This window comes from Phalangium opilio, unplaced genomic scaffold (genome assembly GCF_054372755.1).
Source record: "Phalangium opilio isolate 3A_F unplaced genomic scaffold, DU_Popi_V2 ptg000104l_1, whole genome shotgun sequence".
NCBI lineage: Eukaryota > Metazoa > Arthropoda > Arachnida > Opiliones > Phalangiidae > Phalangium > Phalangium opilio.
This window is the reverse complement of record NW_028324206.1, coordinates 1,544,991-1,617,079: the sequence shown is the minus strand read 5'-3', so window position 1 is coordinate 1,617,079 and position 72,089 is coordinate 1,544,991. Positions and strand designations below refer to the sequence as shown.

Below are 72,089 nucleotides of genomic sequence, written 5' to 3'. Positions count from 1 at the left end.
TACGCTATTCAAGATGTTAAGGTCCTACAATTAGGAATGGAAAAATTTAGAGAGTTATTTAGGAATGTCTCCGGGGTCGACGTGCTTAACGTAGGTGGTATTACCATAGCGGGAACAGTAACTAATACTTTCCTTCACAAACATCTTGAAAAATACACACTAGGTGTCGTACCTGCAAAGGGTTTTCGTGGAAATTTTAGTATCGGAGCCTTAAAGTGTATAGCCTTGGAAGAAAAATTACGAGGGGTAAAATTTCAAACTGCCTTGTCATTGGAAGGGGAAAAAAGGGTGTCAAACTATTTAATAGACGGATATTGTAAAAATCCTGAAATTGTTTTAAACTATAACGGATGCGTTTATCACGGATGTGTAAAACACACAAAACATTACGAGTACAATCCTATAGTTAAAGATCTTAACAGAAATGTCTACGAAAGAACTCTAGACAGGGAAAATTATCTAAAAAAGATTTTACCGAACGCCGAACACCTCAATATTTGGGAATGCGAGTTCAATGAGAGATTACGAGATGATCCTGACGCTAAACTCTATTGTGACAGTTTAAAATTTAAACAACCAATTGGATCCAGGAGTGCCTTGTACGGGGGAAGAAGCGAGTGTATATGTCTGTATTATAAGGCAAAACAGGGCGAGTCTATTCAATACCTAGATATCTGCTCGCTCTATCCTTACGTATGTAAATGGGGCGTATTTCCTAAAGGTCATCCTGAAATTATTACGAAAGACTTCAACTTTGAACCTAATTTTTATTTCGGTCTTATTTCTTGTCGAGTATTAGCCCCTGAAAATCTATTTTTACCTGTACTTCCTATAAAGACTAAAAAGAAACTTTTCTTTGCTTTGTGTTTAAAATGCGTTGAAACTGAACAATCAGTCTGTACACATAATTCGGAAGAAAGATCCTTCTGTGGTTGTTGGCCAAGTCCCGAGGTATATCTAGCAGTTAAAAATGGATATAAGATTCTAGAGTTTTTTGAAGTCCAACATTACAAAGACAAGTTTGACAGAAAAGAAAATACCGGTTTATTTGACACTTTCATTGATTGTTACCTTAAAATTAAACAATCTAGTTCAGGTTGGCCTTCGGGAATAGAAAGCGAAGAGGAAAAAGAAGCGTATTTAAAATCAATTTATGACCGAGAAGGAATAGTTATTAATAAAGATGAGATAGTGGACAACCCCACTCTTCGCGCCATTAGTAAGCTATGTCTAAATTCGCTTTGGGGCAAAATGGGCTACAATACGGATAAGAGAAAAAATGTATACATTGACTCTTACGCTGGATTAGTTCAGATAATAACTGATGAAACGAAAGAACTGTTAGACCTGAAACCGGTAAACGATAAAATCTGTTTAGTCAGTTATAAACTAAAAAAGAATACGCTCCTACCTACTACAAAGGAAGTCCCACGATAGCTTCCTTTGTTAGTTCATTAGGACGTATCGAGTTGTATAATACGATAAGTAAAATGGGTAAGAGGTTACTTTATTGTGACACTGATTCATGTATAGTTGTAACAAAGGAAGGGGAATATCTACCACCCTTATCTAGTAATCTAGGGTGTTGGACGGATGAGTTAAAGGGTGAGACGATTCTCGAATTTGTCTCGACAGGGCCTAAGTCGTACGCTTACCGTACCACAGACGGTAAATCTGTTATTAAAATGAAAGGTATTACCCTTAACAGAAGAAATGAAGAAATCATTAACTTTGATTCGATTAAAAGTGTTTTATATAGTCCCTCGAAAACTTTGTCGGTCACCGTTCCATTTAATGTTGTAAGACGTAAAGAAACAGCTACACTTTTATTAGGCAATCTAAAGAAAACCTTTGGATATAGTTTCAATAAACGTAGAGTCTTAGAGGATTACACAACACTTCCTTACGGATATTTAAATCATCAAGACCCGTCTGCCACGTCAAATGAGAAAACGGACCACTAAACATCGGGTCACGTTTTCCCACCTTGTTAAAGTGAGAGTGATACCGTACGAAGATCGAGTCAACTACGAGTTCATAGACGATATTAGAGAACGTTTTAAAAATGGAGAACGGGTTAGAGTATCGCCTCCGCTTAGAAACACCGATGACCATTTTACTGGCTGGTCCAAGCAGCTCGGGGAAAACAACGTGGGTAATAAATTTACTCAAATATAAAGACATTATCATGGACAAACCTCCTGATAGAATAGTCTATTGCTATAGCGTTTATCAGGACATTTTTGATGAACTGAAACTCTTTTTACCTATTGAATTCCACGAAGGACTAATTCCTAATGATTCTGATTTTTTTGATAAACGAATAAATAATCTTTTAATCCTAGACGATCTAGCTAACACCTGTACCAAACAGGAGTTTATAAGTAATCTTTTTTGTGTCGGGAGTCATCATTTATCTTTAAGCATCGTGCTGCTGTCTCAAAATGTCTTTAACCCAGGTAAATATTCTAGAAATATATCATTGAACTGTTCTTATATCGTTATGTTTAAAAATCCTAGGGATAATAACCAGGTTCGCTATTTAAGTCGTCAGCTTTTTCCTACAGACACCAAACGCCTAACGGAAGCGTACGAAGAGTGTACCGAAAAAGCGTATTCTTATATCTTAATAGATCTAAAACAAAGTACCGATAATAGTTTAAGACTTAGGTCCAATATATTCCCTAATGAAGGACCGATGGTAATCTACGTTAGAAAATAATAATCCATAAAATATAAATCTCAATTTATTTAACCTCATTTCGAGACATGCCTTTACCCGTGTCGGTTAGGAATCAATTACCCTTTTTAAATCTCTTGCGTAAAAGCGGTGTGAAACAAAGAAAACTTTTAATATCAAAGTGTACGCGACCCCAATTGGATTGTATAAGCGGTATTTGTTATAATTTGAAGAACGGAGGTATTCCATTGAATCGACATAAAAAGAAAAGACTTCAACGTTACAAAAACGTTATAAGGTATTTATCCAAGAGAGGTTTAAGCGACAAAAAGAGGCGACAGGTGTTAATTAAACAGGTAGGAGGATTCTGGCCGGCGTTGCTTTCAATGTTAATACCGACAATAGCTTCGGTCTTTACTAGATAATGAAAAAGTGCGTTTTAGTACCAGCGGCTTTACTGACGGACAATCAAAAGGAAGTTAACAGTTTAGACAACGCCATTAAAGAGGTACTGAGAAAACCTGGTACTGCCGAGGAAAAATTGAAGGAGTACCTTTTAACTCTTCAGAAATATTTATCTTTAAAGAGTTTAGCGGAGCCACCAAGCGTTACTATCTTGCCACCTACAACGAGTTCGTCTTTTCCAGCACCCGGAGTGTCGAGTAAAATACAGCCTCTAAGTCCTTCATCCTCGTCTTGGATTCCTCCATCGTGGCCTACCCCTATCCAGAATATACCTATTAATATCTCTACCCCCTCCCAAATTGTCCCTACTAATGTCGCTAAACCTCCCCAAAGTATCCCTTTTAATATCTCCTCGAGTCTGACTACCCCACAGCCTGTAATGAGTAGTACAGCAATGGGTCAAACACCGGCGATATCGTTTACTACGCCAGCGTCTCTCTCTCGAACGACCAGTATGCCAATTTTAACACCCATGGGACCCGTGGTACCGAAACAGTCCGGGACGTCTCAAACGCCGAGTATGCCAGTTTTAACACCCATGGTACCGAATCAGCCCGTGACGTCTCAACAGGCCTTATCAACGAAGGGCGCTTCTGGTTCAAAGTTCCGGAAACTTAACCCTAACGATGAGACTTCGCCGAAAAAAAGACTCGCGAAAATTACATCTACGAAATCAAAACCGTACCCTACACAAGCCAAAATAAAAAAATATCGCGAAGCTAGTTTGAAAGAACTTCAAAAGCCCGAATCTAAGATCGAATGGGTAACTTATAGAAAGGCAAAAAAATAACCTTAATAATGATTATTACATTAAAAGCATCTAACTCATTATATTGAAAAACACGTATCTGATTATATAAAAGCATGTATTTGAGTATATAAAAAAGCTTGTATCTAATTATATATAAAAGCATGATAATTACAATTTATATAAAAGCATGATAATTACAATTTATATAAAAGCATGATAATTACAATTTATATAAAAAATTATAATCGAATAATAAATATTTTTATTCTCGCATTCAATACAAGTGTATCTGATTATTAAACATTACAACTTTAATATTTTATTGGTTACATTTTTCATATCTATGTCTTAACAAGTGAAGGCAGATATTCCATAAAGATAAGGCGTCGTTAATTTCCGTTTTATTTTCATACATTTTCAGAACTCTATGAAACGAATTTCCCAGACATCTTTGAATAAGGAAGAATATACAATGAGGTCCGCAACAAAGGGAGAACATATCTTGAATTAATTTATCGTTATAGATCCATCTGGACGCGTATTTGGCCAGGTTAATTTTATACGTATCCGGGCTCTGCCCGTAGCTGCAGAAAAAATTACCTTCATTGTTTTCAACGTAAATGGCTACCCAATGAAGTCCAGGATCCTCGGCTCTCTCCGTGTTCAGAACAAAACAAAATTTCTTCTTTCTAGGTTTCCTGGGAAGCATGTCTCTAGGAAAAGTACCTAGGTAGTAGGGTTTTGTCCTCTGGTCGCATGATAATATTTGATTTATTTGTAACGTATTCATATCACTTTAGATAGTTCGTATTCGTAAAACGTTCCTTTAATTATCTCGTTATTTTTGTCTTTAACGACGTATACTGGAGGATTACGGTATAAAACCTTATCAATAATAAAGATCTCTTTTGTAAAGTAGCCTTTATATCCCTTTGAAAAGGTTTTTTCAAATTTACTCAACCTTACTAAATCACCTTCTTTTAGCTTTGGTTTTGTCCCAGGTTTAATGGTACCGAAAAGACGGTACCACACCTTATGCTCATTTTGTAGATTAACATTGACTGGCGCGATACCAGTTGAGCGGTGTATCGAGTGATTGTAAGCCTTAACTATTTTTGGTAACGCACTCAGATAGCTACGAGTATCAGCGCTAGTTATGAATTTGTGTATTTTCTCTTGAACCGTTCTGTTAAATCTCTCGCAGATCGCAATTTTTTTATTCCCGTAAGCTACGTAGTGGTGAATACCTTTCTCTTTAAAATATTGCTGAACTGGTTTAGCTAAAAATTCAGAGCCAGCGTCCGTATTTATATTCGTGGGTACAACATCTTTATGTATTATTTTAAAAGCTCTTATAACTTCCGCGGAAGTCTTGTTTTTAATAGGTATAACGTAGGCGTATTTACTCAAAACATCTATATTACTTAACAAATATTTCATACCCTTGTTGTATCTGGAAAGTTTATCTAAAACTATTAAATCAGCCTGATGAGTCTCATCCATAGATGTCACTGTAATTTTATTGCGAGGAAACTTTAATCGACGATAACGATGAATAGTATAAGTGGGTTGTTTTAATAGAAAACTCTCAACTTCTTTCCTCGAAGACTGAGGAACTCCTTTCGTTAATTTATCCAATCCGGAAAAAGAGGAGGGATTTTCGGGGTCGTAGTACGCGTTTGAGAGAGACATTTTTTCTAAACAAGATCGAAAATGATATCTGATAATATAACGTAGTTGTAGGGTATTATATAAGAGGGAGAGATACAATTTTCTGGAATATTTTCTAAATAAGGAAAAAAAAATTGATATATAACGTAGGTATAGGAAACGCAACAATAAGAGTAATTTATATTTTATTCGGTTACTTAAAAATTAACAATACATTGTTTTTAGACCGACAAAATTTCCAAGAATATATTTTAAATAGATACGTCATTAAACACTGGATCATTTAGGACATTAGCTTCGGTAGTGGTTGTTCTCTGGCGAATATCTCCTGGTCCCTTGGCACCGTTTATCGAGTAATTTCGATATTAAATTCATTTTGCTCTTCTCCGAGGTAACGCATTCCAACAAATCCTCTCGGAATATTTTCAGACGCCTTAGAGTAATCCATGACCCAATACACGCGAGATAAGAGTGACATATATTTTAACCGTACATTAGTTCAGTTTTTAGACCGACAAAGTTTCCGAGAATATCGTTAAATAAAATTGAGACGTCGTCTTCGTAATCTCCGTATTCCTCGACAAAGGATTCTAGAATTCTTTCGTAGTTAAGCAACGGAATAGCTCTAATTAGGTTTTTCTCCACTCTCTCGCTCCAATTAGTATCCGTGGGTAAACAAGTGATATCGTGGGCGATTTCGTTGTGACAGCTGATATTTTCGCACGAATCAGTGAAATTAAATAAAATATTGGTCAAACTGTCCAAGATAATTTTCTTCATTATTTCTCTGGCCTCTTCTTTTCGCTTTAATTCGCTACCAATAACATTTTTCAAGTTCTTTAACCTTAACCAACTGTCTTTATTTAATGAAAATCCTTTCGATGTTGAGAATAGAATATTATATCTATTATTCGATCCTCTAATATATTGACGAATATCAACTATTTTTCCTCTCTGACATACGAAGCATTCTAGCTTAACTCTCTGAGTACCGTCAACTAACCAAGTCAGAAATCGTCCCGTTATTCCGTTAAAGAAAGCGTCAATATCCGCTTCGAAAGTCCATATACTATTCCAAATACAACTGTCGAAAGACGCTTCGGTTTTAGTATCGAGTCGTTTGACATTGAAGACGGGAAGAATTCCGCTTCCAACGTAAATGTTTTGCTTCTCCGATAGGTAGTGTACTTGATTCATCTCTAACCGGTTATGAGAGAATGCTTCTTAAATCAGAGGTTATATAGAGCCTTTTTACTCGGGATTAAATAACACCGAGCGATCCCTAGTTATCATGATAGAATTTTCAAATTCGGAATAAATTATGCACGTGACATTGTGTGGTAAATTGTTTTTAAATTTCATATTGATACGTAGATTTCCTTGTCGGGGCAAAGAAAGATGACTAGCCCCCGCATTTTCATCCGGGCTTAAATCTAGGCAATACAAAGCGTAACCTTTTTTGTACTCTTCGTACGTGATAAAATTTCCCTTGTTTTTTCTGTATGTGTTTAGAGAGGTGAATAACGACATGTACTCTCGAGTGTATAGATTGTTTTCGTAATCAGGCGTAAAGGCTTCCGAAGGATAGGTATCGGTACCGACGTTGACGGATAGGTAATTAAGATCAAAGGTTTCAAAATTAAAGGGGTTTAAAGAATGATTACCATTAAAGGCCGAGGTTCGAACTAGACCTATGATTACTCTTTGAGGTATTTTACCTAAGAAGACGTTTTCTCGATTAACGTCGTTCATTCCAGCTGGAATTGAAAAGGTTTTCACGACTGTTTGATTCAAAGGATAGATGGCGCTGGTTTGCTCTAATACCGTAGCGTGGGCTAACATTATTTCGGGATTTATTTTTAGTCTTTTAACGTACAATGAGGCATTATCGATAACCACTTTATATTTCTTATCAGCGGCTTCTTTCGATATTACGCAAAACTCTGGTTTAGATCGAATAAGCCTAAATCTAACGTCTACATTATTCAATAGGAAACGATTTAAGCGACAAATATCAACGTGTAACGGGGCGTATAAATCTATCGTACTCGATACCTTGGCTCTCTCGGCTCTTCTTAATATCCCATTGGTAGTAAGATTTTTATTGGCTGCCACCCAGGCGGAATCGGGATCGATCGGATTATCCTTATAATACAACCCTAGATTTAGTTGGCTTTCTTTAGCATCTATACCGTAATTTAATAAATTCTCGAGATAAGCGATATAAGGGGCTCCTTGGTTAGGGGACTGAACGCTCGTGTTTCCTAAAAAGACGTCTATTTGGGAAAAGAGGGCGGCGTGTAAAAGATTAACCGGAGCTACTTTGGTTTCAGCGGCTGGTACTTCGGTGCCGTCCAAATGAAGCACCCTGACCTTCAGCCTTAACCTAGTTTTAGAAAGGTCGATATAATGTTCGCTCGTGCCAGGGACAAAAAATTCCAAAGGTCCACTATCCGTTACGGAACTTAAAGGTTGATAACTTTCGTCGCTACTAGTTATAATATTAGCGTTCAAAGGGGGTGTCGCGAATAGGTCTAATTCCCCCATCATCCCTTCGAATTGGGCCATCTTGTTTTATGATAAAAAATCGGCCTTTGATCTACTTTTCTTCTTGCGTATCTTCTGACGTTTCCGTCGAATACCAGACCCGTACTGAGAATTAGCCAGACTATCACCCGCTTTATGAATTAAATTTGAGCCGGCTATTTTTAGATTCCTTTTGAACGCTCTCTTGGGTTCTTCTCCAGCGCTTAAATCTTGAATAAACCTACCACCAAGTCCTAAAGCTTCTTTACCCACGCTCTTAGCTATCGGTTTCGCTAGAGGAGTTAACATTCTCATCAAAGCTCTAAAAATGCCTCCCAAACCAAATCCTTTCTGCACTAATACACCTGGTGGAGATCCAAGGAACTGATCCTGATAATAGGACACGTACCTATTAGGTCGAGACATGTCGTCTAAAGTGAATTTTGATAATGATGCGATCCGATATAAAGGATATAGGAGCGTCGGCTTCGTCTCTAATATCAATTTTGATAGTTTCAATTTCGTTGGATCTTATAGGATAATAGTCTATAGTATCGTATGTGATAATTTTCTCCGACGTATCGTTTTTAGTGGGAATGACGCGTAGAAGAGGTTTGAAACCAGAGCCTATAAACTGGGGGTATATCAGATCAGTGTAAACGTATAAATATTGACTGACTAAATCCGGTTTGAAGTTGGCGTTTGCAGACCCTAATAGACGATTAGTTTGGTCACCGAATCCTAACATAGAACCTAATTTGTTACGAACGCCTCTAAAAAGCACGGTGCACTCCTTATCAGTCGTTATTCGAACGGTACCGTTATCGTTTAATGAGAAATTAAACCGAGATTGATGAGCTTCGGGTATCGCTCTATTCATAGCTTCCAATAGGGCGTCGACGCTATAGGGTCCCTCAGGAATCTTTACCGTTACCATACGATTTTGAAGTTTTAAAGTTTTTTTCAATTTTATCTCGATATAATTATTGGTGTAGTTTATCGTAATATTTCTAGCTTGTTGAGACAATGGAATGGGACAAATGTATTCCCCAGTAATGTACTCGTCCGTTTCGAATCCTAAAACCTGAGCCAGAGGGCCAGGAGCTAGCCTGGCCTGGTGACCGGCATCGACTGATAATTTAACTCTCTTGATAGGAGGCCCAGTCGGGACTGACATATCTATAACCTGTATTTTCACGGGAAAATTCTGTTTTTCAAGCTGAACGGTTAAGTCACGCACCAGTTTATTCTGCATTGAAAAAAATACGGCGTTTCCATTTTTATCTTTCGAACCTTCGTACTTTTGCGGTATTAACTCCACTCTTCTAACAACCCAGCCATCATTCGTTAAATATCGTTCAGGTACCTGTATTTCGAAAGAGTTACAGGTATTGTCTATTACGGTTGAAATTTTCGGTGTTAATATTTCCGACAAACCAATTTCCCATTCGTTTGAAAGAATAATTGGTTTACCTAATTTGACCGTGAAAGACGATTGTGAATTATCGGGATATTCATCAGTTTTATCACTTAACAGAGTAACGAAAAAAGAATTGACCGACATAATTGATATTTTATTTAAAAATGAATGAGGATTTACACGTTATCCAATTTTATTTAGAAATAAAAGGTTGAACTCGATGTGATGGTTAGAGCGGGGTTCGATCTCGCGATCTATTGATTGGCGAACAAACGCGCTAACCACTACACCGAGAGCAACCTTAATCGCTTCCTACGTTTTAGAGAAGATTACATTAACATATACTTGGAAATAAAACGGGTAAATGTTCATGATAAAAACTATCGGGAGTACCGAATTTACTCATTTGTTCCTGTATGTATTTTATAAAGTCATTTCCGTAAAATTCAGCTTTTTCTTCTAAACACAATGGCGCCGGTGAATCCGTTTCCGGGGCTTTGGCTCTTGGTTGATTTATACCGTGACCCAATCGGGTAAATAACAGTCCGTCATCTAATTCCTCCAAAATAATGGTACTCCTAGGTAATATGAATCGCTTCAAAATTTCCGTCTGATTCTGGTACTCGATATCTTTTTCTTGAGGCTCTCTATCTTTAAACATCGGGCATTTCTTCGTAACACGAGCGATTTTCCCATTTTCAGATACTCGGTGTTCGAAACATATTGTATACATAGCGCATTGATCTAAAAGATACGCGACCATATATTGGAAATCCTCGCGCCCTTTGAATCGTTGATACGTCACTATATAACGCATTTTGTAAGATCTCCCTCGGAAGTCACTGCTCTCTTCAAGGCGTTCGTCGAATAACCGAGATAAAGAGAGATCGCTCTCTTATCAAACAAACTCTTATTTAAGTCTGGCGATTACGTCACGACTAAAGACAAGTACAGACACGTCCAAAAACCGTTTAAGCATATAGAGGGGAACTTTTTAAAATTATTTCCAAATTTTTGGATTCATTATCGTAGAATTTAACCATGATGTAATCAGTACATTGTTTTTAACATTTTATTTCAAAATTTGATTGGTTTTTTACACCATTGACATATTCGTTTGTTTATATATATGTCAGGAAATAGTGAATATGGTAAAATCAAAGGATAGAGACCAAAAAGCGCAACTACTGGGTTCATCGTCAACATTCCCAAAATAATTCCTACAGGTACAGTTATAGGAAGTAGAATAATATATGTTCCAGCTATAAAAGAATATTTGATTCCAACCTGTATAACCCGCAATATACAACATCTATTATTACAATATTCTTTAGTCTTGGATTTGTTTGCACTTGAAACGTATTTCTCCGTTACTGACACATCTCTCCCAGACTCGTCGTTAGAACAATTTATAGGTATGTTACATGTTGAAAACCCTTTAACAAGCGGACATTCCGGGGAATATTTTCGATGCTCCTTATTCTCCATTAGAAGTCACTGCTCTCTTCAAGGCGAATAACCGAGATAAAGAGAGTAATGTCTTATCAGACAAACTCTATCTGACGATTACGTCACGACTAAAGAAGTTCCCGCCCTTAACCAATTAACAAAGACCTAATCAATTAGCGACCCCCACTCTCGACCAATAAACGAACTCAGAGAAACCCCCCCGGATAAAAAACCGGTGTTCCCCCATTTTAAACTCACGCGAGTATACACGCGCGAGTCTAGCGCGCTAGAAGGCTGGCGACCCAATTAAATGACCTAATTAACTCTCCATATTTTAGGTGGTGGTGAATAGAAATTAACTAAACAGGGAGATTCTCCCGAGGGCCATAAAAATGAATCAAAGACAACTTACTTTAATTATCCAACAATAGAAGAAAAACTTCTAGACTTTTATTAATCAAAAGTAGAAAACGGGATAAACCCAACCTAACCCGTACACTTTACGGTGCTTGATTAACAAACAAAACAATTGACGACTGCTTCTTGATCACAGCGATATATCACGAAACTAAAGTAGGGAGGAGGAGCATGTAACATGGAGGCATTTATACCCTGCCAGATCCAAGGAGTAGAAACTCCAAGGAATCTGGCAGCCATGTTACAGTAGTTCTTTTTGTGCGAGAAATGAAAGATTAGATGGTTTAATATTTCCAGACGATATATATTTAAAAATTTTCAGTTCTTACTGGCTAATATTACCTGCATTAAATGGATTAGCAATTTCGGTTAAGGTTAATGGTATATACTTATAAAGGCACTAATTCGTCTTAAAATATTTATTAATTGTTTTTTTATTTTTAAAAATAGATAATAGTAAAAGATTTTTGTTGTAAAATTAGTTTTCTTCGTTAAAAATGAGAAATTTAAATCAAACTTTCTATATAAGAAAAGAAATTTATCAAAATTAAAACTTCTCACGATCAAGGATGTCATGCCTTGTAGAAAAGAGCTATGGGAGAGCTTAATATTTTAAACAATGGATGAATAGTTTTGTTTTTATTGTTGGTAATTGGTACTGGTTAGTTTTGTGGTAATTAATTGGCGACTCGATTCAACTCAACAATAAATTTAATACTAAGTTATAAATATTTTAAAGTATTACATGATTATTCGGGTCCAGCGACATAAAAAAGAAGGTATAATTTTAAAGTTTTAAAACTTGTTTGAATAGATTCCGGCTTAGGCAGGTGACCATTCGGGTCCAGCTACAAGGTAAAGAGTGTCTAAATTTACGAGATATTTTTTATTCTACAAGATCTCCTCCCTCTAAGCTAGCCAATCATATTCGAGCTTTCTGCGGTACACGTGCATAGGAAAGGATGATGGGGCACTTTGGTGGTGTTTTGGGTTTTTTGGGGACGTTCCCCTTTCGCTCGCTCGAGAGGGAAGATCTTATGGATTTACAGTTTAACAATAATTGACAGGTTCTTTTACAAATTTTTCTTATTGATACAAAGGTTATTTTTGAAGGGTTGGTGGTCTATTGAATTTGAAAGTTCAAGGTTTTTTTTTTGGTTGTATTTTTATGGTCAGGTGGGATTTTTTATTATTATTTTTGTTCACATGCACGTGATAATTTTCTTTTCGTGTGCTTAAACTATACAAGTTGATAATATTTATTCAAATTTATAGAAATTTAAACTTAATTATTAACTAATTTTAGAAACGCGTAAATTACATTCCTAAATTCTCAACATGCCTTGAGCGACTTTTGTTATGCATTGCTCTTAGATCTATAAATTAAAATCAAAATTAAATGAAATTAAGTTTCCATAACCAAATAACTCTACTTGGACGACATTAATTCAACCATTTCGCGAGTTGGTTATGTCTAGAAGATGTTTCTGTGCTTTTCACTAGGCCTTTTCTTTCTCCGCTTTTTCTCTCAATTCCTTGGCTATTCTTATCTTCTCCTCGGCTTCGCGGAGTATACTGTTTTCTTTGTGCGCCCGCTTTTTCTCTCAATTCCTTGGCTATTGTTATCTTCTCCTCGGCTTCGCGGACTTTACTGTTTTCTTTGTGGGCTTACTGCAAAGATGACAACATTCCGAGTCGGTAAATGAAACAAAAATACACGAAACACGTAAGACAATAAACCCAAAAGACGACGACTACTTACAATGAATTGATCCTTGCATATTTTAATATCACTAAAAAATTCATCCAAGGAATATTTTTTAGGATCGAAAACGTAAAACTCCGACAGTTCGTCATATAGTTTCGTAATTTTCTTGTACATGTTCTCCAAACCTTCAGATTGTTTACGCGATTCTTCTAGGAAGCTCTTGAAAACATTTAGTTAAGGAAATTTTGTCTTAAAAATGATGTAAAAAGTAAACAAACAATCAAAAAAAGGATACAGTCATGACTTATTCAAATTGACCACTTTCATTTTGGGCTTTAAAGTTTTTCAAGTCAAAGTCCAACTGTTGAACTGATTTCTTTATTTGGTTAATGTTTTTAAGTATCTGATCTGGTGAAACTAGACACCAAACAGTGATAGAAAAACATGACAAATCTGTCTCGGTATCGTTTATAAATGGCGATCGCTCAGGTGGGGAAGTAATTATAAATCGCGATCGATCCGGCGGGGAAGTAATTATAAATGGCGATCGACCCGGCGGGAAATGTTAGGGCTCGGAATCGGATACGCATTATCTTAGGTTAACCGTTTTTTAATCGACAATTTAATTTCGGATGGTTTACTTATAGACAAAGCATATCAAATGTTAATCGATTTCACTTGAAACGGATAATATGGAAACACTGTTATACGCTTATATTTTTAATTATTGGGTTTTATTCTTTCGGATAAATATCATATTGTTTACATTACTCAAATTTTTGCTAGCCGTAATGGATCTCAAAATACGATTCGTAACGGATGGATGGACCGTGTCTAATAATTAATTGTTTACTCGATAAGTGGAAACAAAAAACATTATAGCACCCAAATATATTAATTAATTGTTTAGATAAGGTGATGATATGAAAGAGACAATTTTTCATCGAAATAACTACAACAGATTATTTTTGAATGATTGCTTAAATAGTTATGTAGTGTACAGATAGAATCTTTTGTTATACTATATATATTATAAAATAGAATGGCAAGAGTTGTGAATAAAGAGACCGCACAACTCCCGCGGAATGGTCGGGTACTGACGTCTCTTCGTTGCTGACATTCTACTCTATCAACCTTCCTTTGACAATGTAAACACAATACGCAGGGGTATGTGTAGTAAATAGTGAGTGAAAAAAACAGCTACGTAATAAAACATGTTTTATTTATAAGTTTTACAAAGATAAATAATTTTTCATCGTAATTATGATTCCACCATGACTTCAGGCACATGCAACTCGATATTGTTTCCGGTTTCATAGAACCACGTTTCTGTGAGATTAAGTTCGTACCGCCAGAAAACGTTCTTTCAGACGCAACTGAAGAACCTTGAATACATAGGTAGTCCTTCGCCATTTTACTAACCGATGGGTAATTGATTGAATTTGCCTTTGTACATAATAGGAATAAATGATATTGAAAGACGCACGGTAAAACCTTTTTTACCTTCCACCATTAGATAACGTTTGTCTGGGGAGGAAGCAAATCATCCTTTAAATACCTAAGAAGTTCAGTCCCTTTTACCAGTCTTCGAGGACGCTTAGGGTAAACACTAAATATTTCGTCAGTGGGCTCAACGGCCACATCCACTGTTGTTTCTTCTCTCGAATCGTAGAACTGGTTGAAAACGTTAAGAACAGTAGCCTTGATTTCTTTTAATTCATTTTTGCTAGAGATATCTTTAAAGAAATCTAGCTTTAATGTTGGGTCCAAAACTGTAAATAACAATACTATTTTAATTACTAAGTCATCGTTGAGTATTGTGAAAGTCTGCTTTGCAATTCAAACTAGTCGAGATATTAGTTGTAGTACTTAATTATAAAGCCTACTCAAACAGCAAAGTCCAAGGTTTCTGGGAGCGCTTATCTGCCAAATTCCACTGAGGGGGCTTTAATTTCACACTACTCAGTACAGGTTTTATTTTCTCATTTCATTTAAGGCGGATATGAGTAACACCAATGTAAGCGGTTTTTTGACTGGTTGAGTTAAGTTGAAGCGGAATGTGTAGTGTAATGTAATACTAGGTTTATATATGCCATCAGGAATGTATGGAGCATAGGAAAACTATTTTAGAAATTCTCCCTATAATTGTGCCTTTATGCGATTAAATATGGTTGTATCTTACGGGTCACCATATTTCAACCCGAAAGAAGGCAAAACAAAAGGAGCGCGCATACCTAAAGTTGCATAGATTTTCGAAGGGTTCTTAGACCATTCTTGAGTGCGACGTGCAATATTGCATACCCTCTTAATTTTATATAACATTCAAATACTTTCCAAAAGTTCAATGTTTATTGAAAACTGAAATAGTTGAGAATTCGTCCGAGTCGGGACCACCTCTGATATATGCAGAAGAAATCCAGAGTTCAAACCTTTATTTTTAATGAGACAAAAGTTTTGGCTGATATTGTTTTTGGAAATATATGTTTTTTGCAAAACCCTTGGTATTTAAAGTATGTTAGCATTTTACGGCCCAGTAAGATTTTTCTTCGCGATAACACCTTCCTTCGATAATAGGAATGACAAGTGCAAGGTTTCCTTGCCACATGCACTATGTTATAAACCACCGATATTTTGGCTAAAAATTCCACAAGTCACATAAATGCAATATTTATGTTTGTTCGACTTCTACTGAGTTCTACAATGTTGCCAAATTAAATAGTTTAGGGTGCGCCAGTTGCGGCCAAGTTAGCCACCTGGTAGGTTTAAGCTCAGATTAATAACCCTTGGATATGAAAGGCAAGCAAAACCGGGCGTTTTCAAATAGTATCACCATGTGGCGCCCTCAGACGGCAAAACGTAAAACTTTGTTACCTCATGCAGACGACGCAGTTTGAACTGTACGGTTGTACCGGCAAGGACTTGTAAACGTAAGCGGTTTTCTTTTGTGTCTTCGAAGACCGTTATTGCTTTTCTGTCATTTGATTTATAAAACTTATAGTTTAACCTAATTTTTACATAAATAAACAAGTTGGGAAAACCAAAATATTACCTCTCCGAGTCAAGAGGTCTACTACTACAAACTTATTTACCTAGATATGGAATTATTTCACTTTTTTGAAGTAAAAATTTACGAAATATTGAAGCAGTATTCCAAACATAGCGAATGTACAGTAAAGCAGACGACAATGCGCACCATAAAGAGAATAATAAGTCTGTAGCTACTACCCGTTTACCACTAACCCTTTTACTATTCTAATTGCTACCATGATCTTTTCTTCCATTATAAAATCTTAACCTAATTATTTAAGAGTGTACTTAACTTTCGGCTCACTCTGAACCGTTGATGTCTCTTCATTTCAGACACGAAAATCAAAGCCAAAAGTTTACTTCACCTCAAGCCTCAATTATTTACTCTTTGTTTCACTAAGCCTATTACGAATAATACTTGTTATACCCGCCGGAGTCTAAGTCTTAGTTTTCTTCATGAAATCACTAAGTCAAGGATTATTCCTTATACAGATGTAGTATAGCTTAAGCAATATATAAACAGCCATTTCAAATAACAATATTAAAAAAATCTTTTCAATATCAAAATGAAACAGAGCTTTAAAGCTACAGAAGTACTAAATGCATCATAATTACGAAAAATACTTCCACATGTTCACTTTATATTATGGAAAATGGGAATATTAAGGTTCTGTATGATTTCTTAACACATCAACACAAGGCTAACTGCTAACGCGAAGCACTAGTGTAACAATGGACGGACACACACAGACAAAAACATAGACTGCTTTTTAACTCTTTCCGTATTAATTTTGAGTTGAGAAACAAGATTATCTTAAATATTAAATTAAATATAATTAATATTAAATATTTTCTTCGTCAGTTGTTTGCCTTATTGAGCGTTACATCGTTTCGATAAAGAACAATTAAACATTCTTGAGAGACTTGACTAATATTGGCGTTTGAAATGAAGCATACGCCGGTTGCTTCGCCTTGCTCAAATAGGTAGTATATAAAGGTGTCGAACTACAGATAAAAGCAAGAACAACCGCAATTGCGAAAACCTTTGGTGGACAACCCACCCTAGGGAGGCTAGACGTTTCTCGTAACCCTAGCTGATCGCCGCGAATGTCTTAAACCAAACGATGACGATGGAGTTAGAAGCCAATGAGACAGATTGGTGTCTATGTGGAATAGACGGAAGTCCAGTAGATGAAGGTGTTTAGAAGCCAGTATGTACAGACTGGTGTCCAAGTGGGATGGACGAAGACCAGAAGATGGTGGTGATTAGAAGCCAGTATGTACAGACTGGTGTCCAAGTGGAATGGACGAAGACCAGAAGATGGTGGTGATTAGAAGTCTGTATGTACAGACCGCTGTCCAAGTGGAATGGACGAAGAGCAGAAGAAGGTGGTGATTAGAAGTCAGTATGTACAGGCCGGTGTCCATGTGGGATGGACGAAGACGAAAAGATGGTGGTGATTAGAAGCTAGTATGTACAGACTGGTGTCCAAGTGGAATGGACGAGGACCAGAAGATAATGGTGATTAGAAGCCAGTATGTACAGTTTGGTGTCCTTGTGGAATGGACAAAGACCAGAAGATGGTGGTGTGAGAACTCAAGTAGAGGAGCTATTTCCGTGACTGTGAATGCAGTTCGGAAATGGCGAACACGTTTGCTCCGATTTGGAAATTGCGAACGCGGTCACGTGGGTTTAACAACAGACACACACACAAACACACAAACACACACACACACACAAACAAACAAACAGACACACACGATCGTTACAGAACCTCTCCGTGACATACGTCACTCGGAGAGGTAAAAACCAAAATTTCCTACTTTAGTGTCCAAAACCTCCGGACCAGGTACCGGGATGAGAAGAGAAAAAGAAACGGCAACCGCGGATAAAAAGTAGCCGAGGCTTAAAAAAGCATGAAGTAGCAAACGTGGTCACGCGCTTACTGAGTCTGTTTTGGGTAACATTTTTACAATCGAAAATTAAAAAAATGGGTCATTTTTGATCATTGATTACTCTTAAAAGAGCGAGAGAATTTCGACGCGCTTCTCTTTAAAATGTAGTGCGAGTGCCACATTATAGAAATACCTGGAAGAATATTTGCGATTTTTGCTGGTCTTTTAACAATTGGCGTCCCAATGTCTAAAAAAAGGAACGAAATATGCAAAACGGTAAACGACTCACTTAAAAACATACAGTAAATTTACGCCAACAATAAGTGAAACACTAGAATTCAAGATGAAACAGAATGTTTTTTTATCAAATTTATAGTAAATTTTGGTACTCGTAATCAGTTACTTCACTTGGTGTCCAAACTGAAAACAATCTACATTCGGCAGTAAGCAATATATCTTCTATTTATGTTCTTCAGTAGGTTTCGGGAATACCCGGTGCTATAGTCTTAGCATACTAACATGTGTTAAAAGTTCGATAAACATATTCTGTTTCATGATGAATTTTAGTGTTGCCCTTATTGTTGGCATAAAGGTCCTGTATGTTATTATGTGAGTCGTTTACCGTTTTGCATATTTCGTTCCATTTTTTTAAAGACATTGGGACACCAACTGTTAAAAGGCCAGCATAAACCGCTAATATCCTTCCAGGTATTTCTGTAGTATGACATTTGCAGTACATTTTAAAGGAAAGCGCGTTACAATTGACTCGCGCTTTTAAGAGTAATCATTGATCAAAAGTGACCCATTTTGCACAATTTCCGATAGTTTTTTCTTGGTATATCCAATGTTATGTGATACTTAGTAATGTAACTTTTAATATACCATAAAAATAAATCTCTTTACACATTACAAACGTTAAAACCCACTTAAACCTCAGATTAATAACCCCCTGGATATGAAAGGAAATTAGCCTTTTCACACTAAGGGCCGCTTATGAGCAGTTCCACTGTTTGGGGCCATTGAGAGAGTTAAAATTCATCGTAACGTGTAAAAACACAAGGGAGGCGAAGGAGGACGTCTTAGATAAACTTAATATTAAGAAATTAAAAGGTCTATGCAGTGGTTTTGGCATAGTATTTAAAGAAAAATGGAGAAAAAGAGACTATATCGAGGCAATTTTAAAAAATAAAGAATATTTAAACTCAAGTGGAAACTGTGCAGTAACACCAAAAAGAGACGACTCCTTAAGCCTCGGCGAATCCTCCGCCGAAAACGTATCGCCAATTTGTAGAGAATGCGGGTTAAGTTTTGATTTGTGTGAGTGCAAAAGAGAGCAATTTTTAACTTCGACGCCTATAAGTAAGAAAAAGGGAGAACTATTATTAAATAGTGGAGTTAACAAGTTTTTTCAAGGTGAGAGATTTTAGTTGAATATCTTTTAATCTTGGAAGTGAAATTTAAACATGGTTTACAGAGAAGTGCAGCGAAGACGCTCCTCAACCTGAACAACTAAACAACCAGACGAAAAACCCACACCCCTCCAACATACCTAACATATCATCGGTTAAAGTCTATGACTATTTAGCTCAAAGGAAATCTATTATAGATAACTGTAGCAACAAAAACATAAAAGGGTGTGGCTAATTTTGTGGCTGATGACATTATTGGTGGTATTGAAACATGTATTGTAAGTCAAAGTAAAAGGCGCGGTAAGTTTTTGGATGACTAGGTTTATAAAATGATTAAAAACTTCTTTCCAATTGAATTATAGGTTAATGGCCAGTTTCTCTATGTAAAATCGAGATGCTATCCTTCCCAACGCTCAAGCAGTTATCAAGTTCTAGTAGTTATGGATGCGTTGGATGGAAATATTTGCGGGGGTGGTTGTGAATGTGCTGTAGGGTAAGTTTGTATGAGAATAGCATTTTCAAACGGTTTAGTTGTCATAGTTATTTCAAACTTTCCTAGTAAATCTGGTGGATGTATTCACGTTGGAGCCTTGCTTCTTTACATTGAAAAATATGCAAATATGGAGGATATGGATTTTGAAGTTGCGTGCACATCAAAACCTTGTGCATGGATTGCTCCAAAAACAAGAAAATTCATAGCTAAGCCTCTATCTGAAATAAATTTCAATAAGCCTAAATTGCTCACTGGGAAAATTTGTAACAAACCTGAGAACTTTCCGTAGTTGATAATAGCATTAGTTATAAAGAGTTTGACCCTCGACATCCTGGTGATAGAACGCCAGACGACCCCACATTATTGAAGTTAGCTGCGATGGTTCTGGCAGCAATTTTTCCCAAAACAGGAGCAACACATTTTGGGAATTTAACAATGATGCTCATGAAATAGAAGAAACTACCACCGATGTTAACATTCCAAATGAAGTTAAAGCCCTACTTTACAGACCTCGTAAGGAATTTACAAATTTGTGCTGATTTATGGTAGAACAAATTTAATTTAATTCCTTCTTTTTCAATGTAGGATCGGTTCCCAAAGAAATTGACGACTTATCAATAAATATGTTTGTGAAAAACCAAACTGCATCGAGGAAAACAATAGAGTACATTGAGAAGGCTACTATTAGTCGGTCTTCGAGTCAGCTGTGGAAAGATCTTAGAAGAGGAAGAATAACTAGTTCTATATTTGGAAGTATTTTAGCCTGCAAAAGAAAAGAAGTTTCCAACGTCTCTAGTTGACAACATTTTTAAACCCATCTAAATTGGACAGGTTATAAAGTTTGGTTTAGAAATGAAAAAAAATCCCATTAAAATTACTAATTTTAGAAATTATTTTGTAGCTATGCAAAATTGCCTCTAGCGATTTTAAGAGGGAGAAGATTAGAATCAGTGGCTAGGAAATGCTGTGAAGATGAATTTCATGTTTTCGTTGAAGCTAGTGGGCTGTCATTAATGGAAGAGTATTCTTTCATCGGAGCTAGCGGTGACGGAATAGTTAATGGCAGGAATGAAGAAATGATAGGAGTCTTGGAAATAAAATGCCCTAGTGCTATTAAAGGAACCGACATAACAAAGATGTCAATTCAAGATATTGTGGATAATTTCCCAACGCTTTTTCTTAAATCAAAGAATGGAGAAATTAAGCTGGATAAAAAAATCGCACTATTATAGTCAAGTTCAGGGGGAAATGGCAATCAAAAAATTATATTGGGCTGATTTCGTTGTATACACGGAAGCTCCAAATGGCGGCATATTTCGAGAAAGACTCACATTTGACGAAGAGTTTTGGCAAAATAAACTTTTACCAAAGCTAATTTCTGTTTTTCAAAGTATATTGCGTCTTTTTTGGTTACAAATGATTGAAGACAAGAATTTCTTGTTTGAAAAATTAAAAAATATTTATTTTTTATTGTTAATACAAAAAGAGAGATTATTTGACATGTTTATTTAAATTACATTACTAATTGAATGTAAATTTGTTCCTATAAATACAGGGTACCTTGAATAAAGGGAAATTTATATATTTATACCAAAGGCTCGTACAAATTTGTTAAATAACAACACACTGCAAATATGCTGTTTGTTAGTTTGGCCATAGTTATAGGCATTGTGCCATCAAGAATATCAAAGGTTTTTACACTGCCAATCGCCCTTTCTACGTTTATTCGCGATTCTGCTATTCTTCGTGTGTGTATTATTTCTTTCTCTGTAAATTGTGATCTATTATTCAAAAAGGTTGGTAAATTTAGCCCACATTTTTTCTCTTTCAGAAGATCTTCGATCAAAAATCTTTTATCTGCCATTACGTTATCAGATTCTTCGAGCAATAATATCAAACCCGAGTCTCTACTTATGACCTTATCCGACACGAGTCCACCCCATCCTTCTGAGACAAAAGAAATTACCCCACCTGGTGTAATTCCCACTAAACATTTTATGGTATTATGGTTCTTATAATTCGAGAAAGTTAGATTTTGGGTTGTCATGGATTTTGAACGTTCAACGAAAATTTCTATGCAATCTATAATAATTCTAGTGTTGAGAAATTTCTTAAAGGTCTCAGGCATGTATTTCTGTACTAGTGACCTGGTTGGAAATGGGAAAAGCTGAACCAATTCTAATTGAATTAGTTTCACCCAAGTAGGAAAAATTTTCGAAAACTTTGCAGGCGAAATATCAAAACGATGGGCAATGTCCTTAACAAAAAGTCCAAAGTTTAAGCCTCATCATTACAGCTAAAAATTGATCAACTAAAGAAAGTTTAAAAACTCTCTTCTTAGTTGGTGCACTTTTCCCCTGCTTTCCTTCCCAATAAGTCATACGCTCCGCTTTAGGCTCCAAGAAACTATAATAAGAGCATTAATGTCATAGAAATTTAGAAATCGTTACAAAAGAAATTATTACCTGAAGAGCCACATGAAAACAGCGAATGTTGGCATACCCGTATAGTATTTGGTCTTGACATCGTTATCTTTAATTTTATCAACATTTCAAGTTCGGTTCCTCAGTCGGTTTTCTAAATCCTTAACCTTTTATTTGAGGGTTCTATTTTCTTGCTCATAGTCCATATATAGACACGGGGGCTCTTTTTGTGAATAAATTTAAGATCCCAGATTCCGATATAGTGCAACTAGTATATTTTACTTTACATCCTACATTGTTCAATAATAAAAGCATGCCCCGTCGCTCATCGAAATAATCTCTACGGGATGGATGGAATTCCAACAATTTGTCCAAAACTTTATCGTCCCGCCACCCGTTAAACCGTCGCCATCAGTAGCACGTGTGTCTATAAAGACGTCACCCAGCTCTGTACCTCAGAAGAATAAACTTCGACCATTACCCAGAGAAATTGACAAGTTTCCCGCATATATTATAATAAAACAGAAGGGGTTATTACTTTGACTACATGGCTTTAGGGAACTTTCTCCCCTCGATAGAAGAATTCATTAAAAGAAATTCTAGAAAATGGTCCTTTAACAAAAGAATACTTCAAAACTTGTCAAGTTCGACATGAGGACTGTATTGTATTATGTATATAATACAAAGATCAAAAGATAGAGCCACAAACAGGGCCGGAAATAAGAAAAAAATCTTATAGGACATGTGTCCAGTGACCCCCCATTTGAATGGAAAATTTATTGGACATTGTCCACTGGAGTGTGCTAAAATAGTGTCGCATCTTCATAATCAAGCTCAAAACTTCGGAAAATTTATTGGTCAAAATGTCCAGTGACCCCCTTAGTTTTTTAAAAAGTTATGGGACATTTTAAAATTTTATTGGACAATGTCCAGTGTCCTGTGCTTATTTCCGGCCCTGGCCACAAATCATTCATGAGACAGTTTGGACGAGATTGCTTGAAAAATGACGTCAATGTTACAAACCTGTTGAAGTGCGCCTGTAAAGATTAACTTCATCTTTTTGTTAGAAAATACTCTTTGTAATCTCTTTTGTGTTTTTAAAAAATAAATGCGTCACCTTTTTTAATACTGTTTACTTTTATTTCATATATTAAAGAAGGGGGAAGGAAAAAGGGGGTAGGGAAGAACATGTAGTTCCTCAATGAAGCGTCTTGGGACCGATCCTCTTTAATATTTATACTTCTGATCTCCATGAATCCTTAAAAAACTCGGAGGCAAATGAATACGCTGACGATAATGCAATCCTTAATGCTGGGAAGGATTTAAATGTGATAATCAAGTAAGCAGAGACTGATATGGAAAACTTGAGTCATAAGTTGAGTTCTAAGGGCTTAATCCTGAATAAAACTAAAACAAACTAAAACAAATATGATGATCTTTTCACCCTCAAAACTTAAACGAGAGATGACTCCACCTATTGAGTCAATCTGGAATGGAGAAATCTAAAGGGTGTCCTCCTTCTGCTATCATGGAATCTGGTTGGATGAAACGCTTTCTTTTGATAAAAAAATTTATGAAATAATAAACAAGGTAAACAAAAGGACATGGATACTGAGACCCCTCCAACCATTATTGGAGCAGAACCAATTAATCAAACTATATAATTACATTATAAAACCAAATTTCGACTACGGCATAGTCATCTATGGTACTGCCTCAAAAACCAAGATGATGAAACGTGAAATTCTGCAAAACTTTGGAGCAAAACTTGTCACAAAAAAAGAAACGTTCGTCGTCTACGGTGGCACGCGACCTAGCGAACTTCAAAACCATTCATTTCTCCTTTAGTTCTAATCTACTAATCTTCATGTATAAAATCAAAACAGGCAACTCCCAAATAATGTACTGAATTGGTTCCCTCCCCACCCGAGTGGAATAGCAGAGGAAATTCAGATAAATTCTATGTTAAAACTTTTCAATCCTCATTCAGAGAAAAGAGTACCAAATTTACTGGGATAAAGTTGTGGAATAATCTCCCTTGGTTAATTCCAGATTTTGGGTCAACTGAACAATATAAGAACTATGTAGCAAAACTTTAAGACTGGAAATTTTAATTTTGTTTTACCTTGTTTTATTAATTTAATCTGGAACAAACTGCAAATAAGTACTTGTACTTAGTTAGATATCCAATTAAAGCAGTTATTTATTTATTTATTTATTTATTTCAAAAAAGTGGGCCCCACCGTTTAAACCTGTCAAATTCATTCACAAATCAACAAAGAAATCATCTCGTTTATTACTCATGATCTTTAGGAAAAATATTCCTTGTAAGGATAAATATATTTTGACTGACTATTACAGAAACGCGTCGCTTCATAAAACCACACCTTTTCATCTTTTCAGATATCCACCCTCCCATGTTGAAACGGCTAAGACTTGTAAGAAATATCCCCATTTGCAAGATTCACCTGGTTGTTGCTTTGTATGTTTTACATATGTGTAATATGGTTAAAAATGAATGGATATACTGGGTGATAAATTAAATATATTTTTGGGGAAATTCGGAGAAAAAGCTTTCTACCAATTTTAAGATCTTTAGGAGAGGTGTAAAAAGGGTAAATAAGGAAGATTAAATGAGAAAACGTTACGCCCACAAGCTTCACAAGAGAGGTGCTGAAGATGCAGAGGAAGGAGAAGAGGAAGATTTCTTTGGATAATCCGTTGAAGAGAGCACCCAGAGAAATGAAGATCATAGGGTTGAGAGTATGGTCCAGAACAGTGTTGAGAATAATGTTCAGATTGGGAATATCGTTGAAGGTAGCGTTGAGCTTATCATTGAGAATAATATTGATGTCAACCAAACTCAGGGAACAATAGTTAATGACCCTTTAATAGTGGAATGTAAAACTGTGACTGAGAAGACTCTAGACACAACTATACAACCTGCTAGAGAGTCAAGTGCAGGTTCACCAACGGTTGTCGATTCCTCGATACATGCCAGTGTTAGCGATGCTTCTAAACGCGGTGTTATGAACAGTCAGTGGATAAAGACAGTAAAAAAAAAACCAATGTCCATGAGAAGACTACCACCTCCAATATTAAAGTGGTCAAACATTTTCAGCAAACGAATAAACAGATTTCAATAAAGATGAAGAAGGCGAAGAGAAACGTTGATGTAAGATTGGTTTTGTCATTTACACCCACCAAAAAATGATATACTCGATTCTTGCGTTTACTGATTGGTGTTTCGATGTTGGACGACAGTTCGAATTTCCAATCGTTTGGGTCTCAGCAAGTTTAGTCCTACACATAAGAATAGCAAACGGGTCTAGTGGGCAGTTATATGCTACTACTTATAGATAAACGAGTCACTTGTAGACTTTGGGAATGAAAGATCCATTCTAGAATGGATCGGACATTCATTAATCGTCACACGGCAATTCAGAATGAAGCCGAAATAAAAGAGATGTTAAATGTGTATCTAAACTTCAAAATGCTCGGCAGGTATATTTGGCCATATGAATAATTTAAAGCTATAGGTCGCATTACATAAAATTATAATTATAATTATGAGTTTGAGAGAGGTATGAATTGTTCCATGTTTAATTTATCTTTACACAACGTTTTTCTACATAGTTTTCAAAATGACTGAAAAAATGGCGGTGAAATATCATTCAAAGGGTTGCTCGATGTTCAGCACAGAAGTGGGCACGATATATTTCAAGTTTATTTTTTAAACAAAGCATCATTTATCCAAACCAGATATCAGTGATAGGCCCGTTTGGTTAATTAAACGGGATTCCACCTCAAATAATTTGCGCTGCCCTGGAGTTCAATAAAGCTGCTCATATTTATGACAACCCCAATAAAACATTAGTTTTATTGTATCAGCTGTGGGACAACAGCTCTGATGTTAAAATGTCTATCAGGAGCTACTCCGAGAAAAATAATTTCTGTTTTTTAAATGGCAAGATGTAAATTGTTTCTAACTAATGTGTTAAGACCACGCAATTTAACTATTTACTATTTTTTTAAATAAAATTCCTTCGGATGATTTTAAAAAAAAAATGGTCGTTTACTAGGAATTTATGACACAGATTTAGCAAAATTATCTGAAACGTTATGTTTTCAATTTCACTTTTATGCCTATAGATCCGTAAGTTTAGTTACAATTGATTAGCTTTGACACTTAATTTTTTCTTATATGGGATCCCCTTAACCAAATAAAATCATTGGGCAAGCTTATTGTTGTTCACTTAAAGGGACGACGGATGTATTCTCAACCACTAAATGGCTTCATTGCTCTATAGTTAATTTTTAATTTTACATGTACCTTATTGAACAGAAATCAAAGCTCGCCGGCACCTATAATAGTTTTAGATTCCGAATTTTCCGATGAAATTGGCGAGGCAGATGAACTGGAATTAAGCTCTTTTATCAAAAAGTAAGTAATTTGGTGGCGATAGATGTTTGTTTGAATATTATATAATGCCAAACCGTTCATAAAGTACAATGTTTCGAAATAGTTGTTTAAGTTCACATTTTAAGATACACCTTAAACACCGTCAAAGTTTAGAAATTAATATTCTATTCCTTGCTTAATTTTCAAGTAACGAAGAAATGTTTGTGGTTGCTGGTGGCGCTGAGTCGTCAACTGAAAAAACCGAGAACATTGCAATTCACCACCCAGACACTCCTTGTGAAGGAGCTGAAAAGGCTGGAGTGAACAAAGCACCAAGTAAAAATTCGTTAAACGAAGAAGATAAAGATGATTTTTTCAAGCGGAAATGATACTGAATGCAAGGTTTTACAAAGATAATAGTGTTGCGTTTTACAAAAGAGACTTATTAAAGTTAAAAAGCATTTTATTAGGCATTCTGTTAATCAGCTCGCGATCCGATAACAAGTGCCGCGTCGGTGTTAAGTTCGGTCTTTTTATATCTCATATAAAGAAGTTACTTTTTTAATCTTAATTTTAGTTATTATCAATTTGTCCTTTGACCCTCTTGTAACATCCTTCTTTCGTTATTTTACATGTTTCAATCATCTACACAATAATAGATCTAGGGACAATAAATCATACAATAAATAATACAAGATTAATAAAATTTTGCAATTATACATTAGTATCTTCCATAATTATAGTCTTGTGATGAACTATAACGTTCAGGTGGTCGGCGAATTCTTGTCGATATGCGAGGTGGCTGTAGACTTTGATGACTTTCATCACGGACACTTTCTGAGACTTCAGAATGGGTTGGTGTCGATAGTACTGGATTGGTTTTTCTCTGATTAGTTGATGATAAGGCTAGTAGAATTGTTCTGGTTGGGTGTTGTGCTGGCGAATGAGAAATTGGAAATTGCCGCTGTTGGTCATGACTATTCTGCAACCCTATTTAACAACCGCAGTGGGACGTTCCGATGAGAATTTCTGAAAAGCGATATAATATTCGAATGGACTGAAACACACCAAGAGCATTATGACGCCCTTAAATCTCGTTTAGCGTCGGCACCAGTCTTAAAGTTCTACGACCCTAAACAGCCCAACGTAATTTCATCAGACGCCAGTCAATTTGGCGTCGGAGCCGTCTTCATGCAAAACCATCAACCAATTGCTTACACCTCGACAACATTCACCGACACCCAAATGCGATACGCTCAAATTGAGAAAGAGATGCTCGCCATAGTCCACGCTTGTGAAAACTTTGATTTCTACATTGCTGGAAACCGAGTAACGGTTCAAACTGACCATAGTCCGTTACTATCAATTGTCAAGAAACCGCTTCACCTGCTATCACCGAGACTACTACGTCTGTTTCGGTACAATCCAACTCTAACCTACGTGCCAGGGAGTCAATTGTATGTGGCAGATACTTTATCTCGGGCCCCTCAGCAACATCAAGGAATAAACACGGACTCGTTGGATGGACCACACACTGCTCTCTATGCTGTGACAACACTAACTAAAGCCAGTCAAGAAAAATATAAATCAGCCACAGACCTAGACCCTACATTAGCTCTTATACGGGAATACATCACTGAAGGATGGCCGAAACATCGGAAACAAATACCCTCGGAAGCAGTACCATTCTGGCCATATCAGACTGAACTGTACACGCAAGATGGCCTAATCTTCAGAGGAACTAACTTGGTTGTACCAAAAGCACTACAGACCGAACTCGTAGAACGGATCCTCGATCGCTTCTGTTATGTCTAACGTCTTATAGATTCGTCTGCCTGCTGCTAGCATCCGTGCAAGAGCTTCACTCGTGGCTTGACGGAAAGCGTGTGGGATTTTATGACATGCGGACGTAATTGGAATTGCGTTTGGTTTAAGTTTGATGTCGTATTCCGCCGGAAGCTTCCCAATGGTTTCAAAGACCATATGATATTGATTGACGAGTTCCTTAGCAGTGGTGGGAGTTTGCGTCTTCAAAGTGGCGTGAATCTGGGCTGTCTTGGCGGCGAAAGACGGAGGCTGTGTTCCTAGTGGTGTTAGTGTTCGATGAATGAGACCAAGTTGCTGTGATGCCCGTGCTCCAAGTATCGGCGTACGGTCTTGTGAGAGAACGTAAAATAGGCATTCGAGTAAGCAAGCGACTCCAGAAGTACTAGGGAGGTGAGTCACTCCGTCAATTGGTATGGAATGGCCAGAATACGACGAAACTGTGTATAGTGGTTTTTCTAATGGTGGTTGTTCGGGTAGAGCGTCGAACATTTTTCTCGTGATTATGTTAACCTGGGATCCAATGTCCACCTTGAATTTGTGGCGAATGTTGTAAATGTATAAGTCGTCGTATAACTCATAGTCGACGATGTCTGTTGGTCGGGAAGTTGCAGTATGGCACGAAAGATCATGTGAAAGAATCGAAGTCGGTTGGCAAATGGGCGTAGACTGATGCTATATGTGAAGTAAGTGCCGTCGTCGTCTTGGAAATCGTTGTAATATCCATCAGTATTGTCATTATCAAGTGGTTGTACCTGGTGCGGCCCATAATACCTCTGAATGGCGGGCAAGTCTGATTGATTAAAGTCTTGAGTTTGAAGTTGGAAGGCTGAGCGACAGGTTGCGGCCCAATGGCCCTTGGTGTGGCAACTAAGACACATGGTATCCCTTGCCGGGCAAGGGCGGCGTACATGATGCGTACCACAGAATCTACATGATGATCCTTGTCGTTGATATCCTTCTTGGTTAGGTTTACGGGGTGGAGGCTGATATCCTTGATTTTGATATCGTTGAGAGAAGGGCAGAGGTCGAGTAAATCGAGTTTGAAAGGAGTGAGTTCTTTGGTGTGGGTTGTTTGCTGTTCTGCGCTGATTGATAGCATCGACTGATGTTGTTTCGGAAAGCGTTGTTTTGGATGCTTGGGATGAGGACATTACTTGTGCTTGAGAGTTGGCGATTTCGTAAGCTTTGCATGTAAGGACAGCCATGTCGAGGTGTAGCGTGTTACCCTTGTTGAGAAGTTGCTTCCGTAATTCTTCGTCGTTAATTCCTGCTACTATCATGGTACGTAGTAGAGGTTTATGTAAGTCCTTGAGCTCACAGGCTTGTGCTTTAGTCTTGAGGTCCGTATAGAAGTCGTCGAATGTCTGGTGAGAGGCTTGTAAGGAGCATAGTACTTGTCAAATGCTGCCAAAATGATGTCCAGAGTTCGATCCTCCATCGCTTCTGTAATGTCTAACGTCTTATAGATTCGTCTGCCTGCTGCTCCCAGTATATGTAGAAACGTGGCTACTTGCGTTTTATTCGATTCCTTTTTTAGTTTGGCGGCTTCGGTGAAGTATTCAAATTCTTCCTTATATATCTTCCATGCCGACGCTGGATCTGTACCAGGTTCAAAAGCTTTGGGACTTGTGATAGATGCCATCGCAAAGAAATGTCTGGTGCGAACTAATTAATTATTGCTACGTTATTAAACCCGACTCTATCACCATGTTGCGTTTTACAATAGAGACTTATTAAAGTTAAATAGCATTTTATTAGGCATTCTGTTAATCAGCTCGCGATCCGATAACTAGTGCCGCGTCGGTGTTAAGTTCGGTCTTTTTATATCTCATATAAAGAAGATACTTTTTTAATCTTAATTTTAGTTATTTTCAATTTGTCCTTTGACACTTTTATAACAATTAGGTGCCTTTTTAATACCAGGGGCAAATGCCTAGTCAATAACGTGATGGAGCAATACCAGTACAATATTCTACAGGGCCGGTAGGCCCTTGTAGATATGACTTGATACTCTTTTGTAACGTTAAAGCAAAATTCACATGCTTTTACCATTTTTCCTATGGAGATTAACATGGGGTTTTTCGTGATATTTAGCCACCTCTAACTGAAAAACTAGAGCGAAGTTACTTTTCGGAATACTCTTAATTTAACAATTATGTATTCAAGGTGTGCTATCGGCTAGTTTAATTTAAATCAATTAACTCTAAGTATGTTAATTTTAGTTAATTCTGAAAGTACGTCAAAATTACTTTTGAGTCAGACTATCTAGCAGTAGACGCTGACAGATTACTTTACTATTTCATCCGAGCTTGAGCACCTTTATATGTATTTTCTAATTAACTGTAGCACCCTTAATAAGAAATAGGTCGTTATCAGGTCGAATTTTCGTCTAGAAAAGTAATTCAGGTAAATAATTACAGTTAACAGAGGTTTTTATATCATTTAAAGTAAGTTTTTGAACGTTCTTTACGGCCAAGGCTTAAGTTGTATTTTAGTTTGTCTATGTAATATAGTATTTATATAGTCTTTCCCCTTTCAAGATAAAAAAAGCTCATTTCCAGCTCTGTATTCCAAAAATACGCAGTCTGCTTCGTTTCCTGCTACAAACAAATATATGAGGACTGAGGTATACAGGGTTTCATTATTTGTTAATCTCACCAAAATGCTACTAATTGTGAAGGTGTGTGATATATTTCCTTAAACTAAACCAATGTAGAGGAATTTCCATGTTTACATCAGCACAGATTCTCTCAACGTAACCACGTTGGAAACGGAGAGTTACGTATGAGGTATACTGGGTTTCATTATTTGTTAATGGTTTAGAAATCAACGGTAGTGTTTTCACCCTGTGAAGAATTCAACTTCAAAATATTACAGGAAAGATCACAAAATGTTCAATGTGTTTTCCTACGGCAGTTAAAAGAGTGGTGTATAGGTTACTGGTTAGCGCAGTTCACTCAACATTCTCATTTGAGGACAGGTATACGCGGTTTCATTATTTGTTAATCTCACTAAAATGCTACTAATTGTGAAGGTGTGTGATATAATTCCTTAAAACTAAACCAATGTAGAGGACCAGATTATTCGTTAAAACAATTTTGGTCCTATTGAATCAGTTATACTGTGATGTTACGTTATCATTTTATAAACTATTTGTTACCAACAGTGGATTGTTTAATTCATAAGTAACAGTGGTGCTGGTTAATCCAGGAGGACAGTGTCGTTATATAATTTAATTAGTCAAATAATTTTCATGTTTACATCACAGATTCTCTCAACGTAACCACGTTAGAAACGGAGGGGTTACGTTGTTTGCTATTTCCACAGTCCACGTTGCCGTTTGTTTATTGGTTTAAATTGCTATGAATTGTATAGGTATTTGATTTAATTACTGGTATTCAAGCTAAACTATAGAATAACATCATTCATTAACATATTGTATAGATAATCTTTACCACAAACCTAGCACAGGATATGATAAAAATTTAACGCAATGTGTTGGAAATAATAAAAAAACTCCTCTAAACATTAGAGTTAAGGTGAATTATTTATTAAAAGTCATTTTATAAGCTTAATGAGCACTGACGACAAGTTAATTTCAACGTAATTAAGTGTAATTAACGTGAAATTAAACCCCGAATGTACATTTTTTTTGGATGAAAACTCAGATAACTCTTAAATGATGTCCTTGATTAAGATTGTATCTAACCAAGCCGTTGGTAAAGCCCCATGTTTTCTCTTTCACACTTAAGCTAATTTAAATTATCTCGAAAGCACCTTAATAGGCGCGAAATTCAAAAGTTTAGGGTAAAATAAGAATCGAAAACTCCACTAAAAATTGCAATTAAGGTGAAGTATACATTTAAACTCATTTTATAGCCTAAATGTACACTGCTAAAACACAATCCTACGTTAATTTTAACTCAATTAAATATAATTAACGTGAAATTAAACCAAAATATACATTTTTGGATAAAAGCTCAAATAACTTTTAAATAAACTGTTTAAACTACCCAAAAGTTTAGGGTACCATAATGATGAATATATGGCAAAAATATTAAACTGCACTAAACATTGCAAATAGGGTAAAAAATTCAAATAAATTTTAAGCTTAATCCACTCTCACGAACCACGCTCAAATTAAGATTAAAACATCACAAGTTTTTCGTACAGCCACAGTAGTTTCCTATTTCACTTTCAAATTAATCTAAATGATCATTAAAATACATCAAAAGCGCATACATTAAAATTTTAGGGTAATTGCAATTTAAGTTAATATTTTATTGAAACTTTTATTATAAAATAAATCCACACAAGATAAACAAGATAAGCCGTTAAATTAAACTCAATCAAGTATAATTAACCTAAGAAAAACATTAACATGTACAAAAATGGGCCAAGCCTCGCTTCGTGCCCTCTCCGCCCTAAAAAGTTCTGAGATCCCATGTAGAGCCAAGTCTGCCTTTTGTTCTCATTCAATCGCCAATTGAACAATTATGTTATAAATTAAGTCCTTTTCCTAATTAATAACCAATCTTCTTTGACTCTATCATTATTATACATCTTTGTTCGCATCAAATATATCGTGACTTGGCAATCGCAAGTAAGTAATATTAAAAGGAAGTCGAAGGGATATTCACTAAATCGTTTATGGTCGAGGGGATATGTACAAGTTTATAGTATTGGTCCATTTGAGCGCCGCATAGTTCTCAAGAATCCCGCGGCGTTTTCCGCGGGAAAAATAAAATCACGTGATCGGCCGCCATTTACGGAGAGAGGGATTTTTTCGCATAGCTAACTCGATCACGTCAGTGAGCGGGTGGGCCGTGGTTTTGGTAACTGATTATCGTCTGCTTCATAATTGAGAGAACTGTAGGGCACAATTATAAAATGGCAGCGTCCTAGCCTTATTCTTTAATTTTTACTATATTTTGTTCCACGTTTAGAAATTGAGGTTTCCAATTTATTTAAATAGTATTGAAATTAAGCCAATTAAAGTTTCGGTAAACAAAAATTAACCTTTGGGGATGTTCTGTGTCCAAATACGGAATGAATAACAGCCGACGACAATCAGTCCAAAAAATACTGGGGAAATGTGTCTGGCAGCATTGCACCTCCGAAAATGGCGCTAGGTTTCGCCGCCGAAAATGAGCGACCGCCGTATCGGCGGCGTTACTTCAATATGGACCAGGACTATAAGATGAGTCATGCACAACCCTATGTACAAATTTTATGGTGAGTTATGCATAACCCTATTTACAAGTTTATAAGGCGAGTTATGCATAACCTTATGTACACCTGCGCTTGCCAAGTCACGATATTTTTGATACGAACAAAGATGTATAATAATGATAGAGTCAAAGAATATTGGTTATTAATTAGGAAAAGTACTTAATTTATAACATAATTGTTCAATTGGCGATTGAATGAGACCAAAAGGCAGACTTGGCTCTACATGGGATTTCAGAACTTTTACGGCGGAGAGGGCACGAAGCGAGGCTTGGCCCATTTTTGTACATGTTAATGTTTTTCTTAGGATCTCACTTCTTTTTGTAGACCCTCTCGTTATACTTCGGTAGTTATATTAAAACAAGACCCTCTCGTGGTACTTCGTTTGCCAATATAATCGCTAACGTTTGTCCATATTTACGCTGAATTACCCCTTTCGACCCGCAGAGAATATGCAATAAAGATTGTACGCGATATCCTAATAAAAGAATGTAGCATCAGTTACGACACATTTCTATTAAACTACTACTCCTATTAGCTTTAATATATATTTAACTTTCGGTTAACTTTGGACCATTACGTCCTTTCATCAAGAACACACACTATTTCTGTTGAAAAGACGGCAGCGCCATCTAGTTTTAAAATAAAGAACTAAAGAACAATTTTATAAAAAATTCGGGATGTTTTAATTTTTCTGTGCTTTATAAAATAAATGAAAACTAAATCCTGAATTTTAAGTTTCTATCTCCTCTAGAAGTACCTTAGAATTTTGATGATCGGTGAGTGAGTGAGTGAGTGACAAAATAAGGTAAATTTCACCTGCGATATTTCGAAAAGCATATAGGGTAGGAACTTGAAATTTGGAAACAATAGCTAGGATTGACAGTCCTCGCGGCAAGCAAAATTTCAGACTTTCACCTATACCCATCACGAAGTTACAGTGGGCTTAAAAGTGCCACGAGTTGCTTCGAGAAAAGGATGTCAGTGCTCGACTTGGCTGGGAGCACGGCAGTGCTCCCAGAATGTGAAAGATTCGTGTTTTGGGTAAATTCATGGATACCTTATAATTAAACTAACAAATCTTTCACCCAGCCTCCATTTTCCTGTTTAATTCTTACGATTAATTAAATTGTCATTTAAAAGCTTTTTTCCCCATTTTGAAAAGAGAGCCATTGAAAAGGCGTGATATTTAAAAGTTTTGGGGCAAAGTAGTGATTGTTCTGCAAGAGTCAAACAGTCACTCCTCTAAAGTTTGCAGAATTTCTTGTTCAAACTCGTATAATAAACTGAAATAACACTAGTAAAAGAAGATAAGCCGTTAATTTCAACTTAATGATCATATTTAATTAAAATTAATCGAAAACAACAGGTTTTTTTTGGGTAACTATAGATAACCCTTAACTGAAATAACAAAATAAGATTAAACTACGCCAGTTGTTCTTTCAGCCTAAATGTTTTCCTATTTAACACTAAAATTAATTACATTATCACTATAATGCATTAATAGGCTCCAAACACAAAATTTTAGGGTAACGAATGTGTCAAAATGAAACTTTTCCATTTAAATTTTAATATATCATTAGCATAGTTCGCCAAATCACCAGCAACAATTTAATCTGGCAACATTCAATGTAATAATGTTGCCAATAAAACAAGGGCGTCTAGCCCATAACTAAGCCATATCACTAGCCATCTCTCGCTATCCCTAATTCAATAAATTTTCTTCTACTGAAATACCACCTAGCATACCAGTCAAGTGGGGGGAGCAACAGAAAATTTTAAAGCACAGTCTTACGATAAGTCTTGGAATTTGGGCCTCAAATTACAACCTCTAATCGAATCCGTTTGGTACACATCAACGTCAACGTAAATGTTCAATGTGATTACCATTGTGGTGCAGGCACTCTTCATCTGTCCATGTCTTTCAATTACTTTACAAGCAACGAACTCATGACGCAGGAAGTCCAAGTAAATGCCTTCAGAGATTTTCTTATCAAGAAAAAGGGTCCGATAATTTGGTTTCCAAGAATGCCCTCCCAAAAATGCACGTTATGAAGGTTTAAGGTACCATCCTTAAATAGCCTCGTCAGAGAACAGTACCTTTCTAAAAATAATGGATCGGCTTCAATTAGTTCACGCAAAGGTTTTGCCGTTTTGGGTAATCCTCGTAAACATCATGTTCAATTTTCCCTGGTTTGAATACACTGGCATTTTGCTAAAAGACGAGACTAACTAATTAAATTCGGTCCTAACTGCTACGTAACGACGATTAGTTTTCACTACGGCCTTTTTTCTCGGTTCCTCAGACAACTCGGACCTTCTGCTTCAAAGTCATTCCCAAAGAAACCTTTATGTTTTCTTTATTTTGTTCATAGTTTAAGGTTAGGGGGCCGACCTTTATTACAATGGTTTCTTTTTTCGGTATTTGTGCCTTTTTAACAGGCGTATTGTTAAAATTGTAACACTACAGAAATTGTATTTCAAATGGGACCGGCAATACCGCAACGCTGAGCCGAAAAACTGGATGGTAATTGTTTGGACCTATAGGGTCAGGACATTGGAGGACCAAACATACCGTGGTGTCACGTGTCGAATGTTAAAGCGACCTTCACCACTATACATACTATGACCTGCTGCTCAAGCTGACAATCTTTGAAAACTCAACTTTGAGGAACTTCCGGTCTTTTTAGATATAAAGGGGCTTTCAGTGTCGCTAAGTAGTAGAATTACAGTAGTTGGTCTCGTTTCCTAGCAAAATGCCAACTTATTCTAACCAGGAAAAATTGGGCAGCAAGTTTATTTTGGGTGAAGGTCGCGGTAACATTCAACCATAGAGAATTTTACACATGTGTAAAATTCTCTCTGGTTCAACTAAAGGTAGTGCTTTATGCCGAACGGTCTCCACACCGACATTTGGATGCGAGGACTTTCGTCATTTCGATAGTGCAAGATCGTGAACGTAGAAGAGACTGTATAGTCTGTAATGAGGATACAGACTTTGACATCGTAGAAAGTTTTGAAGCCAATCTCATGCTTGTAGTAGAGCGGTGGAACAAGAAGTTGCACTAAGCCATTCTACTGTTCGTGCCAGTTTACAAGGGCATTACTACAGGCATAATCATATCCCCCTACATCAAGCCTTAACGGACGAGAAGTACCTAAGACGGCAATACCATTAGTCTTGCCATGCGTCATGAGTTTAGTGGTTGCAAATGTAATGCAAGACACGGACAGTCATCTGGAAGAGTGCCTCAACCACAATGGTAGACACTTCGAATATTTACGTTGAGTTGTTTACTAAACAGTTTAGAGGTTGCAATTTGAGGCCCAGGTTCTAAGACTAATCGTAGGACTGTGCTTTAAAATATTTTGTTGCATTCACGCATATTCTCCTGTATTCTTTGTGTATCTTGCCACTCGTTGTCACTTAAATACAATAAAACATGAATTCTAAACATTTATTTACACCCTGTATAATTTAGCACGACATCACCCGTTGGCAGTATTGGGGGTTGTACATAAAGGAAGCTGTTGGTCTGATCTCGACAACACTGTATATGTATACAGTGTACGAAACAAATATTTTTCTTCCATATTTCAAATACCGTCGTTTTTAAACTTTTCATAAATAAAGTACAACACAATATGCTTATATAGACATCGTCTTCAAGCTCTTCTACTCATGATGCATTTCCTCAAAAATTCTCATTGATATATGTTTAGAGTGTACACAACAAATAAAAAAATTTATTCTACATTTCAAATACTGTCATTTTTGAACTAACTTCATATATAAAGTACAACATTATATGCTTTTCGAAAACTATGTTATTGGATATGAGTTCATATAATTAACTATACTTAAGTACTTCTTTAAGCTATTAGAAATAGATCAACCCCAAATGTATGTCGGTACAAAAAACATGAAATTATTCAAATTTTAATTACATTAAGACTGAAGGGACAGATATTATAAAAAAACGTCTTGGTTTGGACCAAGGCCGAAAAAACAAACGATATGTCTGAGGTTTATCAGTTGACTGAAGTTTCAGATATTGCAATTTCTTTTTAAATTACTTTTATTCCTTTAATCCTTAATCAATATTTAATTCAATCAACTTATTTTTACTGTTAATCGATCTATTCCCTCTAAATTAATTTCAAAAATTACATATCTACGCTTTTTCAAGAATAATTCCATTTTCCGAAAACATTTTATCATGAAATTAATTATTTTGAAGGGATTTCGTGTCGATGATTACTAAGTTGGAAGCACAGTTTTAATTCTTGTTGCCTTGACAAATTTTCAAGTTTGCACCAAAAAAGTTTAAATCTGTTGTAAGTTGCTGGGAAGACTGATGTCAAGAAATTATGATAAAGAATTTATTTTGCTCAAACTAATTTATAAACTTATGTTGTCTACTTAAGACAAAGCAACAACCTCGGTCCTGTCTTGTTTCTTTTAGTAGGTAGCTCTCCTTTTATGCACTGGAAAAATATGATATCGGTGTAAATATAACCAAAGGAAAGGGTAAAGTTTACATAAAAAGAAATACTTCTCAGTTCCGATGACTTGTTATTTCCTGAGGAAATAAAATGGTTGAACACATCATACCTTACCAGAACTGCCATGGACCGATCGTACACAAATTACATAAGGAGAAACTAAAACACTGGGGCGATGCCGCCATTGGGGTCTTCTCCCTCTCGCCTAGAAGCACCGCTAGAGGCAGTGCGAGTTGACTTTCCTCCCGCCTGTAGTGAACTTTGGCACCGTCTGACGATGGCCCTTGGTGCAAGGAAGAATACCCCAATGGTCTCCTCGCCCCTGTGTGTTTTCGGAAATGGTCTCTACGCCTGATAAAATCATTCCGCGTAATACGTAACCGGTGTACAACAAGTAACGCCAACAATGTAGTAAGGGGTGATGACGTTCCAAATCTAGATTGAGTTATGGCCAAGAAGCTTTGAAGTTCGGAGAGGGAAACTGCAGTGCAACCTTTCCTTCATAGTCGCGACAAAAAAATGTAACATTTCGATATTCGAAGTTAAATGTATAAATTCGCGTCCCCAATATATGCATCCACTATCAAATATTTACATTTTCCTTTCGAGTTATATCAAAGATCGCTTGCTCTTTTTAGACACTTCGTATAATATTTCAAATATTCAATATTCGTCACCCAACACGTACTCCCTTCAAAATAATTAATTTCATGGTAAAATGTTTTCGGAAAATGGAATTATTCTTGAAAAAGCGTAGATATGTAATTTTTGAAATTAATTTAGAGGGAATAGATCGATTAACAGTAAAAATAAGTTGATTGAATTAAATATTGATTAAGGATTAAAGGAATAAAAGTAATTTAAAAAGAAATTGCAATATCTGAAACTTCAGTCAACTGATAAACCTCAGACATATCGTTTGTTTTTTCGGCCTTGGTCCAAACCAAGACGTTTTTTTATAATCAAAGAAGCGTTGGAAACAAAGAAAGCCCTAAGAAAAGAGAGAAGCGGCTGATTCAAAATGCGACATTTGTACTCATTCTACGAAAGAAAATCCTAGCAATGATTTAAGTTTCATGGATAATGATCCAGATAGAGATATCCTTTTGTAATTTACTAAACAAAATTTCATTATAATAAAGACTAATTTACGAAGAAATACTCATGGTAAACAATAAAACTTTATTAGATGTAAAATTTTCTAATAAAGACGGAGAGCTTTCGACCCGAGGGTCTTCATCAGTCCAAGCCAACTGTTGGCTACTAAGCTATCACAGAATAAAAAACGTATGACATCATCTCGGTTTATGTTAATCAGATTGCGCCCTCTTACGGCTAAGATGTTTATCATCGATCACACCCCACAGTGTTGATTCACTACAACCCTGATTTAAATTCAGTGTTCCAGATTTTTTAATAAATAGGCCTTCAATAAATTTTCTTTTTCGCCAATTTTTTTCGTGATATAAAATCTTTGGTTCTTTAAAGTCTATTATGTGACCTTTCGACTCCCAGACGTGTGTAGCTAAGCCATTCTCCTTATTAAAAATTTTTAACATTGTTTATATCCATTGAATCTATTTTTTAGGGTTTGTTGGGTTACGCCAACATAAGTTTTACTACATGATTGGCAATTTACTTGGTAGACTACGCAACGGTTCTCTAAAAAATTTAGGTTTTGTTTTGGTCTATTTTTAACTAAGTGATCTCTGACCGTTTTTCCCCCCCGCATGGATCAATTGAATACCAAATTTTCCCTTTAAAAGTCTACTTAATATTTCGCTATTTCCTTTTATATACGGTAGTGCTAAACATGGCTGGGAGTCGTTAGGGTTACTAGTATTATTTTTCTTAATCACATGGTTTTTTAAAAATAGAATCAATTAGATGGTCTGGATTATTACTATAGATTAATTGCTTTTTAACAAAGGCTTTATCTATGTCAGGTTCGTCGGATATATTTTCAATACGATATTTTAGACTTTTTACTATACCAATTTTTACATTATGGCTATGACATGAATTAAAATTTAAATATTTTTTACAATGTGTTGGTTTTTGATAGAGAGTGCATTTTAAGCACAAGTTATTTCCTGCTCTTGCAGTTAAAATGTCAAGAAACGGAAGAATTCCATTGTTTTCAAGTTCTATTGTAAATTTAATTGAATTATCCAAACTGTTTACTAAGTCTAACAATAAATTTGTATTATCCCTAACGTTTTTTAGAAAACAAAAATGTCATCGACGAACCTGACCCATAGTTTAATATTTCGTGCCATTCTTTTATGATTAAATAATTTTCCTTCTACAAATTCCATGTATAGATTTGCCAACACGCTAGATAATGGGTTGCCCATGGCTAAGCCTTTATTTTGAACGTAGAATTTTCCCTTAAAACTAAAGTATGTGTTTTAGATGCTTATTCGACTAAGTTCAACAATTGAACTAACGGATAGGTCAGTTCTATTTTTTAATTTAGGGTCTAGTGTTAATTTAGATTTTAATACCTCGAGAACACCATCAATCGGTACTCGGGTGTATAAATTTATTACGTCTATGCTAAGAATCGAATCAGAATCAGAAACATGTATATTTTTAACTTTTTCTACGAAATCATAAGAATTTTTGAGGCTACGTTTAGTATTATTAATGAGGGGGGATATTAAAGGTACAAGATTTTTAGCTAGATAGTATGTAGGTCCATCAATGCTAGATACAATTAAAAGGAGTGGGCAACAGATTTTATGGACCTTTGGCAAACGGTAAACATGTGGTGGTTTTAGATTACTTGAAATGAACCTAAAGTAGGTTCTCTTATCTAATTCCTTATTTTTGATGCACTCAGTGATTTTGGCCCGTACAAGTTTGTCAATTTTTAAAGAACAATCATTCTTAATCCCAGTGTAATCACCGCTGTTTTCAAGTATATTCAAGATTTTTTCCTTATATGTGTCACTGTCTAGAAATACTAATTTACCCCCCTTATCCGCGTTAATAAATTTAATATTGGGGTTATTTTTTAAGTTTTTTAAAGCTATTTTTTCATTACGGTTTAGGTTATCAAAAGTTTTGTCCGTTAGTGGTTTTTCGAAACAGTTTTTTTTACTAAGTTCCGGATATCCTGTTTAGTACAGTCTTCCAGGTCGACTTGTCTTAGTAGAAAATCCTCAGTGGTCGCGAAAATATCAATCGTCTTAATGTTTTGGCTATAGGGTGTGAATCCTAGGCCTTTAGCTAATATGTTAGTTTCAATATCAGTAAGCTGGTGTTTTGAAAAGTTGATTACGTTAGAGGTATCAATAGTTACTGGTTTGTTATTTTGAGATTTGATAAGGTCTAAATTTAACCGCTGGAATTTCCGGATCAGTTTTTCTTTGCACCCTGTTAATGACCAAAAGCAAGTTTGTAATATTCCTAGTGATTATTTTTATTATTTAAACTGTGATAATAAAATGTTTCAAGTTATTGATTAATTACTTTTGAAAGGCAAGATGAAATAGAAGACTAAGACTGTTATTCAACTTTCATTTGGGCTATCCATTTCTATTCATTTTTTGTTGCCTCCAATAGCCTCAAGTATAATGCCCTTCAATGATTTTTACCTCTCCGAGTGACGTTTGTCACGGAGAGGTTCTAGTTTCGACGTGTCTGTCTGTTGTTACACCCCAGGAGACCGCGTTCGCAGTTTGCAAATTTGAGCAAATGTGTTCTCAATTTCGGGACCACATTTACAGTTCCCGGAAATTTGGAAAATTGTATTCCACTAAGACGAGCTATTACTCAATTGTATGTCTAAGGACTCATTTTCATAGGCGCGAGTTGCGTGAAAATTTCGAGCGAAAGCGACTAAAAAAAGTACGCTTCAGCTATAGCGAGACCATTTTCATTCAAGACAGAAATGCTCGCTTTAGATAGAAACGTCTTTGCTAAAGCGCGAAGGTCGCGCTAGAACGATTTAAGCTTTGGATAGATATTTTCCGCTGAAGCGAAGAGAGAACGCGGTCTCGATGTGTCAATGGCCAATCACTTTTTATTGGAGGTGGAGCTAAGGAAATTCAGCGAAATTCAATCAATTATAAAAAACTAAAACAAAAAATAGAGGAATAAAGTTGGGTTCAAAATGGGAGGAAAGAAAAGCTAATAAGTGAAATACTACTCTGGGAAGAAGTAGAATTTGCTGTTTCTTAAGCAAGTCAGTTTAGTAGATAAGTGTATTTCAACCCTTATTTAACTTCTAGCTTCTATGAAAAGAAGTAAGCTAAAAAGGAAAGAGAAAGCTTGCGCGACATCTTTTGGAAGCGTGGTTTTTTTGGGCCGCGCGTTTTCAAACTTGCGAAGCGTGAGCGTTTTCGAATTTTCTAGCTTCTATGAAAACGAGCCTTAACACCACCATCATTTGGTCTTTTGTCCATCCCACATGGAAACCAGTCTGTACTTACTGGCTTCCAAACAACACCATCATCCGGCCTTTTGTCTATGCCACATGGACACCATTCTCTATTTACCCGCTTCTGAACACCACAAAGATCTGGTCTTTTTGTCCATCCCACAAGGACACCGGTCTGTTCTTACTGGCTTCTAAACACCACAATCTTCCAGGTATTGTCATACCTATTTCATACACTGTTAAAAATAAGGGTTTGTTGAAGTTCTAAAAAAGGAATACTTTCAAAAAATAAACCCTTTGCTTAACAATTTATAACCCCAAGGGTATGAAAGGGTGCTAAAAATATTTTTAAACCCTGTAAAAAATACCCTTTTTACATATAAAGCCCGAAGGGATTAAAATAGGGGTATTTTATTAATCTAATCCTTTTCTATTCCTTTAATATTAATGGTATTATAAAGGTTTTATTAATTTTTAAACCTTTTTCAAGCCGTCTTAAGTCCTTTATTTTAAAGCTCTAAAAAACAACATTTACAGTTAAAACTGTTTATCCTTTTCGATACAATACTTTTGATGTTATTTTAAAGGCTTTTATACATTTAATCCTTTTTTAAACCATTCCAATTCCATTATTTTCAAAGACATGATACAAAGGACAGTTACAAGGGAAATAGTCACGCTTTTGAAATTATATTTAACACGATCTTTATTCCATTTTACTCAAAAAATGGATAATAATAAATACATTAACTTTCGATATTTTTATGGTCACCCGAAACTCAATCATTTAATTTTAAACTCAATCATTTAATTTTAATTTAAATTTACATTAGAACTATGTGGTATTAAAATTGGTTTATATCAAACGTAGCAATGACACTGACAAATGGTGGAGGCAACACCGAATTCCTGAGCAGATAAACTAGCATCAAAAACCTGCTTAAACCATTAAAAAAACAAAGATAAATTGTTTTCATTTTAACATACGAGCTCGAAGTGGCGAATGTGCATTGTATAGCAATACTCTACTCCCGACGCACAAACCCCCCCATATTAGAGGTATCCACTCCTTTCTTGCTCCACGGCATTCCACACTTCAAAATCCGGCCCAATTATTTTCACACTATGCATATGTAAACGCTTTTGCCTCATAAAAATATTTTCTCTAGAAATCTATAGAATGCTTTTGAGACTACAAACTACTTTTATTACAAACAGCGGATCGCAAAGTTATGAAATCTATTCCTCTCACATTGTAATTGTCATGCATGACGTGGCAGTTCTCGTTTCCACACATTTTAAAACACCAGCTAGATTCCTCTGGTAGTGATATTTCGTAACAGTGAAAATCTGTATTAAAATGTGTTGCTTTATAAATTTGCTTCGCTAAATATACAAATCCGTTAACTGAAAATATAAACTCAATTTTCATGAATTCTGTTACGGTTTCTCCCTTTTCAACTAAAAAGCAATACAGGGTATAAGTGACATTGTTGTATGTCACGGTTTTTAACGAATAAAGGGGATTTGGTAGATTTTGAGGGAATATTACTTGTAGTTTTATAGGCAATTGCTTTTTATCTAAGCATTTTCCCATAGAGGTTTGTTGTATTCCAGGAATGCTTTCTGAAAGGCAGTTATAACATTGGTAAAACTGATGTCTAATAGGTACACAGAAAAAACAGCGTTTAGAGTCTATACATTTTCCTATACGGAAAAATGAGACTAGTTTTGAAACATGTTTTTTGCCTAAATGGGTTTAGTTGGCTAGTATTTAGATGTTTAACACGCGTAGTTTTTGAAATGTTTAGTTTTTGAATGAAGTTTAGTTGAAAATGTTTAGTTTTTAAATGATGTTCAGTAGAAAATGTTTAGACTTCAGATGGTGTTTAGTAGCGAAACGTTTAGATTGTAAATGGTGCTTTGTACTGAAACGTTTAGACTGTAAATGGTGTTTAGTACTGAAACGTTTAGACTGTAAATGGGTTATAATACTGTTATGTACGCGCTCTATAAAAAATCAATTGGCCTATTATAAGTCTATTAGCTGATAACAATATTGTATAAATAGCAAGCCAACCTTTGTAACACGATCAGTTATCGTCGAGTCTCCTAGTAGCTTAGATCCTCTATTGTATTTTAAATCATCTCGACAATAAACTATGTTTAAGTTATTTTAACAGTTGTGTCATTATTAATTGAACACAACAAATTGGCGACGGAGGCGAGATGCATTAAGTAACCGTACAAGTAACCACATGCACTTCCCGATTTACAACGCTATCACTGCTACAAGAAGATTCCCAGAAGAAACCAGGCTCATCACGACGGAGACAACAAGTTCCAGAGTAACTATGTCAATCACTAGTCAATTCGGTCAATTCGACGAAGAAACGGAGTCATGGACGCTTTAAACAGAAAGGCTGGGTCAATACTTCATAGCAAATAGCATAACTGAGGAAGCAAAGAAGAAGGCGGTGTTATTGACTGTCATTGGATCAAAAACATACGCTACCATACGGAACATAGTCGGACCAAGCAGACCCACAGACAAGACGTACGACGAACTGATCAAAGCCCTCACTGATTACTTTAATCCGGTACCATCGGAGATTGTAGAACGATTCGTCTTCAACTCCAGAAATCGACAACCAGGCGAGACCATAGCGAAATATATCTCGGAGCTGCGACGAATTTGCGAATTTTGCAATTACGGAACCTCTTTGGACAGCATGTTAAGGGATCGCTTGGTATGTGGATGTAACGACGATTCATTACAGAAGAGACTACTATCCGAGGATAACCTTACTCTCACCAAGGCTATGTCCATAGCACAGGCCATGGAACAGGCAACAAATAATGCTTGCGTCATGAGAAGTCAAGGAGGCACACGTCATGTCGAACCAGTACAGGCAGTAGCGATACTCTCGAAGAAGAAACGTCCTAACCAAAACAATAAACCCGGCCAGAAGAATCAGAATGGAGACTCTAGAAGCGAACAATCGTGCACGCGGTGCAACGGAGATGGACATTCTCCAGCCGCGTGTCCATTTAAAACTTCAACTTGTCATCACTGCCGGAAAAAGGGACACATTGCGAGAGCCTGCCGTAGCAGTCGTCCAAAACGGAACGAGACGCAAACCAATCAGATCATTGATGACAAGGCTACACATCCGGAATATGATGTATTCGCATTGACAAGTACATCCGATGAAAACGAGGTCTACCAACTACCTTACAGACAACAAGATGATGGTGCACCAGAGCCATATCGGATCAACTGCACGATTAACGGCGTTGACGTCAGAATTTAGGTGGATACCGGCTCAGCCTTTACACTAATGCCGAATCACCAAGCCCTGGGTATCATCAAGAAGGACGACCTAAAGAAGTCGAGCGTAGAATTGAAATCATTTTCCGAACACAAGATAGAAGTGGTTTGAGTCAGTCACGTGAAGGTGTCCTATCATTCAAAAACCGAGATTCTGCCAATCATAGTGTATCATGGCAAAGGACCGACGCTATGTGGGCGATCCTGGACGTCTTCTAGCCTTCCAATATTACGAGAAGACGTAATGACCCAAGCTTCGGCAGTCAAGTTCCTGTCCAATCATGACGTCAAGCTACAAAAGATCCTGAAACGATATGAGTCAGTTTTCGATACGAAAACAAGAGGCGTTCTCAAAGGAGTAAAGGTACATTTACACCGGAAGGAAAACGTTGAACCTCGATTCTTCAAGGCCAGGACAGTTCCATACACATATAGAGACAAGGTTGACGAAGAACTCCAGAGGCTTGAAGACGATGGAACCATCACGCCCATACCATTTGCGCAATCAGCGGCACCTATAGTACCTGTGAAGAAAACAAACGGCACAATTCGAATATGCGGCGATTTCAAAGTCACGGCGAATCAACAGATTGAGACCGAGAAGTACCCACTTCCCAAAGCAGAGGACATCTTTGCTAAACTTGCTGGATGCAAAGTCTTTTCGCGACTCGATATGCGCGATGCATACAGTCAGCTAGAACTTGATGATGCTTCGAAAGATCTAGTCGTAATCAACACACAATAGGGACTGTTCCAGTACAATTACCTGCCTTTTGGAATATCGTCTGCATCGGCAATCTTTCAAAAGCACATGGAAGCTCTGTTGAGAAATCAGCCCAACGTATCCCCATTTCAAGATGATTTCCTCTTGGGAGGAATTGACAACGATGATCACTTGCTGAAGCTCGAAGCATTCCTTCAAATTATGGAAGACGCCAATTTGAAGCTCAGACTGGAGAAATGTCAATTCGCTAAGAAATCAATTGACTTCCTGGGTCATCATCTCGACAGCGAGGGATTGCATCCGCAGACCACGAAACTGTTAGCTATCACGGACGCTCCTGAGCCGAAGAACCTCGAAGAACTGAGATCATTCCTGGGGTTATTGAATTATTATTCTAAGTTCGTCCCCAACTACGCAACGGAACTAAAACCATTGTACAGACTCATGGAAAAAGGAGACGAATGGAAGTGGGAATTACAAGAGAAGACAACGTTCAAACGAGCCAAAGATCTGCTCACAAAATCAAACTTCCTCGTCCATTTCGATTCAAGCAAAGAAGTGTTATTGGCGTGCGACGCATCACCAGTTGGAATCGGAGTCGTTATCTCTCACAAGATTAATGGACAAGAGTACCCGATCTCATTTGCTTCACGCACGTTATCACCCGCTGAATCCAATTATTCGCAGTTGGAGAAAGAAGCCTTGGCTTTGGTATATGGAGTCGTAAAATTTCGAGACTACCTTCTGGGACGGCACTTCAAGCTCGTGACCGACCATCAGCCGTTAGTCAGCCTTCTTTCCGAAACAAAACCTGTACCACAGATGGCAGCTGCTAGATTACAGCGATGGGCATTACTTCTATCTTCTTACGACTACCAGATCGTCGACAAGAAGGGAAGTTTGCACTCCAATGCCGATGCCTTGAGCCGTTTGCCATTACCAACGAAACCCAGCGATCCACCACTACCGACGGAATACGTCATGCTAACTATGGAACTGAACAAGGGTTCGGTCACAGTCGCCGATATACGACACGCTACCGAGAAGGACGATACCCTGAGAAAAGTCCTATCCAACGTAAAATACGGCTGGAAATACTCCGCTCAAAAATCTACATCCGTCAGACCATACTATTTGAGACGTCACGAGTTGTCAACGATGAATGAAGCACTAATGATTGGCCAAAGAATAGTCATTCCGGAAGCTCTACGACCTAGCATGCTAAAGCAACTTCACGACACCCACCAAGGCATAGTTAAAATGAAGTCTCTAGCACGATCGATGTTCTGGTGGCCTGGAATCGACAGTGACATAACCCAAATGTGCGCCAGATGTCGCATATGCCAATCCTCTGCACCGGAACCATCAAAGGAATTTGCATCTTGGCCACTCGCTACAACACCATGGACCAGAGTCCACTGCGACTTCGCTGGCCCTGTCGAGGGAAAAATTCTCTTCATAACGGTCGATGCTTTCACCAAATGGATTGAAGTCGATGTAGTGACGACAACTTCAACCGATGTTGTCATTCGAGCCTTGCGAACCAAGATGGCAAGATTCGGAGTCATTCCAACCCTCGTGACCGACAATGCATCATGCTTCACGAGCGAGAAGTTCAAAGAGGTCACGTTCATAAATGGCATCAAGCATCTCACCATTGCACCTTATCATCCGCAATCAAACGGGCAAGCAGAGAGAACTGTACGAACCATTAAAGGATGTTTGAAAAAGTTAAGCTGCGAATTTGATGATGAGATGCAAGCGTTAAACGAAGGTTTAAAGACTTTCAAAAATGGCACGCTCGAGGAAAGACTTGATCGCATTCTAATGACTCACCGAAGAACACCAACTTCTGGAGGCAAATCCCCATCTGAATTGATGCTTGGCAGAAACATACTGTCTCGCTTGGACCTATGTAATCCTCACAATCAGAAGAAAGCGGAAGCTGCAGACATCGGCGTAACGAAGTTTCGACCTGGTGACAGCGTTTACATTCGCAACTACTCTCGAGGTCCCAAATGGATTCCCGGAAAAATCAGCAAGATCATTGGATCAACAATGTACGAGGTCACTAAAGGAAGTCTCACAATGCGGAAGCATCAAAACCAGATCAAGAAACGGCACGCAGAATCGGCACATGACGCAAAATCACGCGAAGACGACGATTGGTACCTATCCTGTGGAGCCCCAGCAAACATCCAAGCACAAAATGAAATCAACGACATACCACAGGAGGTTGACAACAGTATAGCACCGCCAACTCAAGTCAACGAACCACAACAATCTCTGAGAAGGTCACAAAGGACACATAAACCAGTTATAAGGTTAGGCTTATAAAAAAAAAGGAAAAAGTGATGTTATGTACGCGCTCTATAAAAAATCAATTGGCCTATTATAAGTCTATTAGCTGATAACAATATTGTATAAATAGCAAGCCAACCTTTGTAACACGATCAGTTATCGACGAGTCTCCAAGTAGCTTAGATCCTCTATTGTATTTTAAATCATCTCGACAATAAACTAAGTTTAAGTTATTTTAACAGTTGTGTCATTATTTATTGAACACAACAAGTACTGAAACATTTAGACTGTAAATGGGGTTTAGTACTGAAGCGTTTAGCCTGTAAATGGGGTTTAGTACTGAGACGTTCAGACTGTAAATTGTGTTCAGCAGTGAAGCGTTGAGAATGTAAATGGTGTTTAGCAAAGAAGCGTGTAGGTTCTAAATTGTGTTTAGCAATTAAGCGTGTAGGTTCTAAATTGTGTTTAGCAATTAAGCGTGTAGATTCTAGACTGTGTTTAGCAGTAAAAATGGCTGGTTCTTAGTTACATTGTAAAATGTTTAGATCAAAATATTTTGTAGATTCTAATGTGTACACGTTTGAGAAGGGTATAAATAATATTGAAGAGCTAAGCTGCTGAGGTTGAAAAACAAATTAAGAATCCAAAAGCGTTTTAGGTTAGATTTTTATAAATAACACAAAAAATATATTCAATCTTATTTAATTTAAAATGAAAAATATCTTTTTCATTCAACTAAAAATGGCAGACAAATTCTTTTTCATTCAATTATAATGGCAGAAAAAAATTAGTTTTTACTTTGTTTAAAAAACATAAAAGATAAAAAAATGTCAATTCATTTTGGCAGAAATATTAATTTTCCCTTTGGAAGAAAAAATTAGTTTTCACTTAATTTAAAATAACACAACGGATCGAAAATTCATTGTAAAAAAGTTTTCAATCTGTTTGTCTTCCACAAACTTCAAATAATTTGATGATTTTTGAAATGAAGAAGACTTGTCCCCAACAATATATTCTTGAACGAAGCCTAAAACCTGCCCCAAAACCGGAGGGTATGCCAAATCAAAGACGTAGTAAAATGCTAACAAATAATATATGCCGCTGGCTAATGACACCTCGAATTTTATTGTTTTGTTTTTGAAAATAAAGATCCGTTTCATTGGATATTTTTTCAACCACCACTAATTGTGGGTCATCTTTCAATGAAGATTCTGGTTTTTCCTTCGGAAAAATTAATGGCAATATTTTTAATACATGCTGATTTTTTTGGCAGCTAAATAGTTTTTCTTACCTTAGATATGTTTATCATGGAAAAAGGCTCGCTTTTTCTGCCCCTTGGCCTTGAGCCTCCTTTAACCCGTGGGGTTGCGTTTAAATTTTTCTCCAAAACGTTGATGAGAGCTAATGTTTCACTCAGCTCATCGCAATCTTCACCGTCCTTTCAATTTAAATTATTAACCGATGAACAAAAAAATTTGAGTTATAAACTCAAATATTACTATTTGCAAATCTTCCTTCAAAATCGCTGATAGCTTTGCTGTGTTTTTTTAATAGCGTTGATTTTGAATCTTCAACCTTCATCAGCATATTAAACTCAGCTTCAAGCTAAAATAGAAGTAAATTATTTCATATGGATATTGTCTTATTAAAATGCTCTTATACAACATACAAGGCGTATGTCCATGAAATACGCAAATTTATCCAAAAAGGCCTCAAAAACCTCATTATTTTTCGATATCCAATTTCGTCTCTTAAGAAAAGTCTGGCGATTTAATCTTAACATTTTCGGTACATCTGGATTGTCTTCATGATATTCTGCATTTATTTGAGTCAGAGCTCCTTCTTACGGTATATCAGATGTTTCTTCTGTTTGTTCAATTCCTATGCTGAATGCTAAGACTCGTGTATTTTTTCTCTTCTTTGTGGGCTTTTGAATATCACTTTTGTCTTGAGGATCGGTTTCCCGCCGCTTCTCAACCCATCTAATGTGTCGGATTTTTGCAGATAGCAGGTCTATAAAGTAACTCTAAAAGGCATATTATATATAATTTAAGTTCATCATTATTCGAACTTATCGCTGTCTGTTTGCGCTATCTTGTTGAACTCACCTTTGCATCAGGATTCTCATTTCTCTTCACATCTATGCATGGGTAATTTTTGTAAAGCATAATTGCAGCAGCCTGGTATTCGGCGTGAGTTCTCATTTCATAATTAAGAAGTAGCCCATATGCCATTTCCTTAACCAGTTGGTCGTAAATGGCCATTGGTTTTCCTTCCATTAATTTTTAATTGTATAGTTAGAAAGTTTAGGAAGAGGTGACGGTAGGCTAATAGGGTTTCGAGTTAAAAGCTGTACAGTAATTTAAAAGCAATTATTATTACATTAAAGAAAGTACAGCAACAATCAAAACCAGTAGATTTAATATAAAGATAACCTCACCGAGCTAGTATAGGAACTTGACGAGGTGCAGTTACTTTCTGTTAAACAACTATTCGCTAATGCAGTTTCAGTACCCAGGTGAGGCGAAATCTGTGCGCAAGTTTGATGAGTAACATAAGTTTCTTCGAACTCCAACAGCTCGTAGCCAGGAATAATGGATGATACATCGGAAGAAATGACTGGGAAATCTTCCAAACTTTTCGACTGTAAGAGCAGTAACTTGTTTATCTTATGAACAGGAGTGAGACTTACTTTTGAATATTCTTCACCCACCGTGGAATTAAATATGCTTGCCTCGGAGCTTTTCAATTGGTATTTTTCATTTCTTTCGAGAAGCATTAACAGCTCTTTGTTAACTAGAGAGAAAGTGTTTCCCAGTCATTCACTTCTGCTCCATCTGATTCTAAAACCACAGTGACTCCTTCACTCCTACGTAGACCAAGCTTTCCACATGCTAAAAAATAGAAATAAATGAAACCTTAATACTATTATGATTATGATTTGTTCTCGTGAGTAATATTCTCACCATTTTTCAAGAAATCTTCAAAATTATCGCCAGTGACTATATTTTTGTTATCTCTATTTTTTGACAGTTAATTTTAAAAAATATTCTTCTAAAAAAATAGTAATTTTAGAATTTTTTTGTATCACATATGTTGTTGAGATTTTGACTAAGCCTTTAAAGTTTTTAAACTGTTATGAAACCGATTCTAGGCTTGGAGTATTGTCAAGCATAACATAAAATCGGCCCTTAATAATGTGAGAGATTTGTGGCCATTTAAACGGTAGTGTTTCAATTTGGTATAGGTGGTTCTTGGTTTTTCGAGGTCTTTCAAAAATATAGCGATTCAGAAGTCGATTTCAGCTTTTAGGCAAATGACGTAACATTTCAGGTTAATGGACACAGCATGTTCAACCACCATAAAGGCGGGACCACATTCATCAGAATAACCCTCAATTAAGACAGTATCTTTTTTGAAACAATGTCCGAACACTTTGATTTCCGGGCTTTCATGCATCGTTTGAATTGCACCCGCATTTTCATCGTAGAAGTACCAAGATGCTTTAATATCATGGTCAATGTCAGATTCAAACCCTTCCTTAATATCATTTAAACTCCCAAATAAATTTAGATTTTTCCCTCCACTTCCATTTGTTTGTTGAAGGCACAACCATCGTTGATGGCTTAGGGCCATTGTTTTGGGATCGGACTTAAAACATCTCCATTTCTTCCTTTGAAGTACCCGTGCTTACTTTCAAGCCTCATGCAAGAATGGTGCCTTAAAGGCCCGTATTCTTCCATTTGCTTTGGAAAGTGCACTAAGTATATAACCATCTTAACTCAAAAATCTAATTAAATTTACAATTAATCATTAAATTAACAACAAAATACCTTAAATTAACATTATAAAGATATTACTAGCCCTTTAAACTTAAACCTATCCCTTTAAAAAACTGAAAAGAAATTCTTTCGTACAAAAGAAAAAGAACTAGCCCCTCAATGTTGACACAGTACTTTCTAGAACGATCCTATACCCCTATATCCATAGTGCAAAATGAAATACCTAGCAACTAAAATACTTTCCAAGAACCCAGAGAAATGTCACGCTGATTTAGACCCCAAGCAACAAGACCTTGAGTCACTATCCTGGTACCTGGCCGGAGAAACTTCTAGAACATTTTTTTGAACCCTTAAACTGACCAATCCCCATTTGGTCCCAGATTAACCTATTCGCTGTTAACATGAATCCGCCCGGCTACGTCATAAATATGGTCCACTATTCGCCAAACCGAAGTCAATCAACTAACGTCATTGTCCCAGAAATCCTTGCGAGAAACTAGAAGTTATATATACGAAGTCCCTCCTGTCCCACCCTCAGTCGATTCCTGAACTGCTTAACGAAACCCTGTCGGCTCACCCTTAAGAAACCCTTAGAAATCCGGAGTATTATTTTATATCGGAGATATTTTTTATTCATTTTGATACCTTTATTTTTCATCAATTTGAATCCCTAAGTTTTCGGAAGAGAATCGGAGAGATTTTTTTATTCATTTTGATACCTTTATTTTTCGTCAATTTGAATCCTTAATTTTTTGGAGAAACTCGGAAACATTTTTTTTCAACCCCTAAGTTGAAGAAGAGAAGGAGCGCGAGTGCGCGAGATATTAAAAGACAAGTCGGGAAAACCAAATTTAACCTCTCCGAGCCGAGACGGTCCACCAGCCAGTGAGAAAAACCGAAAATACGTAGTTCAAATTGGCGGGATATTGCGTAGGGCATTTGTAAAGGTTTAATCGTATAACATTTCCCTGTGTATCCTCATAATTCTAATGAGGACCTAATATCTATCACTTAAGTGTGTATTTAACTTTCGGCTCACTCTGAACCGTTAACACCTCTTGTAAGAGGACACGAAACAAGGTCAATTCTGACTTAATTCTAGGGTATCTTATTTCATAGACACAATCGCTTCAACACTTATAAAGAGACGAAGTACTAAAATCCATATTATGAAGTGAAGGTAAAAGTTGCGTTTACACTATATATAAATGTAGTAAAGCTGAATTAAAAAGTATACACCAAATTTGAAATGTTAATATAAAAGATGTTCTTAGAATATTGAGATGAAACAGAGCTTTATAGCTACACAACTACTAAAAGAATCGTAATGCCGAAAAATATTTAAAATATTTCCATGTAATATTCTGCAAAAAGGAAATGTTATCGTTTTGTAAGAGATCTTATCATCCTACTCGCTTTATATTAACTTTGATATGCGTGTAGTGTTTTGATTCGGATGCAATCTTCATTACTCGTTCTATATAAACTCTCACTTGTGTCATTACATAGAAATAAGTTTATCTTAAATAATTAATTAAATATAAATGATATTAATTATTTTAATCGCCAGTAAATAACTTTAAAAATAGTTAAATCGTTTAAAATAAATTTTTTCCTATTATCTTTCGAAACTTTGCTAATATTGACGTTTAAAGTGAAGGGTACCCCTCTTGCCCGCTTTTTTCAAATTTTTGGGGTATATATACGATTCGTTTCCATTATAATAATAGATAAAAAACGCATTCGCGTGAACCAATGGTGGAAGCCGTGCCATTGGGAGGCTAGACGTTTCTCGTAACCCTAGCCGATCGCCGCGTATATCTTAAAACCAAACGATAACGATGGAGAAGAAGCCGGAATGGACGAAGACCTGAAGATGGTGGTGCATAGAAGCTAGTGTCAATGTGGGATTGACGAAGACTAGAAGATTGTGGTCCTTAGAAGCCAGTTAGTAAAGACTGGTGTTGGCAGATGAATGGCCAAATTTCCGTGAACCGCGAACGCGTTCCGGAAATCGGGTATTTGTTTGCTCCGATTTGTAAACTGCGAACGCAGTCACGTGGGGTCTGACAGACAGACAGACAGACAGACAGACTTGTCCAGTGCAATACCTCTCCGTGACGTCATCGTCACTCGGAGAGGTAAAAAAAGAGAATAATAAACCCTTAAATCGTGTAACCTGAAAAAAGATCCTGAAGTAAAACCCTAAGATGAAACTGGAAGAGGAGCTACTTGGCGTAAGAAATTAAAAAAACTTGAAACTATGGTTAAAGAACTTAGATTATGGTTGACGGATTGATTCATTTTTTTTTTAATCTTAATTTTCTAATTTTGAATATTATTGTTTTTATTGCATAACTGCACGATTTTAACCCAAACACCCCTAAAATCTAAAATTTGAAACTTACAGGAGACATTCCATAGAGGATATTACTTTTGATTTTTTGTTTAATTTTTTTGGACCCTTATAAAAGTGTGTGAAAATTTATGAATAAGATTGAATATTATGTTGAATATTAAAATTTGGATTAGAATCTATTTTGACTCTCAATTGACACATACCATCAAAAGCGGTCACTTTTGATTCAGAAATTTTATGAGCCCCTCGTTCCCGTTAAAAGGCCTTAACTCTCCACAACTGACTGCATTCTAACATATTGTCTAGCGTTAGCGAGGTTGAATCATAAGTGAAAAGAGGTAGGTGTTTGTCTTGCATCTTCCTAAACCCTCTAGTAAGACGTCGAACACCCAACCCCACCCCCATAAACAACAAATGAAGAAAAGAGCATAAAGAAAAGGCTTATAAATCGGCGCAGTCGGCAGGATACGATACTTAGGAATCTTATCAATATGATGGATTTTGACATGTCCTGAAGAGAGTCAAAGTTGGTTCAATTATTAAAAACCCCTGTATTATTTTGAGAAAATATTGAGAAAAATCGAGCAATCAAAATGACGGACATTAACCTTAACTCATCAGATCTATTATTAGCTATCATATTTTTATTGTTGATAGGAATTTCGTATGACAGAATCTTAAACTTCTTGAGAAATATTATTATGAATATCGGTATTTTATTTCGACGTACAAACAATGATAAATCTATCCATACCCATTATTTAACACAATTAATTCTACAAAATGTTGAATCCCAAAAAGAATTAACTGAGACTATTGTTGCTTTACGAGATAGTATGAGAGAATCTTTAGAAGCCCATAGAGGTTCCCCTCCCCAATCTTTGAGTTCTAATGCGAGTTCGAGTTCGGAATCTGAGACCCATCAAATTAATATGAAACGTACCCATATGAAAGATATGCAAAAATCACCCGAAGCAAATGGTATTGATAGAGATGAAAACCTTAGAAGAGTCGAAAAGACTAGAAAAGAGGAAGATAGATTAAATCCTATGTTTACATCAACCCCTTATAACCAAAAAGGAACAGAAAAGAAAGTATCCCTCCCCTCCACTATTTACGAAGAAAAACGTTCGGAAGACCCCTATGCGACACGAGTAAAAGAATTTTTCAATACCCCTACCAACGTTACGTTGAGACCAGAGAGAGAGATGAACTTTTTCCAAGAAACGAACCTATAGAGGAACCTATACTAAATCAGTCTGCATTTTTTCAAGAAAAGTTGAAAAGTCCTATATTTACTGTATGTGAGAGAGAACAAGAGACGTCAAGCATTCCTGATATTACTCAAATCACTCGTGGAGAAAACTTACAATATTCAACCCCTAAAAATAGAACTTTACCTATTCCTCAATTTACCACAAGATTTAATGGAGAATCAAACCCTATAGACTTCCTATATAGCGCGTACGAGTATGGGATGATAACAGGTGTGACACGTCAAGAATTATTGACCCACATACCCCTAGCATTCGAAGGGCAAGCTAAGAAATGGTATTGGAAGAATATAAATCATTTTCATTCTTGGAATGACTTTGAAAATAAGTTTAAAGAGAAATATTTGGGAGATGCTTATTCCAAAATAATCAAGAGAAAAATCCAAACAAGAAGGCAAAGACCCAATGAGAGCCCTGAAGATTATGTTCAGGATATGATAAATATTTATGATGAATTACCCTCTATCCCCTCTGAGCAAGATCGATTAGACCATATAATTTTTGGATTAATGCCCGAATATGAAGCCCTATTGAACTTGAAAACATGTACCACAGTTGATGAACTTTTAGAGGTAGTAAAGCAACTTCAACCAGTGATGAGAGTTCTACACCCTCGAAATCAAGGAACAAACGAACCCCGAAACCCCTTAATCAACAAATTTTGCAACTATTGTAAGGAATACGGACATTTTGTTAATAACTGCCCAAATAAAAGAAGTAGAACACAAGAAGTAACCTTACCCCTTGAATCGTATCTTCCATCTGCTAGACCTAAATGCTTTGTATGCAATTCTACGGATCATATGGCTAGGGATTGTCCCCTAAAACCAAATTATCAATCAAGAGAAAGAATAAATGAAGAACAAAATACCACTCCTAAAAGAACAGTTGAGATGACTGTTCCCCAACACGAAAATGTAATTCACGTGATACGTAATTTTGTCCCTGTAACTGGAAGTATACCCTTACAATTACGCAATGGCAATTATGCTGCAATCTTAGACACGGGAGCATGTACATCATTTATGGTCAAGAATGTCGCTTAAAAAGCTTACCCAGAAATGAACTTTGATCAATTGAAAACGACGAGAGAATTCGTTTCAGCTTCCCCTAACAGTCCTCTTAAAGCTGAAGGCCCAATTAAACTCCTGTACGATTAGATGATGAAATAGGTCCCCCTATGGAAATTGAATTTTACATAATTGATAAAGCGAAATTTTCAATTATATTGGGATCGGATTGGATGAGAGATGTAAGAGCAAAACAGAACTACGAGGATGATAGTATCACTTGCACAATAAATGGACAATACTGGGTTTTTCCATTTATTCAAGACCCTAGAGTAACCCCTATTACTACGATCGTGACAAATGAAATAAGTATGCCAGAAAATATAGAAGCAGAGAGAAAACAAGACTTGCAAAACCGTTTTATCGAAGTGAAGAGCCTGAATGAAAATTCCCTTACGGAGGATGAAACAGACGAAGACAAAGAAGAATTGACACATAGCACCCTTACTTTTCATCCCACTGAGCGGTTTTTGAATAGAAACAAGTTGATGAAGTCTTCAAGTACTCAAACCCGTATTACGGAACCACAACGTGTAACCTCGATTAAAGAAGAGGAGAAGAGACTACGACGCAATAGAAGACGTACTTCATTCATGGACTCTCAATTGCTTGCAAAGGACTCGAACCCTCCCTCATCCTTAGGTAATAATCAAACGCAAGTTTTTGCCAACATTAGACATACCCATATCCTTCGAAGACAACGTCCATACAAAACAAAAGTTGACGATAAGGACAATCGTTTCTTCATTTTAAAACCTTACTACACAATCCACAGAAACCATTTAAATTACCCTCGCAATATTTATGTCGCAAACAAGTCATCATCTGGATATCCTCGAATCAATGACCCTTTTCATAAAGACAGAAGTTCTGCTACACCCCAGAAATATCAAGAAATGGAATTGAGAATCGACGCTGGAATACTTCCTATACCTACTATTAATAGTGAAACTTGTCATACTGATGGACATCGAGAAACTGAATGCCTTAAAAATATCCCCTTAAACCCTAATGAGAAATCGGAAGATACCCAGGACATTGAAATAACTTCTAATATTACCAGCCCCCATTATCAAACCCCTCATAGACGCTGGGTGAAACCCAAATTTTATTCCTTAAGGGAAAACACCTGCAGTAGGAACAGAAGATAAATTTCTTAACCATTTAACCTTTATATTTTTAAATCATTTAACCCCTTATATATACAGGGTGTTTCTGATAAGTCTGCCATAAATCAAGGGGCGTGTTCTTTGGGTCAAACTGAGTGGAAAGTGTCAAAGAACATGGGGTGTACAAGAATTTGCAACGAAGATATGGCCCCCCAAACATTGGCCCCTAAAACAAGAAAATATTCGAATATGTAGACTAAAACAAATTCAGCCTTATCAACTTGTTAAGAAATAATGAGACAATTTCAATAGTTTCCCTCTAACATCGTTATTGAACTTTCACCTGGCAGAAGTATATTAAATGAGTAGAAGTATGCCTACTCTAGTAAAGTTTTCGGAAGAGAATCGGAGAGATTTTTTTATTCATTTTGATACCTTTATTTTTCGTCAATTTGAATCCTTAATTTTTTGGAGAAACTCGGAAACATTTTTTTTCAACCCCTAAGTTGAAGAAGAGAAGGAGCGCGAGTGCGCGAGATATTAAAAGACAAGTCGGGAAAACCAAATTTAACCTCTCCGAGCCGAGACGGTCCACCAGCCAGTGAGAAAAACCGGAAATACGTAGTTCAAATTGGCGGGATATTGCGTAGGGCATTTGTAAAGGTTTAATCGTATAACATTTCCCTGTGTTTCCTCATAATTCTAATGAGGACCTAATATCTATCACTTAAGTGTGTATTTAACTTTCGGCTCACTCTGAACCGTTAACACCTCTTGTAAGAGGACACGAAACAAGGTCAATTCTGACTTAATTCTAGGGTATCTTATTTCATAGACACAATCGCTTCAACACTTATAAAGAGACGAAGTACTAAAATCCATATTATGAAGTGAAGGTAAAAGTTGCGTTTACACTATATATAAATGTAGTAAAGCTGAATTAAAAAGTAAACACCAAATTTGAAATGTTAATATAATAGATGTTCTTAGAATATTGAGATGAAACAGAGCTTTATAGCTACACAACTACTAAAAGAATCGTAATGCCGAAAAATATTTAAAATATTTCCATTTAATATTCTGCAAAAAGGAAATGTTATCGTTTTGTAAGAGATCTTATCATCCTTCTCGCTTTATATTAACTTTGATATGCGTGTAGTGTTTTGATTCGGGTGCAATCTTCATTACTCGTTATATATAAACTCTCACTTGTGTCATTACATGGAAATAAGTTTATCTTAAATAATTAATTAAATATAAATGATATTAATTATTTTAATCGCCAGTAAATAACTTTAAAAATAGTTAAATCGTTTAAAATAAATTTTTTCCTATTATCTTTCGAAACTTTGCTAATATTGACGTTTAAAATGAAGGGTACCCCTCTTGCCCGCTTTTTTCAAATTTTTGGGGTATATATACGATTCGTTTCCATTATAATAATAGATAAAAAACGCATTCGCGTGAACCAATGGTGGAAGCCCTGCCATTGGGAGGCTAGAGGTTTCTCGTAACCCTAGCCGATCGCCGCGTATATCTTAAAACCAAACGATAACGATGGAGAAGAAGCCGGAATGGACGAAGACCTGAAGATGGTGGTGCATAGAAGCTGGTGTCAATGTGGGATTGACGAAGAACAGAGGATGGTGGTGCTTACCAGCCAGCAAGTACAGGCTAGTGTCCATGTGGGATGGACAAAGACTAGCAGATTGTGGTCCTTAGAAGCCAGTTAGTAAAGACTGGTGTTGGCAGATGAATGGCCAAATTTCCGTGAACCGCGAACACGTTCCGGAAATCGGGTATTTGTTTGCTCCGATTTGTAAACTGCGAACGCAGTCACGTGGGGTCTGACAGACAGACAGACAGACAGACTTGTCCAGTGCAATACCTCTCCGTGACGTCATCGTCACTCGGAGAGGTAAAAAAAGAGAATAATAAACCCTTAAATCGTGTAACCTGAAAAAAGATCCTGAAGTAAAACCCTTAAATCGAGAAAGAAAAGAAAAAAAAACATAATTAAACCCTTAAATCGCGTAACAAGAAAGAAGAAAAAAGGTCCTGAACCCCTAAGATGAAACTGGAAGAGGAGCTACTTGGCGTAAGAAATTAAAAAAACTTAAAACTATGGTTAAAGAACTTAGATTATGGTTGACGGATTGATTCATTTTTTTTTAAATCTTAATTTTCTAATTTTGAATATTATTGTTTTTATTGCATAACTGCACGATTTTAACCCAAACACCCCTAAAATCTATTATTTGAAACTTACAGGAGACATTCCATAGAGGATATTACTTTTGATTTTTTGTTTAATTTTTTTGGACCCTTATAAAAGTGTGTGAAAATTTATGAATAAGATTGAATATTATGTTGAATATTAAAATTTGGATTAGAATCTATTTTGACTCTCAATTGACACATACCATCAAAAGCGGTCACTTTTGATTCAGAAATTTTATGAGCCCCTCGTTCCCGTTAAAAGGCCTTAACTCTCCACAACTGACTGCATTCTAACATATTGTCTAGCGTTAGCGAGGTTGAATCATAAGTGAAAAGAGGTAGGTGTTTGTCTTGCATCTTCCTAAACCCTCTAGTAAGACGTCGAACACCCAACCCCACCCCCATAAACAACAAATGAAGAAAAGAGCATAAAGAAAAGGCTTATAAATCGGCGCAGTCGGCAGGATACGATACTTAGGAATCTTATCAATATGATGGATTTTGACATGTCCTGAAGAGAGTCAAAGTTGGTTCAATTATTAAAAACCCCTGTATTATTTTGAGAAAATATTGAGAAAAATCGAGCAATCAAAATGACGGACATTAACCTTAACTCATCAGATCTATTATTAGCTATCATATTTTTATTGTTGATAGGAATTTCGTATGACAGAATCTTAAACTTCTTGAGAAATATTATTATGAATATCGGTATTTTATTTCGACGTACAAACAATGATAAATCTATCCATACCCATTATTTAACACAATTAATTCTACAAAATGTTGAATCCCAAAAAGAATTAACTGAGACTATTGTTGCCTTACGAGATAGTATGAGAGAATCTTTAGAAGCCCATAGAGGTTCCCCTCCCCAATCTTTGAGTTCTAATGCGAGTTCGAGTTCGGAATCTGAGACCCATCAAATTAATATGAAACGTACCCATATGAAAGATATGCAAAAATCACCCGAAGCAAATGGTATTGATAGAGATGAAAACCTTAGAAGAGTCGAAAAGACTAGAAAAGAGGAAGATAGATTAAATCCTATGTTTACATCAACCCCTTATAACCAAAAAGGAACAGAAAAGAAAGTATCCCTCCCCTCCACTATTTACGAAGAAAAACGTTCGGAAGACCCCTATGCGACACGAGTAAAAGAATTTTTCAATACCCCTACCAACGTTACGTTGAGACCAGAGAGAGATGAACTTTTTCCAAGAAACGAACCTATAGAGGAACCTATACTAAATCAGTCTGCATTTTTTCAAGAAAAGTTGAAAAGTCCTATATTTACTGTATGTGAGAGAGAACAAGAGACGTCAAGCATTCCTGATATTACTCAAATCACTCGTGGAGAAAACTTACAATATTCAACCCCTAAAAATAGAACTTTACCTATTCCTCAATTTACCACAAGATTTAATGGAGAATCAAACCCTATAGACTTCCTATATAGCGCGTACGAGTATGGGATGATAACAGGTGTGACACGTCAAGAATTATTGACCCACATACCCCTAGCATTCGAAGGGCAAGCTAAGAAATGGTATTGGAAGAATATAAATCATTTTCATTCTTGGAATGACTTTGAAAATAAGTTTAAAGAGAAATATTTGGGAGATGCTTATTCCAAAATAATCAAGAGAAAAATCCAAACAAGAAGGCAAAGACCCAATGAGAGCCCTGAAGATTATGTTCAGGATATGATAAATATTTATGATGAATTACCCTCTATCCCCTCTGAGCAAGATCGATTAGACCATATAATTTTTGGATTAATGCCCGAATATGAAGCCCTATTGAACTTGAAAACATGTACTACAGTTGATGAACTTTTAGAGGTAGTAAAGCAACTTCAACCAGTGATGAGAGTTCTACACCCTCGAAATCAAAGAACAAACGAACCCCGAAACCCCTTAATCAACAAATTTTGCAACTATTGTAAGGAATACGGACATTTTGTTAATAACTGCCCAAATGAAAGAAGTAGAACACAAGAAGTAACCTTACCCCTTGAATCGTATCTTCCATCTGCTAGACCTAAATGCTTTGTATGCAATTCTACGGATCATATGGCTAGGGATTGTCCCCTAAAACCAAATTATCAATCAAGAGAAAGAATAAATGAAGAACAAAATACCACTCCTAAAGGAACAGTTGAGATGACTGTTCCCCAACACGAAAATGTAATTCACGTGATACGTAATTTTGTCCCTGTAACTGGAAGTATACCCTTACAATTACGCAATGGCAATTTTGCTGAAATCTTAGACACGGGAGCATGTACATCATTTATGGTCAAGAATGTCGCTGAAAAAGCTTACCCAGAAATGAACTTTGATCAATTGAAAACGACGAGAGAATTCGTTTCAGCTTCCCCTAACAGTCCTCTTAAAGCTGAAGGCCCAATTAAACTTCCTGTACAATTAGATGATGAAATAGGTCCACCTATGGAAATTGAATTTTACATAATTGATAAAGCGAAATTTTCAATTATATTGGGATCGGATTGGATGAGAGATGTAAGAGCAAAACAGAACTACGAGGATGATAGTATCACTTGCACAATAAATGGACAATACTGGGTGTTTCCATTTATTCAAGACCCTAGAGTAACCCCTATTACTACGATCGTGACAAATGAAATAAGTATGCCAGAAAATATAGAAACAGAGAGAAAACAAGACTTGCAAAACCGTTTTATCGAAGTGAAGAGCATGAATGAAAATTCCCTTACGGAGGATGAAACAGACGAAGACAAAGAAGAATTGACACATAGCACCCTTACTTTTCATCCCACTGAGCGGTTTTTGAATAGAAACAAGTTGATGAAGTCTTCAAGTACTCAAACCCCTATTACGGAACCACAACGTGTAACCTCGATTAAAGAAGAGGAGAAGAGACTACGACGCAATAGAAGACGTACTTCATTCATGGACTCTCAATTGCTTGCAAAGGACTCGAACCCTCCCTCATCCTTAGGTAATAATCAAACGCAAGTTTTTGCCAACATTAGACATACCCATATCCTTCGAAGACAACGTCCATACAAAACAAAAATTGACGATAAGGACAATCGTTTCTTCATTTTAAAACCTTACTACACAAACCACAGAAACCATTTAAATTACCCTCGCAAAATTTATGTCGCAAACAAGTCATCATCTGGATATCCTCGAATCAATGACCCTTTTCATAAAGACAGAAGTTCTGCTACACCCCAGAAATATCAAGAAATGGAATTGAGAATCGACGCTGGAATACTTCCTATACCTACTATTAATTGTGAAACTTGTCATACTGATGGACATCGAGAAACTGAATGCCTTAAAAATATCCCCTTAAACCCTAATGAGAAATCGGAAGATACCCAGGACATTGAAATAACTTCTAATATTACCAGCCCCCATTATCAAACCCCTCATAGACGCTGGGTGAAACCCAAATTTTATTCCTTAAGGGAAAACACCTTAATGAGACAATTTCAATAGTTTCCCTCTAACATCGTTATTGAACTTTCACCTGGCAGAAGTGTATTAAATGAGTAGAAGTATGCCTACTCTAGTAAAGTTTTCGGAAGAGAATCGGAGAGATTTTTTTATTCATTTTGATACCTTTATTTTTCGTCAATTTGAATCCTTAATTTTTTGGAGAAACTCGGAAACATTTTTTTTCAACCCCTAAGTTGAAGAAGAGAAGGAGCGCGAGTGCGCGAGATATTAAAAGACAAGTCGGGAAAACCAAATTTAACCTCTCCGAGCCGAGACGGTCCACCAGCCAGTGAGAAAAACCGGAAATACGTAGTTCAAATTGGCGGGATATTGCGTAGGGCATTTGTAAAGGTTTAATCGTATAACATTTCCATGTGTATCCTCATAATTCTAATGAGGACCTAATATCTATCACTTAAGTGTGTATTTAACTTTCGGCTCACTCTGAACCGTTAACACCTCTTGTAAGAGGACACGAAACAAGGTCAATTCTGACTTAATTCTAGGGTATCTTATTTCATAGACACAATCGCTTCAACACTTATAAAGAGACGAAGTACTAAAATCCATATTATGAAGTGAAGGTAAAAGTTGCGTTTACACTATATATAAATGTAGTAAAGCTGAATTAAAAAGTAAACACCAAATTTGAAATGTTAATATAATAGATGTTCTTAGAATATTGAGATGAAACAGAGCTTTATAGCTACACAACTACTAAAAGAATCGTAATGCCGAAAAATATTTAAAATATTTCCATTTAATATTCTGCAAAAAGGAAATGTTATCGTTTTGTAAGAGATCTTATCATCCTTCTCGCTTTATATTAACTTTGATATGCGTGTAGTGTTTTGATTCGGATGCAATCTTCATTACTCGTTCTATATAAACTCTCACTTGTGTCATTACATAGAAATAAGTTTATCTTAAATAATTAATTAAATATAAATGATATTAATTATTTTAATCGCCAGTAAATAACTTTAAAAAAAGTTAAATCGTTTAAAATAAATTTTTTCCTATTATCTTTCGAAACTTTGCTAATATTGACGTTTAAAGTGAAGGGTACCCCTCTTGCCCGCTTTTTTCAAATTTTTGGGGTATATATACGATTCGTTTCCATTATAATAATAGATAAAAAACGCATTCGCGTGAACCAATGGTGGAAGCCCTGCCATTGGGAGGCTAGACGTTTCTCGTAACCCTAGCCGATCGCCGCGTATATCTTAAAACCAAACGATAACCATGGAGAAGAAGCCGGAATGGACGAAGACCTGAAGATGGTGGTGCATAGAAGCTGGTGTCAATGTGGGATTGACGAAGAACAGAAGATGGTGGTGCTTACGAGCCAGCAAGTACAGGCTGGTGTCAATGTGGGATTGACGAAGAACAGAGGATGGTGGTGCTTACCAGCCAGCAAGTACAGGCTAGTGTCCATGTGGGATGGACAAAGACTAGCAGATTGTGGTCCTTAGAAGCCAGTTAGTAAAGACTGGTGTTGGTAGATGAATGGCCAAATTTTCGTGAACCGCGAACGCCTTCCGGAAATCGGGTATTTGTTTGCTCCGATTTGCAAACTGCGAACGCGGTCACGTGGGGTCTGACAGACAGACAGACAGACAGACACACAGACAGACAGACAGACACGGCCGGTGTAATACCTCTCCGTGACATACGTCACTCGGAGAGGTAAAAAGGGTTCGGATTAAAATCAGTATTAGTACAAACTTCGTCATCAGGCTGGTCATGCTGCAACAGCTGTACAAGTTCTTTGAAAACCAAATCGCGCTTTGGAAGTTCAAATTCATACCCACTAAATAGCTGGTCATATTAACCTACATATACACTCATTTTAACTCTCGGGTTTAAAACTGTGGTGACCATGAGCTCTGACTTCAAAAGCCAACTTGAAAATTCCCGATTCATCTCGGATAGGATTGATTTTTTCAAGCTTCCCATATGATGTACTTCTGTTTTCACAATCTTATAGAAGACCCGCGTGATATGACCAACAACGTAGTGGCAGATAGGTCCTTCCTGTTGCAAATTGGCTATTGCGAGCTCGAAATGTTCTAAGAGTGCAGCTATTTCAGCTACCTTCTTGATATTCTCGTCGTCAAGACCTGCAGTTGTTATATCACCGTGAGGCAAGTCGTCTGCCTGTGCCTGCAAGATGATCCTTTTGAGCATTGTTGCAGGCTATAACGAATAAAGGTACCATATTAACCTTGATAATTATTTATATATTGAAATTAAGTAATAATTACCTCTATTAAGCATTTTACAATCCAGAAAATTGAATCCAAACGAAACCGCTGTTCCGGCAAACACAAACCGTTTAGCAATTTCAAATCCTTTGTTATTTCCGGGTTCATGTGGATAAAAACGGCCCAGGAATTTAATTTTCCAATTAAGCTTGCAGTGTCTTCATCAGAATTTGCCAGAGCACGGTCTAAAACGGTGGCAAAAGCAGAAGTCGCGCAGTTTGTGACCACTTTTCCAACCCCATCTAGACCATCCGAAAGACCCATTCCTGCATGATAAATTATAAAAGAAACTTTAAAAATCCAGTACTTAAATTTTACCCATCAAATTGTTAGAGATAGGGGGTCGCCCGTTTCCTCACTTTGACAATACCGTCTGCTAATCAATCATATAAACTTACCGCGTAAAGGCTTATCAATCGTGATGAACCATGGACTTTCGGAAAATTGGCTGTCCAGGTTCAGTCCTCTTATGCCTGTTGGAATGTCTCCAACCATGACGCATGAAGCCTCATCAATTCCAGCATCCTTGAGCATCTTCTTTAGATCTAACTCATTTAGAACATGGAATCCAAGACCAAAAGTATTCAATTTAAAATCACTGTCTATGGTCCAGCAAATAATTTTGGTTATGTCGCCGCCCCATCTTTCCAAAATAGAGTGGGCAAAGTCCACTTGCGTTCTGTTCACTAACGCCTGTAAAAACAAAATAACGTCGTTAATTAATAGGGGTGTGCGGGTATAGGTTCCTGAACCGAAAATGATTTTTACAACTACTCGGGTAGTTAAAAATATTTAACCCCCCCCCCATTATCATAGTCAAGATGGCAAGATGAAACAAGTTCGAAAAATACGAATCAGAGATGATAAGGGAATTATTTTCCAGTTTAGAATGAATCACAATTTTAAGAATGACGAAATTCCGTGAAAAACTATTACTTGGTGAAGCAAAAGGTAAACATTCTGAGACAGACTGGTATTTGGCCTCCCACAAAATCATCCCAATCCCTATTTTAGGGGGAAGTATCTTTTTATTAAACCATATTTACCCGAAACATTTTGGGTACCCACCCCGATAACTTTTGGTCCTAACTTTTAACCGAATAACCGACAAAAATTCGGGTACCCGCACCGATACCGGGTATGTAATTTCCGAAACTGTCTATTAAAATGGAAAATCTGCCTGACAGTATGACCGGGGCAAAAACCAGAGAAAAATAAAATAACAACCAGGCATAGTTTCTTCTCTTGGAAATTTCCTATTGAAATAAGACGATTTTAAACACTTTTATAGTATCTATAAAATTACATCGTTCAATTAATTAATTTATATTTATTTACCATAACTTTAAGCTCAATTAAAACTATTAAACAGGCCGGGCTTTGCTTATTGATTCTAATGCTTGACAACGGGACTGGGTTGTAAAAGCAAAACAAGGATTTATGAAATTAGTATTCGTGTTAGTTTGGTATATGATTTCAACTGCTTTCAATGCTTTTTTATGAGGTTCCGAAAACTACGCCTCATCGATTAAAGGGATGCAAATTAATTACAAGTTGGTAAATCATGGCTGTACGTTAGTATATTTTGGTGTTTGCGGGGTTTTTCTGGTATGAAAGAAGATTATATTTTAAAAATACCCTAGAAATAGGCACCCTTTTATAACTTGGTTGTTTTTTTCTTTTCTTTTTCTTTATGAAAAGCTTTTTCCTATTTCAAGACGATGAAGTCAATAGGAAAACCCGTATACCACGAGGAACGTAAAGATGGACCAAGCATTGGGCCTCGCGTTTAAACCGAACTTAGTAAACAGCTCTCCTATACTCTTTTAGTGGCTTGGTGTAATATGGAAGGGTAGCAAAATCAGTTTTTTTGGGGGGTTTTGTAAGGTACTCACTATTGACAGCTTTGCATTCACTAGGTTTATGAGGTGTCTCTAATCTTTCAACACGCCCAAAAAAAAAGATAACCCCAAAATCTGCCCCTTTGTAACGATGGAATGACGTAGCTAAAGAATTTCCCTCTTCCTAAATTGTAAAGCGAAAACCCCTAGCGTGTTTTCGTTGAAGAGAGAATGGAAACTTCTTATTTCAACGGAAAGTTTCCAAAAACCCATCCTCGTGTGTATAAGCGAAATCTCCGGGCTTGGCCACCAGGAGAGACCAGTAAAAGCATCGAATGCCTTTTGTTAAAATGTGTTAGCTTAGGGACCTATTTCTAGTTTTAAAGAATAACCGCGTGACAGTGACACAGTGGCTTTGAAAATATAGAAGGTAGTGGTTTATGAAAAAACCGGTGCAATGAACTTAAAATTGAGGGTTAAAGGTTGCCAAAGAAAAAAAAGTAAATTCGTACACTATGCCCGGTTAATGTAATTTAACATGCTATCCTCGTTGGAAACATAATAATAAAATCAATTGGTGGTGAGGGTGTTATTTTTTCATATATCTCACAATAACCTAGTTTAACTCATCTGCAAATTCCCAACCTCTGACCTGAGAGTATGTATACTACAATTGCTCCTTGCTCCGGCCTCGAATCCTCATATAATTTGACTAAATATACACACAAACAAACCATTTTCTCAAAAATATACAGGGTTTTCCAAAAAGGGTCGTCGAACCCAAGGTACAATTGATTTTGAGTCGAAAATAATAAAGTATAACCTCTATGACAGTTAATTAATTAAAAAAAAATTGTTAGCAACATGATGACTCTGGCCAGATTAGAGGCTTAGAGCCCCATCGAATGTAAGGCTCCCGCAATCGAGAACGTTTTACTTGTTAAACACTGTAGTTTGTACGCAGGCCTAAAAAATATTAATTAGTTAACATGAATATACTCATAGTGCATGGTATTTTTTATATCTGAATATCAAGAATAGACAATTAATTCCAGGAGAGAAGGAAACACCTCTCGACGCGTTACCTTTAACAGTGCTAAAATAATTACTCGAAGTAATCATTAAACCCTTAATAGAATAGCAGATAGTTTTAGTGATTATCCCCTCTATGAGTTTACAACATAGACTTATGCCGATGCATACTTATAACATTCACTTATGCCCATAAGCGTTCGAAAGAGAAAGAATTTGTTGAAACATCCAACTTCAGTTCTTTACCTTATGCGGCCTTTACATGCTCAATATTTTGCACAAATAAAATGCGGGACACATAAACTATTCACTAATTGTGCAAATTAAAATCAAACATGTTCAATAGTTTGAATAAAATTTTCGGAAATAAAAAGCTCATTCAATATATATTTTCAGTATATTACGCAAATATTGTTCTAAAATTTACCGTAAACGGTGTTCAATTTCCTAACAAATAATGTGGCATTATATTTGAACTTTGCACAAATGTTAGTCTGGAACTCTGGATAACGTTTTATTTAGACTTTGTAACTTAAACAACGGGCCTCCCGTTCTCTGCGCAAATTACTGAGTGTAAATACCTAACTTTTTATAGTGTGATAATTTAATTTAGTAATTAAATAATGAACCAGGAATTATCCAGAAAAGAGGCTTATATTAAGGAGAATATTTAGTGATAGATCTATAATTGATAGTATTTCGTTTGATAATTGGAATAATTCCCCATCAAACGTAATTAGGCTTAGGAAATACTTGTAATATACAACTTTAAAACCTAAAATATGTGTAATTTCCAGCCCAAATTCCAAAATAAATTTTTCCGCCTTTTAATCTACTTCTGCCGCATCTTGTCTTTCAACCCCCAACCTGAGATTCAACTTACCTAGTTGGGACAAGCTGACAGTAAAAAAAACCCGCGTTTGCCTAGCATATAATGGTATAATATTAAATGTAATTAGGGTTAGGAAATACTTGTAATATACACCATTAAAACCTAAAATGTATGTAATTTCCAGCCCAAATTCCAAAATAAATTTTTCCGCCTTTTAATCTACTTATGCCGCATCTTGTCTTTCAACCCCCAACCTGAGTTTCAACCTACCTAGTTGGGACAAGCCGACAGTAAAGAAAAGCCCGCGTTGCCTAGCACTGCTAGCACTGTAACTTCACCAGTGCAGGTTTCTTTTAGGGGGAGGGAAATCCACTATAATAAGAGAGAGAGGGTTGTCGAGAAATATCATTCCTTAATTAGCTGCGAAAACTAAAACATGGGCAACCAAATGCGATCTAACCGCCGGCCCTTTGTCGATGTCTTGCCGCCAGCCGATGGTCCGCCCCAAGCCGATGGTCCTGCCCAAGCCGAGGGTTCTCCCCAAGCCGATGGTCCTGCCCAAGCCGAGGGTCCTCCCCAAGCCGAGGGTCCTGCCCAAGCCGATGGCCGCCCACCCACCAAGCGACGCAGGAGGGTCCGGGGGAGCGGTTCATTTCAAATCAGAGACCTGCCCCCCGGACGCGGAGCCGACCGAGCCGTCCGCCAGCCGCACAACCCGGACCGCCAGCGTCACAACCCGGACCGCCAGCCGCACGACCCTGACCGCCAGCCGCACGACCCTGACCGCCAGCCGCACGACCCTGACCGCCAGCCGCACGACCCTGACCGCCAGCCGCACGACCCTGACCGCCAGCCGCACGACCCTGACCGCCAGCCGCACGACCCTGACCGCCAGCCGCACGACCCTGACCGCCAGCCGCACGACCCTGACCGCCAGCCGCACGACCCCGACCGCCAGCCGCACGACCCTGACCGCCAGCCGCACAACCCGGACCGCCAGCCGCACGACCCTGACCGCCAGCCGCACGACCCGGACCGCCAGCCGCACGACCCTGACCGCCAGCCGCACGACCCGGACCGCCAGCCGCACGACCATGACCGCCAGCCGCACGACCCGGACCGCCAGCCGCACGACCCGGACCGCCAGCCGCACGACCCGGACCGCACGACCCGGACCGCCAGCCGCCCGACCCGGACCGCCAGCCGCACGACCCGGACCGCCAGCCGCACGACCCGGACCGCCAGCCGCACGACCCGGACCGCCAGCCGCACGACCCGGACCGCCAGCCGCCCAACCGAGCCATCCGCCAGTGGCCCAACCGAGCCATCCGCCAGTGGCCCAACCGAGCCATTCGCTAGTGGCCCAACCGAGCCATCCGCCAGCCGCACAACCCGGACCGCAGGAAAATCGACCCACCACCCCATCGGCAAAGCTGAAAAACTGCTTCAAATGCGAGGCGGCGCGTCCCAAAAAACGGAAGGGGGGCTCAATATTTAATTTTAATTTTTAAAAAAATAAAAAAACTAAACAAATCTTTGCAATTTTGTAGTATAGACCCACACTTCGTACCTCCATAGGTGTAGAATGTAGGTGTAGAGTGTCAAGGTCACTGTGTATTGACCTATGACGTCATTATGCCACGCCCACTTGGGAAACCCCGCGCGCCACCTGGCGGCAGCGCGCCCCCTCGCGGGAAAACTTGCGCGCCCCCTCGCAGGAAACCCGCGCGCTCCCTCGCGGGAAACCCGCGCGCCCCCTCGCGGGAA

At 37.1% G+C, this 72,089-nt stretch overlaps 2 protein-coding genes and 3 long non-coding RNA genes across 10 annotated transcripts in view; all 5 read left to right on the top strand.

Moving 5' to 3' along the window:
• The window catches only part of LOC149630053 (uncharacterized), a 4,057-nt gene extending 1,879 nt beyond the window's left edge, over nucleotides 1–2,178 (top strand). The window contains exons 2-5 of the mRNA XM_089851354.1: nucleotides 1–619; nucleotides 722–1,219; nucleotides 1,399–1,668; nucleotides 1,997–2,178. The exon at nucleotides 1–619 is cut by the window's left edge and continues 641 nt beyond it. Of these exons, the coding sequence (XP_089707480.1) occupies nucleotides 1–619; nucleotides 722–1,219; nucleotides 1,399–1,668; nucleotides 1,997–2,178 (1,569 nt within the window). The remainder of the gene's footprint in view (nucleotides 620–721; nucleotides 1,220–1,398; nucleotides 1,669–1,996) is intronic.
• Nucleotides 2,179–2,314: 136 nt separating this feature from the next.
• On the top strand, nucleotides 2,315–3,935 carry LOC149630052 (uncharacterized). Its single transcript, XM_089851353.1, has 3 exons — nucleotides 2,315–3,036; nucleotides 3,102–3,188; nucleotides 3,267–3,935. Exons 1-3 carry the CDS (start codon nucleotides 2,770–2,772, stop codon nucleotides 3,933–3,935), a joined length of 1,023 nt encoding a protein of 340 aa, XP_089707479.1. The 5' UTR covers nucleotides 2,315–2,769.
• Nucleotides 3,936–30,835: 26,900 nt separating this feature from the next.
• LOC149630051 (uncharacterized) lies at nucleotides 30,836–31,581 on the top strand. 6 transcript variants are annotated; one of them, XR_016374294.1, is made up of 4 exons: nucleotides 30,836–30,970; nucleotides 31,105–31,190; nucleotides 31,281–31,353; nucleotides 31,442–31,581. It is a non-coding gene; the product is annotated as an uncharacterized LOC149630051 (long non-coding RNA). The 6 variants fall into 6 exon arrangements; XR_016374293.1 differs by having other exon boundaries at nucleotides 31,245–31,353; XR_016374297.1 differs by having other exon boundaries at nucleotides 30,838–30,970; nucleotides 31,126–31,190; nucleotides 31,245–31,353.
• A 288-nt stretch (nucleotides 31,582–31,869) lies between these two features.
• On the top strand, nucleotides 31,870–32,894 carry LOC149630050 (uncharacterized). Its single transcript, XR_016374299.1, has 2 exons — nucleotides 31,870–31,939; nucleotides 32,009–32,894. It is a non-coding gene; the product is annotated as an uncharacterized LOC149630050 (long non-coding RNA).
• An 870-nt stretch (nucleotides 32,895–33,764) lies between these two features.
• On the top strand, nucleotides 33,765–37,557 carry LOC149630049 (uncharacterized). Its single transcript, XR_016374298.1, has 2 exons — nucleotides 33,765–34,837; nucleotides 37,276–37,557. It is a non-coding gene; the product is annotated as an uncharacterized LOC149630049 (long non-coding RNA).
• Nucleotides 37,558–72,089: the final 34,532 nt, after the last annotated feature.

Excerpts from the sequence above, each read along its gene's own strand:
- LOC149630052 (XM_089851353.1), top strand. The coding sequence starts at position 2,770 with ATGCCTTTACCCGTGTCGGTTAGGAATCAATTACCCTTTTTAAATCTC. Across the intron at positions 3,037-3,101 it reads GACAGGTGTTAATTAAACAG|ATAATGAAAAAGTGCGTTTT; the intron begins GTAGGAGGATTC and ends GGTCTTTACTAG. Across the intron at positions 3,189-3,266 it reads TAGACAACGCCATTAAAGAG|AGTTTAGCGGAGCCACCAAG; the intron begins GTACTGAGAAAA and ends TTATCTTTAAAG.